The 68,853-nt window shown below is 33.4% G+C and overlaps 11 protein-coding genes across 17 annotated transcripts in view; 3 read left to right on the top strand and 8 right to left on the bottom strand.

Moving 5' to 3' along the window:
* Nucleotides 1–2,773: 2,773 nt before the first annotated feature.
* Nucleotides 2,774–5,476, bottom strand: LOC114413104 (tubulin-folding cofactor C-like). Of its 2 annotated transcripts, XM_028377311.1 has the most exons (3): nt 4,305–5,476; nt 3,018–3,078; nt 2,774–2,941 (listed from the first exon to the last, which is right to left on the bottom strand). In XM_028377311.1, exon 1 carries the CDS (start codon nt 5,358–5,360, stop codon nt 4,371–4,373), a length of 990 nt encoding a protein of 329 aa, XP_028233112.1. In that variant the 5' UTR covers nt 5,361–5,476; the 3' UTR covers nt 2,774–2,941; nt 3,018–3,078; nt 4,305–4,370. The 2 variants fall into 2 exon arrangements, with proteins under 2 accessions (XP_028233112.1, XP_028233113.1); XM_028377312.1 differs by lacking the exon at nt 3,018–3,078.
* A 3,853-nt stretch (nt 5,477–9,329) lies between these two features.
* On the bottom strand, nt 9,330–12,273 carry LOC114413105 (50S ribosomal protein L29, chloroplastic-like). The gene is made up of 2 exons (XM_028377313.1): nt 11,853–12,273; nt 9,330–9,751 (listed from the first exon to the last, which is right to left on the bottom strand). Exons 1-2 carry the CDS (start codon nt 12,153–12,155, stop codon nt 9,569–9,571), a joined length of 486 nt encoding a protein of 161 aa, XP_028233114.1. The 5' UTR covers nt 12,156–12,273; the 3' UTR covers nt 9,330–9,568.
* Nucleotides 12,274–15,671: 3,398 nt separating this feature from the next.
* LOC114413107 (ubiquitin carboxyl-terminal hydrolase 4) lies at nt 15,672–25,323 on the top strand. The gene is made up of 6 exons (XM_028377316.1): nt 15,672–16,038; nt 16,520–16,636; nt 22,030–22,128; nt 23,120–23,308; nt 23,734–23,915; nt 24,582–25,323. The coding sequence occupies exons 1-6, from the start codon at nt 15,922–15,924 to the stop codon at nt 24,985–24,987; spliced, it is 1,110 nt and encodes a 369-aa protein (XP_028233117.1). The 5' UTR covers nt 15,672–15,921; the 3' UTR covers nt 24,988–25,323.
* A 611-nt stretch (nt 25,324–25,934) lies between these two features.
* On the bottom strand, nt 25,935–33,870 carry LOC114413106 (calmodulin-binding transcription activator 1-like). 2 transcript variants are annotated; one of them, XM_028377314.1, is made up of 13 exons: nt 33,499–33,870; nt 33,183–33,302; nt 32,519–32,634; nt 32,232–32,320; nt 31,807–31,849; nt 31,037–31,241; nt 30,770–30,880; nt 30,152–30,522; nt 29,199–29,765; nt 28,366–29,063; nt 27,339–27,909; nt 26,834–27,157; nt 25,935–26,166 (listed from the first exon to the last, which is right to left on the bottom strand). In XM_028377314.1, exons 1-13 carry the CDS (start codon nt 33,536–33,538, stop codon nt 26,056–26,058), a joined length of 3,366 nt encoding a protein of 1,121 aa, XP_028233115.1. In that variant the 5' UTR covers nt 33,539–33,870; the 3' UTR covers nt 25,935–26,055. The 2 variants fall into 2 exon arrangements, with proteins under 2 accessions (XP_028233115.1, XP_028233116.1); XM_028377315.1 differs by having other exon boundaries at nt 30,152–30,477; nt 33,499–33,869.
* A 3,110-nt stretch (nt 33,871–36,980) lies between these two features.
* On the bottom strand, nt 36,981–39,984 carry LOC114413108 (ras-related protein RABH1e). Its single transcript, XM_028377317.1, has 6 exons — nt 39,737–39,984; nt 38,720–38,790; nt 38,473–38,561; nt 37,984–38,095; nt 37,536–37,626; nt 36,981–37,347 (listed from the first exon to the last, which is right to left on the bottom strand). The coding sequence occupies exons 1-6, from the start codon at nt 39,851–39,853 to the stop codon at nt 37,204–37,206; spliced, it is 624 nt and encodes a 207-aa protein (XP_028233118.1). The 5' UTR covers nt 39,854–39,984; the 3' UTR covers nt 36,981–37,203.
* A 2,983-nt stretch (nt 39,985–42,967) lies between these two features.
* Nucleotides 42,968–43,423, bottom strand: LOC114411375 (syntaxin-112-like). Its single transcript, XM_028375076.1, has one exon. It carries the CDS (start codon nt 43,421–43,423, stop codon nt 42,968–42,970), a length of 456 nt encoding a protein of 151 aa, XP_028230877.1.
* A 2,738-nt stretch (nt 43,424–46,161) lies between these two features.
* On the top strand, nt 46,162–50,562 carry LOC114413110 (BTB/POZ domain-containing protein DOT3-like). Of its 3 annotated transcripts, XR_003666865.1 has the most exons (7): nt 46,162–46,433; nt 46,677–46,746; nt 47,459–48,357; nt 48,543–48,819; nt 48,920–49,048; nt 49,634–49,811; nt 49,944–50,054. XR_003666865.1 is itself a non-coding variant. In XM_028377319.1 (6 exons), exons 1-6 carry the CDS (start codon nt 46,294–46,296, stop codon nt 50,319–50,321), a joined length of 1,890 nt encoding a protein of 629 aa, XP_028233120.1. In that variant the 5' UTR covers nt 46,169–46,293; the 3' UTR covers nt 50,322–50,562. The 3 variants fall into 3 exon arrangements, 2 of the variants coding, with proteins under 2 accessions (XP_028233120.1, XP_028233119.1); XM_028377319.1 differs by lacking the exon at nt 49,634–49,811 and having other exon boundaries at nt 46,169–46,433; nt 48,546–48,819; nt 49,944–50,562; XM_028377318.1 differs by lacking the exon at nt 49,634–49,811 and having other exon boundaries at nt 46,170–46,433; nt 49,944–50,562.
* A 1,003-nt stretch (nt 50,563–51,565) lies between these two features.
* LOC114411376 (50S ribosomal protein L23-like) lies at nt 51,566–51,901 on the bottom strand. Its single transcript, XM_028375077.1, has one exon. It carries the CDS (start codon nt 51,899–51,901, stop codon nt 51,566–51,568), a length of 336 nt encoding a protein of 111 aa, XP_028230878.1.
* A 2,337-nt stretch (nt 51,902–54,238) lies between these two features.
* LOC114413111 (UDP-N-acetylglucosamine transporter ROCK1-like) lies at nt 54,239–59,815 on the bottom strand. Of its 2 annotated transcripts, none has more exons than XM_028377320.1 (7): nt 59,572–59,815; nt 57,625–57,673; nt 57,280–57,506; nt 56,186–56,384; nt 55,954–56,097; nt 55,168–55,242; nt 54,239–54,631 (listed from the first exon to the last, which is right to left on the bottom strand). In XM_028377320.1, the coding sequence occupies exons 1-7, from the start codon at nt 59,688–59,690 to the stop codon at nt 54,470–54,472; spliced, it is 975 nt and encodes a 324-aa protein (XP_028233121.1). In that variant the 5' UTR covers nt 59,691–59,815; the 3' UTR covers nt 54,239–54,469. The 2 variants fall into 2 exon arrangements, with proteins under 2 accessions (XP_028233121.1, XP_028233123.1); XM_028377322.1 differs by lacking the exon at nt 59,572–59,815 and adding an exon at nt 57,828–57,956.
* Nucleotides 59,816–61,961: 2,146 nt separating this feature from the next.
* LOC114413112 (annexin D2-like) lies at nt 61,962–65,358 on the top strand. Its single transcript, XM_028377323.1, has 5 exons — nt 61,962–62,104; nt 63,257–63,402; nt 63,658–63,876; nt 64,297–64,509; nt 64,834–65,358. The coding sequence occupies exons 1-5, from the start codon at nt 62,029–62,031 to the stop codon at nt 65,125–65,127; spliced, it is 948 nt and encodes a 315-aa protein (XP_028233124.1). The 5' UTR covers nt 61,962–62,028; the 3' UTR covers nt 65,128–65,358.
* A 119-nt stretch (nt 65,359–65,477) lies between these two features.
* The window catches only part of LOC114413113, a 3,440-nt gene continuing 64 nt past the window's right edge, over nt 65,478–68,853 (bottom strand). The window contains exons 1-5 of one of the 2 annotated variants that reach the window (XM_028377325.1): nt 68,548–68,853; nt 68,343–68,416; nt 67,030–67,159; nt 66,607–66,894; nt 65,478–65,949 (exon numbers count right to left, since the gene is read on the bottom strand). The exon at nt 68,548–68,853 is cut by the window's right edge and continues 64 nt beyond it. In XM_028377325.1, coding sequence (XP_028233126.1) covers nt 65,677–65,949; nt 66,607–66,894; nt 67,030–67,159; nt 68,343–68,416; nt 68,548–68,664 — 882 coding nt within the window. In that variant the 5' untranslated portion in view covers nt 68,665–68,853 and the 3' untranslated portion in view covers nt 65,478–65,676. Of the gene's footprint in view, nt 65,950–66,579; nt 66,895–67,029; nt 67,160–68,342; nt 68,417–68,547 lie in introns of both variants that reach the window. The other variant, XM_028377324.1, reaches the window with a different exon arrangement.

The following is a 68,853-nucleotide window of genomic DNA, read 5'->3' on the forward strand; positions in this document are numbered from 1 at the left end:
TTTTTTTCTATTATTTTCTAGCTAACCGCTTTATATCTCTTTTCAATTCTCAACTCTCTTTTTCATTTATATCAAACAATCTCACTTTTATCTTTTTTCATCTCTCACACTTTTATTTTTTCCATTCATCTTTATCAAGCACAATGTTAACGTGTGTTTGAATTTTTATTTGTGATAAACTTCTGAACTATTTTCTATGTTAAAACGCACTAAAACAAACTATTTGTTGCATTGATGGTGCTCGTCTTATTTTCACGGACAGAAATCCAAACACGTACTAAATACATAATATATCAATGGTAGTATTTTGTATTTTTATTTTACTTTGACAATTTTAAAATTTAATTATTTTTATATATGAGCTTGCTTCCTTTTCCAGTTTCCACTTTCCAACCTTCTGAATGAAATCACGACCTAAAATTTGAAAATCAAAAGCATCAAACAGCCAATTATATTAAATTGGCGGTCGTGGGCTTCCACTGTCCGCCCTTTTGGAATTTCTTTTTCTTTTTGGTGTAGTACTTGAGATTTGAGAATGCCTGGCGTCATAACACACATATATATATATCAAAGTATTTATATTTGAAAATTGAAAAAATATTTTGATAAAAGGAATATTATAATTTTTATACTTTTTTTAATCAATATAGTTATCTGAATTATTAAATAACACTTTTTCGAAGACTACTTTTGTGTATATATATATTTTTTAAAAGAGCTAATTCTATCAATAATTCAATATTACCATTTCAGGTGACAAAACATTGTTAAGAATTATTCCATTAGTAATATCAATGGAAGAACATCACGTCTGTGTAACAACTTAGAGATTTTGAGAACGTAAATAAGTCAAATTAGAAATATGATACAATTGTAAAAAGTTAGAAGATAATCGTTGTCATAACTGATTTGATATTTCTATTTTTTAATCAAAGTTTAGGATTTAATCATCAATTTGAATATAGAATTATAACGGGAAATAACAGTTTATCTTAAAAATAGGTTGATTCAATCAAATATGATTAGTTGAATGTTAAATAAAAAAATTTAGATACATCTTATCCGACAAATAAAAAGTTAAAAGATAATGTAAAGTATATTTTTTATCAATGTTTTTAGTAATTGGAAAAAAATTGTTAATAATGTGTTTGGATTAGATTGATGATGAAAAATAATCAATTAAATTTTCATGCTGATTGCAAAGCAACAAATAACTATTTAACTTTTCCATCATTTCATCATGATTTTGATAGAATAAAATGATTATTGTGTATTATCCAAAAAAAAAAAAAACATGTCTTCAACAGGCAACCAAAAACGCGTGTAACATGGACATGGAGCCATGGAGGCTAATGGTACTTTGTTGAGTACCGTATCTACATTCGATTTCTCTATTTTTAGAGGTTTAAAAACCAGTCAGGCTATCTACTCTGGTTTTGCAACCTGCTATTGTGACTTGCGACACACATCACTTCTAAGACATTGTTCAAATCTTCATAGTTTTCGTTTTGGTTATTTTTTTATTTATGTTAGATTATAAGTTTTCAATATTGATAGTGCATGACTAATTAAAAGCCACGCGCTCTACCACTGAGCTAAGACGGCTTGAATGTTTGATGGTCAAATATAATATTAAATTTCAAGTATAGCATAAGTCGTTTCACCTTGGATAAAATTGGCAAGGATACGTAATGGCTTAACAAGCTGTGCTGCAGTTTCAAACGGCTCGAACCTCAATATCTTCCCAATATTAAATGGAATTCCCATTATCTATCGATAGGTATAAGCATTCTTTTAATCCTACTACGTACAATTTCCACCACAATCCTCACAAATGGTTTTTAAGATTCTGGTATTACCTCTCATATCTCTTCCCCATTAGATATTTTCGATAGTTTTTGTTCTTAAATAAATAAGTCTGTTACTCTGCTTGATAATTTTTCAGTTAAGGTTTCAACTATTGACAATGCTCAACTAACATCAAATATTACGTGTTGTATATCACTATATTCCTTTTTTCTAACGAGTCAATTTAGTTTCAGCTTTATTTACTATCAGATTCTTATCTATCTGTTAAACTAACTTTTGAGGAAGATTGTTAAGGTTGAATTATATCAGGAGCCTCTACCTCCTTGAGACGTGATGGCACAATGCCTCAATCAAAAAGTCTCTAGCTTTACACGTTCCGCAATTGATACTATTGATCACTTTAGGGTGTGATCACACAGTCCTATAAATCCTGTGCAATAAAACCCCCTTGAGATCCCCTCCTCTTGATTCAAAGTGTTGTTTTGTATGCCCTTGATCACAATTCAAAAGATCGTCTTTTGCTTCTAATACTAATGTCTCCACTTATCCATTTGGGGGACATATCAACAACCCACACGTGATTGCAAACGGATCTTTTTCTCTTCTTTTTTTTCCCTCTGGCAATTGTTGATGTCTTGATGATTGCGGCCGATTCACTTGGGGTTATTTGATGCGGCACATATCTGAGGCTTCCTCGTTAATCGGGATATTTTTTTGCCATAGGAACTTGTTCTAATTTTGACAGGTCAACCAAGCAGTGATGCATAGGAGCTTCTCCTACATGATTTGTTGAAATCAGTAGGCAGAGGCATTAAAAAATATCAAAGATTATAAAAAAAATATAATTTTTTTGTTTTATCTTAATTTTTCAACAATAATACATTTAAAGTTTAATTCTAAATTTAAAACATGACTAAAAATAACAAAATAAATCAATAATAATAGTAATAAAATCACACAAGTATAAAAGCATCCAAGAAATATCCAAGTACACTTTAATATTATAGTATTAAACAATATAAATAATAAAACTAGCATAACATTAGAAGTCTTCATATAATAAATTAACATCATCGTACTGAATTTCTTCATACTTTCATCCAAGTGCAATGAAACATCTTCAACATCACACCTACACAATGAAACATATAAATATGTGTTTAGAAAATATAAAAAAGTCATAAATTAATATAATAAAATTTTCACACCATTGTCTTGTGTCTACATCGTCAACTATTGAGCAAAATTCCATCTTTGATTTTAAAGAACCTAATGACATAATTATACAATCATTAAAATAAATTAATTGCTTAGAAGAAAAATTTACAAGTAAAATTAAATTTATTACTTTCAATCTCATTATGCAACCAATCTTGAGAGCATATCAATGCATCAATGCCTCAATAGTGTCTTCATTTAATCTGCTATGATGTGGAGTCAGAAACTTTCCACCACCAATGCTAAATGCAGACTCTGAAGCAACCGTTGAGATAGGAATAGCTAGAAAATTTTTAGCAATCCTTTACAAAGTAGGATACTTGACTCCAATGTTTTTCCAATATCCCAAAATGTCAAACTTACTGATATTTGATTTATTGAACAATACAGGCTCCTCCAAGTATAAATCCAATTCAGATTTAACACAATCACCAGAAGAAGTTTCTTGAACATATTTTAAAAAGTGAGAACTCCAATCAACTTTTCTACCATTATTATCCAAACCAGACACTTTTGAAGATGAAGTGAAAATAGAAGTAGTCTCTTTTCCCTAGATTGATATTCAGACACGAAGAAGTAAAGAGGGTAAAGACAATGTAAAACGATGAAACAAACGGTGAAGTGAAGAAGGAACAAAGGTGAAGCGTGAAGAAGAAACAAAGATGAAGAAGGGGGTAAATAGCACAGAAATTCCAGCATGTAATTTTTTTGATGCATTTCCAGCATGTAGTTTTATGCAAGATAGTTATTAAAAGAAATTTATGCACTTCCCTTATTTCTTAAATTGCAATTACCCAACCGGTTCAAGGGGGTAAATAAAAATGGAAACAATTGATCAACAGGCTCGAGTAACTGATAAATCATTTGAAGCACAATAAGAACATGCAACTTGCAATTCAAGTATCAACAAATTTATGTAATCTAAAAAACAAGCCATTGCAATGCCTAAAACAAACATAACACGTCCAAAAACAATGTGGCGTTCCATAATTATAAGAGAAATGAGTTCCGCAGTATATAGGTAGTAGCTCCCTAGACGAAACATTTCAAATGTTTGTGACCAATGAATTTGAAAAGCAAACAAATAAATCAATAACCAATCGATTACCAAAATCCATGCAACAATAGAAAAGATAACATATTGCTCAAGTTCTCATGGAAGGAACACACGGAAAACTCATTCCTACACTGAAAATGAACATATCCAAAACCATTTGTATTACCAAAATCGCATTAATCTCAAGTTCTCAACATCAATTTCCTGAAACAGAACATACCTAGACTCAGTAACAGCCCAATCACACATAAAAGAAACAAAGAAGGAAGCAATGTTGAGACTCAAATCAAATCTCCTCGTCCCCATTTTTCAAATCGGATATCTCAACAGTCCCAACCCTCTCATTCTCAGGCAAAACCGACCAATTCGGAGACTGCACCGCGCGCAGCCACCGGAAATCATCCACATTGCTCCAATTTCCGGTCTCGGCGTCAAGACCGGTACCACGAAGATCCTCCTCAATCCCTTCATATCTCAAACAATACGGCGCAAACCTGACGCCGCTACAGTCCTCAATTATGGGCCTGCTCCTAACCCTAAGGTAGAAATCGCTTCTTTTGGCACCGTGAATCCGAATCTGATGCGACGCCAACGCGAACACGCAACCCACCGCTTCCTCAATGAGAACGGACCCCGTCACGGGGCCCACGTAAACCCTAGAATTCTTCAACCCGTGAACGAAAAGCGCCCTCACAGAACCTATTATCCTCACTTGGCAGGAATCGAGATCCGAAACGGTGAATTCCCCAACTTCGGAATCACTGAAGTCCGCAATTAAAAGCTCACCGGTTTTGTTTCGGAACCCCGGCGAGTCACGCGGCGCAAGGAGCGTAGAGAGTTGAGGGGGTTGTTTGGGTAGTGGAATAGCGCAATCCTTATCCTTGTCGTCCTTCTTGGTGGTGGTGGTGGGGGGTTTATTTTTGAATGAGAATTTCTTTTTGGGGAGAAGTTGGGAAGTGAGGTCGTCGAGGGAGTGTTTTAAGTCGGAGACGGTTTTGAGGGAGGTTCTGACGTCGTAGGAGGGTAGGGAGTAGGAGTTTTCTGCGACGAGTTTTTCTAAATCGGAGATAGATTGGGAGATTTGATTGATGTGGAGTTTGAGGTTGGAAGGGTCTGAGGAAATGGATTGGGATTGGGCGAGTTGGGACTCTATGGAGGTTTTTAGATGGGAGAAGCGTGAAAGTATGGAGGAAGATTCGGGGTTTTGTGAACGGATTTGAGTGCGTTTGGAAAGGCGTTCCAGCATTGCTAAGTGCTTCTTCTGTTTCTCCTCCATTAGAAGGAAATGGATTGATCAATCATCAAAGTGATGGATGACACACTCGCGCTCCCGCATATGGCGTTCAAGGCTACTACTGTGTTTTTGCCAACTTTTCTTGCTGGGCTGCTTCGGCCTGTTACACTTTTTTATTTAGATAATAATTAGCTAAGTTTTAAAATATTAACTTGTTTTAGCATTTTTTAAGTAAAAATTTAAAAAACTAACTTTTTTTAAGTTTGATTGTTATCAAACAATGAGTATTTAAACTTTGTTGGCAAACAATCAGTAATTTAAGTTATTTCGTGAAATTATAAGTACGGATTACTTTAGTTCTATAAAAAAAATCATGTAGTACAAAATTATTTTTATTTTAGTCCTTGTCTATTCTTACATTTTCATCATGTTTTTATTTAGTCCTTGTTTATCATGGTAGTACGATAAGGTCCACCTTTGCTTGTGTAGCTTCTCCCATCAATTCTTTCAAGTTAAATTATACTCTTTGTCTCAGTATTGATTTTCAATGGAGCGTTTGATAATTAGAACCTTTTTTCATTTCTAAAAATAGTTTATCAAGAATCATGTTTCTTAAAAATCATAATTTATGAGAATGTTACAAATGTATCTGGTATATTTAAAAGATTCACAAGAATGTTAAGATGATGGCTAAATGATTTTAGGCAAGTTCTCTGTTCCAACCAACGGGGTTGAGAATGTAGGCAACAAAATGTGAATGTGTGGATGGATTTGTACACAGTAATATTTAGTGCATTAGAAAAAAAAATTAAGGAATTAATTAAAAAGTAGAGAATTAAAATGTAACAAAGGAAGATAAGGCTGTCTAACTTAACTTCAAATAAAAATGAGATTAAACATCGCACATATACATGACAACACGAGAACATCCAACATATACACTACTTTCTAAACCCATCTTAACTACTGAAGCATGGATCACTTTCCCCCTCTCAAGATCCTCCAATCCACAACAAGAATTCAAAGCACTGGTGAAGGAAGATTCATTTGGAACCACACCAATTCTCATCGTTTCTCCAAACACCTCCAATGCCTCTCGATGCCTATCATTGAAACCTTAAAATTTCAATTTACTAACACTGTTTTTCCCTTAGACATCATGACTTAACCAACAGACCAATTATCCTCAAAGCTAAACATAATTTCCAGTAAATTTTTTGCTGTAGGGTGAACCAAGTTTTCATCTATTTGGATTTTTTATCTGTATCATCAGATCCTACCAGGGCATTTAAAAGGCAAGTCACTGCTTACCATTTCCTAGACCCAGAAAATATTACAAGAAGTACACCTAGATTACTTGCTAAGAGGCAAGTGTTTCTGCTTACCATTACACTATGAGTGAAGTTTCAAAACAACATAATTGTTAAGTGTTATCAAAAAAGGAAGCTATAACTAATCTTAAATCATAGCTACAATACACCGCCTTCTTCTTCCCACTATCTCTCCACATAGCCTGAAAAGGCACAAAGTTATTGAAGCTGAGGTTGCAGATTTATCATTTGAAAATAATCTTGTTAGATTGGGGAATGAGACTGTAGCAGAAGTTACTTTCCCAAATAAAACAGTCATAGGATTAAAAAAAAAAAACAATTACATATTGGAAGGGTACAACTTTGATGGTCAGGACTGAAAAAAGAGGTGAAACCAAAGCATGTATACATGAGATGAGATGCCATTGCTAAATTTTTTTGCCATTGTAATACTTTCCGTGGAAAATAAGATTCTACTACAAGAGAAAATGAAGGAGTTAAGGAGATTGAGAACAAGGTATCAACCAGGAAAAGAAAATGCATCCAAAAACAAAGCAGACACACAATTAGCAATAGCCAATAGAATCATCCAACAAAGTAATCAAACTAAGGAAACACCAAAAGTATTCACGCTCTCTGTCATGTCCATACATTAAATGGCTAAGGTTCTGAAACCATTAACATAATTTAAAATACATTCATAGAAGCAAGTGCAGGTAGCTTAATTACAATATGGCAAAACCAAGCTTGGAACATAACCATGGGAGCACATTGGCACTTTGCCGTCAAAATTTCCAATACTGTCTATTCTATTATCTCTTCGATTATAGAGAACAAATTCATCATATACGCAGTTTGTCAGCAACATCATATCATCACTTTCAGAGATGCACAAAGGCGAGGTCGGCAATAAATCTAATTCATGAGTTGGAGAGATTTGATGATTCTGATAACTTACATTCAACAACTGAGTCCAGGATTTCTCAACTCCAAATTCCCTCATTAGCCAAACAACGAAATGGGTTCTTCTCCTGTGAGTGTCCGAAAGACAGGCAACCCTTCAAAACCCCAACCTTGAGAAGATAATCAGGAACTTCAGACAGACCATCAGGCATGGACAAATTATATGTCTCCTTCTTTAGATCATACGAAAAGATTACTAATTGATGGACAGTAACAGTGTTCCATTCATAATCAATACCCAACATGCGAAATGCTAACCAGTTAACGGTGCCACCGACCTCCGACTAATGGGAAAAGCAGGGCAAGTTAAAATGTTTATCCGGCAAGTGTCGCCCATGCAGTGAAGTCTCACCTCCCAATTCTGTGATTTAGTATTGAAACAGAGTGCCGCCACCTTGTAAGTGTCACTCCAATCACCGTAATCAAACCCAAACTTCACATAATCCTCTAAAAGTATATAATCGCGTCGACGTAGACGTAAGTGTGGCGACTCTTGGGACAGGATCATTCTTGCTGGGTTCCAAAATCGTACCCAGTATTCAAAATTACCTCTACCTCTAACAGTAAATTAACGCGAGCAAATCAACCCATTGCAGGAAGCTATGAAAGAGTAAACGTCATTGAAAGTGAAACTGATTGCTATCGTACACCGGAAGATAAGGGAATTCCAAGTCTCAGAGGCTTCACCGGAACCCATGACAGAATCTCCACTATCAGCTCCTCAGGGAGCACCATCGCCATCGTACACTGATTGCTCTTTCAAACCCCTGGCGGAACAGAACTCACGGCTAATTCATCATTTTGGTTCTTTTTTATATCAACATGAAAGTGAAACTGTTACAAAACACTTTACAGTTTACAGGCTTGGGTCTGTTTTCACCATTGACCGATCAAGATTATCCTTTGACCAGCAGGTTTAAGGAGACGTGTCATGTTCTCCTTGCATCTCCTTCCTGAAACTTGTTGGTTCTGTTGCAACCCGTGAAACAGAAAGAGAAACTAGAGTGAAAGAGATAGAGAGCGAGAACACAACACTGTCTTCCTGTACATTAAATATTATTTTTAAATTAAATTACAATATTAATAACATTTCCTAGGTTTCGTCCATTTTTTTTGTATTTATATACTAATCCTCATGATTATTTAAAATTGCACTAGTCTCTACAAAGGATATTGCTACAAATGTTTAAAAAATAAGAAAATTATGTATGATCTATAAAAAAACTAAAACTACAATGGTAAGTTAATGTAATTTACTCTCTCTTTTTATCAAAGTAGTAACATTTCGGAATTCCCATTCCGTACGATAAATCGAAGCAGTAACATCTCATTCATGTGTGAAACATAAACTATTTTATTTATACTCCAAAAGCAATTCTATTTTACTAACCAAATAAAATTAATTCTTCTCAACTCAGTTTTAAAACATCATGCTTAATCACATATAATTTTTCAAAATCAGTTACTCCAAAGTCAATTCGAACTCGACTTTCTATTATTGGCTGAAGAAATTCGTGGGGATATTGAAAATCTTGCCATCGATACCCTAACTTGGCTTAGGCACTTGATTGAAAAATAATGTTAAAAAAATACCAACAAGTGCTCTGCGTAATCACTTGCCGTTTCAAAAACAGACATACATCCCCAATCTGATTGACAAATTTTGTCATTTTGAGACTCCAAAAGTTTATAGTCATTCATAAAACAAATTAAAAGCAATTTTTTAATGGAATTGAAATTCTGAATTTAAAAACATGTTTTACCTAATTTGAAGGATGTGAATCATGATTTTGATAATCATGTATCTTTAGTCACAAAATAAAAGGCATGAATGAACCTTCTGGCAGGAACAAACATAAATCACTACGATTAAGATATATTATGCACGAGACAACAACATCCATCTAAACAAGAAAATTATGACTGAACAATAATTTTAACCATTGAACTCTGTAACTTGCATATTTATGTGTAAGCTCATGCAGCTTTTTCAGCTTCTGCAGCTTCTGCTGCTGCTTCTTCCTCCCGGAGCTTCTTTAAAGATGGAGGTGGTCTTACAACAATGCTTTTCTTCCATTTTTTATCAAGCTTTCTGGACAACCTCTTATTGATACCCTCCTCAATTTCTCTTTCCCGCTTCACAGTAAGCATGCGAGCAATCTGTATGGATATTTGCAGTATCATTCACCCAAAAATTAACATTCAGACAAGAAATGCACGGCATTATGCAGACTCTAGAGAAAGACCTTATTTGTTAGTAAAGCCCTCTAGTATCATTTCACCATCATTTGAAGTTATATGTAAAGGAAATACACTAATAAACTATAAAGATGAGGCTAGATCAGTATCGCCAGATTGAAATGCTCTTCGCTCTTTCCATTAGGCACATCTTATATTCAACATGCCATCAAAACACTATGATCCCAGTGCGCTGTTTGATTAGATGGTGGCTTTAAGAGTAAAAACAAAATAACATGATTGCAAAACAAGGACTAACATGCAGAAAAAGATTGGCATATTTATCTATTACAGCTCAATTGAGTCAAAATTATAAGTTTACAACCCGACCAAATAGGCATCAGAAACCTGCTTGGAGATGGACACACCTGGGAACAGGAGTTAAAGACATTGCACACTACTTGATAAAGAAACTGAAGTGCATCTAGCAGAACTCAAAAAACATGCATATAAGAGAAACACCTGATCAAGCAAAAGAAAAACCTAGTTCAAGTATTCCTACATGCATGTTGAATTACTTTGCATGCATGCATATCTATTTCTCACAGTATTTTCCTGCTCATAGCATAGAGAGATGTGATGCTCATACTAGAATTTTATTTTTGAAGTAAAAGTTTGGCAGGTATCATTATTTAGATCTACACCAGAAATTGGAATCAAATGTAGGGGTCAAAGGACCATTCAGTTCATTAAAGGACATTGATCTCTAGGCCCCTTTACTTGGCCAAGCACCAAGCATAGAGCATAGTAGTGTCATTTCTGGATTTAGTAGCAGGTGGGTGTGCCAAGCCCAGATTACCATGAAATTAGCTGCTGGTCTTACTCTGATCAGGTTAGCTGTTGGTGACAAATGACAATTTGTTTCTAAGTGAGCCCTCTCACTTCGGAGACCCAGAGAGTTCAGACAGTATGGAGTAGGAGATTCAAATTTATGACCATAGATTGGATTGATCTATGTGAATCTAACCAAACAAAACTGAGTTATCAAACCATCATATACAGTGGCTGGAATGGGAAAAGTAATCCATAAAGGGAGGAAAATAGTTTACATATATTGAAGCATGAAAAAAAAGGAAGCAGAAGGTAATGGATGAATTTGTCTATGCATAATTTGTGCACAGAGCACGCCAAGCTCACCCTTTACCACTTCATGAAGTAAAACATATGATTAGCTGAGTACATGAGCTATATTGCTTAAGGGTGCATATGGATAAACAATTTAATTGTGTTTAGTTGTTTACTCAATAAGCTCTTATCATCTGAGGACTTGTGTCATAAATTTAATCATAAAACTTATTAAAGTTAAAAAGAGCTTATTTTAACAAGTTACTCTAAGAAATTTATTGAAATAAGCTCAAAGTAACTTATTAGAGTTATAAGCTATTTCTAGAAGCTCAAGTAAGCTCATCATATGTTCAGCAAAACGCCCCCTAAAAATACTACCAAATTGGAGCCTTTCATCTTGCAATCCAGTGTTCAATTCATTGTTGCACCTGACGAAATTACCTTTTAGTTTCAAATTTTACCCTAAAAGACGAGAGAAAAGTAGGATGTGGGTCTAGGCTTCTTTCCTCTACATTTCTATTTACCAAACACAAGTGAAGCTAGCAATCGAGTAAGTTTTAGACTGCAATTGTGGATGCATCGGCTGCACTTATCTGCAATATCAAGGATTGCAACAAAATCACACCCGCAACGTCAAGGATTTTTTGGGTCTACACAACCACAATTGTGACCACATTGGCCCAATTTGTCCACAATATCAAGGATTGGGACAAAAACCATGTCCGCAACCGCAGTTTAAAACATTCTCAAGCTAATCACACTAGCTATTTTCATTATTAAAGCAGAGAAAACTAAACTAAGTTCTGTCACAAACTCCCATGGCCCTAGTTTGTTACCCAGAACAACAAAAACTATTAACGTGATTAGATTATCTTATTTTGAGTTCAAAAGAATTTATAATCAAAATCATGACAAGAGAACTTAAAGAAGAACAAAGAGTGAAGCAAAAATGAAGTACCCTCTTGCGCATGCGACCGAATTCGCTGGACTTGAACTCGTTGCGAGCCGATTTCTGAAGGCGAAGCATGACAAGCTCGCCCTTAAGGTCGACAACCTCTTCGTTAATTTGTTCGGTGGTCATTTGTCTAATTTCCTTCAATTCCTCCGTCCTTTTAGACATCATCACCACTGGCACCGAAGCGCTGCATTTCGTGGGTGGAATGGAGCATGTGGCAGAGCGACGGAGCTGAATGCCATTGAATGGCTTTGGGAGAAAGGAAATGGTTGAAGAAGAAGGAGAAGCAACTGAGAGACTTAACATTCTCCACGCCCTCTCTCTCTCTCTCTCTCTCTTCTCTTCTCTTATTACCAGCGAAGTGGATACGGAGTGTTGCAGATAAGATGCAACTTCGTCTTCTTTTATCTGCTTCCCTGCGCTACCCAAAATCTCCCTTTTATTCCTCTTTTTCGGGGAAAGAAATTATAAATCATAACTATTTTTTATTCTAGTTATATTATTAAAATTCGTTTTGGTGCTTTACTTTTTTAAATATTTTTTTGTTTATTTTTTAATTTCACTTTTATAACATAATTTAAAAATATATTCAATACGTAAAATTAGTTGCAATAAATTTACTTACCTGAAAATTATAAATCATAACTAACATTCAGACTGAAAAGTATAATAAACATGATGAAAAAACATGCAAGATGAGTGACACTAGCCATTATAAAAAAATGATGTTAGATTATTCATTTTTTTAATTGTACGTAAGATTCAATTTTCACGTCATTTTCAACATGTTGATAAAATTCAAAATTGTGTTCTTAAAAAAAAAAAACAGTTGTTTCAAAATTGTAATAGTGACCCATTTTGAATAAAAAAAATGTAGTCATAATAGTTTGTCCTCAAAGTTTGTTAAAAACATAAGAACTAACTAATATTGCATTCATCATTTTTAAGGCTTCAAATTATTCTTGTATCCATTCCATTAGATTTAGGAGAATAACACAAAGTTATACCATGTCCGTACCTTTATTTTCATAAAGGTCATTAAACAAAATATATTTATCCATATGTTTTAAACATCACACAAACCAATTAGTCAATGAGAACCATTAAATGGATTAAGTTAACTAGGGGATCATATATGTTATTGGATCGGTGTGACAACATCAAAACCATCATCAAACTGGATTCAACCAATGAAATTTGGTCTTGAGTGGATCATGTGTGACCCAAAATCTGTTATATGCTAGACTAACGTGCATGGCCCAAGGCACGATGTTGTGCATGCGAATTGTCAATCTTGCTTGTAGGTGTACATGTGCTATTGTTGATGGCTTTGATATTACAAATACAAAAGATGAACATACTAGGAATCAAACCTATGTCCATGTATACATCAATGAACTTGCTTACCATAACGCCATAACAATCATTTGTGATATAATTGCAAAAACTACTACATATATTCATATTTTGATTTTAACCTTTTAATCAGTTAATACAGTTCAATTAGTAACCTACGGGTTCAACCATCAATTCACTCTTTTAAAAAAACTTTTGCTTTTCTCAAAATTAGATTAATCTCATAATCACTAAGATAAAATATGTTATTTTTCATGTCCTATAGGAGGGTATTGGGTAAACACATTTCTCTTTGTGCACATATGTCAAGTAGCCCCTATAGTCTATTGTAATTTTTTTCACACTAGTCACAATATTTACCTAAAAACCAAGTGCAACGATAACATCTCCTCCTTTAGCCAAATTGACCCTAGGCTTAAGAGGATTTTCATTTCTTGCCAATATTTTTTTTCATTAGTCGACTTGTCATGCACAATACTTGACTAAAAAAACAAAGTCTTTTCCCTTACAACTTGGCACTTTTTTTGTTCGTGTCCTTAATTATGATATGTGCTATCAAGTCTAGTAGTGACATTTGTTTGTGCTTTTATGATTGTAGTTTAGTTGTTGTCTATTGTTTGTTCATGATTATGAAAACTTGTTGATTAGTAACTTTGATATAAACTTACAGAAGATAATTCTTTTTCCTACCTTTAACTCTCCGAGTTGTCTGTGATACGTGTTAGTCTGAAGTTTGATGTCATTGTCTTCTGTCATCTTCCAACGATAATGATTTTTTTTTATCATTAGCCTTTATTTGTCAACATCCTCAGCGATGTACTTCAAGATCATAAAGTCATAAATCCTTTTCATTTCCTCATATGAATAGTAGACGCCAAAGAGTGTGTTAAATCAAAATACTAATTATGGTTTATCAACAAATCTTATTGGCACATGTGAACTCATTGATTTTTTATGATTTGTAAAGAGGTTTGAGTTTGGGTTTATATAAGTAGATGCAACCCATGCATGTCCAGCATTATATAAATGCATATTTCATATCCAAGAAGGTTTTGGGCAACAAAGAGCTTGATCTTTGACACATTTGGGAACAATTTGGCTAGGGGTGTTCATAGGTATAGGTCACCCGCAAATCCAAATTGACCGAAACTGATCTGAACGATTTGGGTTGAATCATTTATGTATTTGGATAAAAACTGAACTGAATCGATCAAAATCGCTAATGTACGAGTTGAGTTACGGGTTTAGATTTATAGATCTGATCAAAACTAAATCGAACCAATCAAAATCGATAATTTTTTTTAGAGTTGTTTAGTTTGACTTTAAATACTGTTAATATTGGGACTCTAAGTGTTGAAATTGCAAGTGTTACGACTACTAATGTTGAAACTTTTTAAGGTATTACTTTACTTTCAGGTACATTGTTATTTTGTTTTATCTTTTTTTCATATTTTTTTGTCAAGTTTATAATATTAATGAATTATATTTTATCCATTTGTTTAAGCAAATCTAGTAGTTGCAACAAATCTGGTTGCAGCAAAATTTATTATCAAATTAGTTTGTAGGAAATAGTTATGATTTAGACTATTATATTAAATCCCCTTCAATAATATTTTATTTTAATTTGTATTAGTTTATTTTAGAATGTTGTGTTGATTGTATTAAATGAATCAATTTTATTACTTTCAGACATTTGATAATATTGTGTTAATTGTATTAGATATTTGAATGAATCATGATATATAATAGCATTTATAAGAGAAAAAAAAACAAAATTTAAATGGGTAACCCGTTGGCTCGAACCAAAACATTTATGAATGAGTTGGATTTAAAAAAATTATAAAAATCAAATCAAGTCAAATTGATCAAATTTCATTGAGTTGAGTCTTGAATTTGGCCAAAATCAACCCACAAACACCCCTAAATTTGACATATACGGCCAACATAATGACAAAAGCAACATACTATGGAATGTAGAGTTAGACGTTTGTATCTTCATCCATAAGTGATTGATATTGTAGTTTTTGTAGACAAAGACCATGGACAATCGAACACAAATAAGGATGAAAAGTTAAGATGCATGTATTCTTAAAAGACTTATCTATATAATGTACAAATCTTCAATATATATTAGGTTTTTCTCAATGTATACCAAGTAAGCAAATATAGTAAGAATAAACTAAGTGAGGTCGATAATTCATAAATTTAGTTGAAATTGATTGAAATTTCGTGGTCAAAATTTATTTGTACACAAACAATAATTTAGTTTCAAAATAAAAAAAATGTCATAGATACACCCATGCAACAAATGATAAAAACATATGGACAAATATTTCATGTGTATTGGCTGATAAATTAGTTTCTATAATGAATAATTTTAATTCATAAATTTATGAATAGTGCGAAAAAAACAAATGTGAGCGAATGTATAGACTTAAATAGGCTATTTAACTTAAAAATAAATCCGTTCTTTCTTTATTTATTTTTCCTCAAATTTTCTTTAAATTTTCATCAGCATTTTCGTCCTCCTCTCTCTCTCGCACGCGAAACCCTTGTTCTGTTCCCTGCTAACATATCTGTAGAGAAAACCAGACACCAGAAAAGGTTCGTTCAGAGACAAAACCCCAACGATCCAAACGGTCATTGAGCATTTCATGGTGCGAGTCACTGAGTTGAATCGGATAGGAATCTGAGTTTGTGATCGTTTGACGCGGTCATGGGTGCTGCGGGCTCCAAGCTCGAGAAGGCTCTCGGAGACCAATTCCCCGAAGGAGAACGTTACTTTGGCCTCGAGAATTTCGGCAACACTTGTTACTGCAACAGCGTCTTGCAGGTTTAATCCGATTTACGTTTTTTCCTTTTCCATTCTATTTTTCGCGTTCTATAGAGACTCTAATCTGTTGTGTTGATGGTTTATTGATTCTTCTATGCAAAGTTTGTTGCAGTTTCATATGTATCTTCAGGAGAGAGTTTAGTACTTTAGTGTATACTATTGTTTTGGACATTCTGTTGACCTGTTTAGCAGATTCTTTTAAGCGCTGATTCTTAGTTTTTATTAAAATTTGAAGTTGGATTTTCTCTTCAATGTTTTATATGTTTCATTCAATAGTATTATAAGTGTCGCTTTAGGTGCATACGTCAATTTAAAAGTAGTTGTTGTCTTGTTGCACTCAATATGTTTACCATCTCTAAAATATCAATAAGGGCACTAGATATGTCTGGTGATAGTACTTGAAGACGGTCAGTTTGTTATTTTTTGTAAAGGCTTTTAGGGTTCTTTGCTAACAACTTTCTCATTTTGCCAAATTGTACAGGCACTATACTTCTGTGTTCCGTTTCGCGAACAATTACTAGAGTATTATGGAAATAACAAAAGCATATTGGACGGGGAAGAAAATCTTTTAACTTGCTTAGCGGACTTATTTTCACAGGTAATCAGTCTTTAGTTTGGAAATTTCAAAACTTTACATGCTTGATGCCTCTAAGCTTGTTCATATTTGATTGGGTCAAGCATGATTCACCATTTGAAAGTTGTATTGTCTTCACTAGTTGTGGCTATTTTGCTTGCCATGGACTCTCATGAAATAAGCTGTTGATTTCCTAGCTCTTTTTCATTCTTCATTTATTTAATAATAATAAAAAACTTCGTACCCCATTGCCCAGAGGCTCTTCGCTATGCGAAGGTATGGGGGAGGGATATTGTACGCAGCCTTACCCTTGCATATGCAAAGAGGCTGTTTCCGGATTCGAACCCATGACCAACAAGTCACCAAGGCACAACTTTACCGCTGCACCAGGGCTCGCCCTCTAAAAAACTTTGTACCCCATTGCCCAGAGGCTCTTCGCTATGCGAAGGTATGGGGGAGGGATGTTGTATGAAACAAATACGTTTTTGTTCTTTGAATGCTTCACTGTGGTTCTTGTTATCTTTAGTGTTGAATCTGTAACCATGTTTTCTTTAATAATGTTGGCCATTAAATAGACAGCTCTGTAAAAACTTGGACAAATACATTGCCTCCATTTACTCCAAAATCTCGTTCTTGTGATCGCAATTAAGTACTTGCTTTTCCTCATAGACTTTCTTTTTTCTAACCGTTTTATGGAAGGATTTTTAGAATGTTGATGAAAGATGCACCTGTAACATAGAAATCTGCACGTCAATTTATTTAGTGTTTCAGTTCTTCCTAGCAAAGCATACTGTGGGTTTTATTCTATAGATCAGTTGAAGTTTATCGAAACATGACTAGCTGCTTGTAATGCCTAAAATATATATGCCCAGCTAGCTGACATTTTTGTTAGCTGTTCTATTTTTTTAGTTGCTCTTTGTCTGAGAGACAACTCAGACAAGGATTTGACAAAGGGGATTCCATGCTTATCTAAATTTCGTGTTGTAATATGCTCGAGTATAAATGCTATTATTTTTTTTTGCTTGGTGTATAGATGCTATTATTTCAACTTGAGAAATTTCTTCATTTATCCGCAGCATAGTTGTCAATACCGGCGTAGCGGAATGAAGTGGCCGACCCCAAAATTGGGATAGCGGATAGCGGGATGATCGCTATTCTAATGTTTTTTTTATATATGTTAAATAATTAATATACTTATATATATAAGTTCAAAAACAGAAAAATAACTGAATGCATAATTACTTAAACAAAAGTTACAAAACATAAAGTAGAAAGTCAAGCAAATAAAGGTCTTAAAGCCTTAATCCCTCTAAGCTAAAGCCTAAAGTAACTATAATAATAGACAAGTAGACATTAAAATTCAAATAGACAAATGCAAGTTTCTTAATACTAAATTACTAATCAGAATCTTCATCCTCTTCAAGATCCAAGTCATTGTGTTGTTGAAATCCATCACTCTCACTAGCATTAGAATTGTACTCGTCTTCCCCCTCATCTTCATTCTCTTCTTCCACTTCCACCACTTTTTTTCCTTTTTCATTTGTAGGTGCAAGTGCAGATGTTGCCTTGTTTATATGTGTTTGACTCCTTGTGTTTTGTAAAGGTTCACCAGCCCTCATTGCCTCAGCAACATCTAACTAATTCAAATCATCATCATCAAAAACCAAATCATTACCAGATTCTTCTCCTTCCAATTCTCCCAATAACCACTCATTGCTATCATCAATATCATTTAAAGCAATAGGAACAATCACATCATTACACTCAAAGCGATCTAGAAGAGCTTGGTTAATCTTAACATAAACCAAATCTTGAAGCTTTTGGTGTTCAAGCCTACTTCTCTTCTTTGAGTGAATCTATAATAATTTAAAAAACATGAATTTCAGTTACTTAGTTTCAATTTCAGCTTCTAAAGTTTCATAATTTAAAAAACATGAATGTTAGTTACTTACATGCTCAAAGGTACTCCAACTATACTCACATCCCGATGAGCTACAAGTCAAACTTAGAACTTTAATGGCAATGGTTGGCAAGTGTGGTGTTTTTGCTCCATACAATTTCCACCACTCAACTGTAAAATGCAATTCATATGCATTAGTATTTACACGGATTATTAATTAATCATTTAAATTTATAAGTAAATTTTTCCACTTACCAGGAGATATTTCAGTCCTTGCTTTCATTGTTGCAATCATACCAAACCTCTCTCCAACCCTTTTATACACTAGCAATTGTTTGTGAACTTTAACTACAAAATTATCATCTTCACTAAGCTTATCAATACATTTGTAGAGGTCATCCACTACTTTGTTATCATTGTCAATGTTTGGATTGGTGTAAAAGAACATCGGATCTAGATAATAACCCGCTGCATGCAAAGGGTGGTGAAGTTGGCAATCCCATTTTTTATCAATGATTGCAAGGATATCCTTATACTTCCCTTCATTGTTGTTGAAAGCTCTCTGAATTGCCTCTTTGGCCCTATCCATTGCTTCATAAATGAAATCCATTGCAGGCTTTTTTTCATTATCCACCAACCTCAACACACTTACAAGAGGCTGTTGCTTGCTTCCCCTTAGGCTCTTTAGTTGCCTTAGACTTCAACCATTCATCTGAAGTAAACATCCTTCTAAGATTGGCCTTTTGCTTATGCAATCTTTGCAAAGTTAAGAAAGTGGTAGCAAATCTTGTAACTCCGTGTCTCACCAATTTAGTTTTTTGTGTGAATTTCCTCATGGTGTTCAAAGCCAATGTATGATTGTAAATGTAGCCTACAAGTTTGATGCCTCTTTGTATAACCCTTTTTACTTTTGGGATCTTTCCAATATCTTCTAGTATCAAGTCAAGACAATGTGTAGCACATGGAGTCCAAAATATTTTTGGTCTCGTGACTTAAATTTTACCTAAAAAGACCAAAATCAATAAACTTGTATGAGTAGTGTAACAATTAAAAGTTATAACTATAAAAAAAAACTTCATTAAGCATGATTGAATTCTCACCCGCCAACACATAATTACTCCGTCACCACTTGAATAACATTCTTTTCTCCAATCTCCTCAACAAAGCTATCCAAAAGCTCAAAGATCTTCTGACCAGTCTTCATGTATTCGGAAGCATCCACACTCCTCACAAACTGTGTTCCCAATGAACAATTTACCAAAAAGTTAATCAAAGTTCTATTCTTCCTATCCTTCCAACCATCTGACATAATTGAACACCCATATTTGATTCGCTCCTCCTCATAACCCCTCAATAAGCCCTTCGTGTATTCCAACTCTTTTTTAAGGAGTGGAACTCTCAATTCATGATAGCTTGGAGGCTTTAAATGAGGACCATAGGTTCCAATCGCCTCAATCATCAACTTGAAACTTTTTGATTTAGCAACATTGAATGCTATTCCATTCCTAAAAAAGAAATGAGTAATGTACTAAACTGCCCTGTCTCATGCAACCTTGTTATAAGATTCATTTACACTTGATTGTCTCGTGGTTTTTCCCAATTTGATACTTTCTTCAGGTTCTTTGGAGAACAAAAAATCAAGAGGGCCTTTCTTATTTGTGATCCTCTTATTGGAAGCAGTTGAGGAGGCTTCATTTGATGTTGTTGGACGTTTTTTTCCACTTTTAAGTCTTGCAATCTCTAGGATCCCATCTTCCTCTTCCTCGTCTTCTTCTTGCATTGCTTCCATGTATGCTGCAGTTTCAACTATTTTCTTCTCATAAGCAACAATCATTTCTAATTTAACATCCTCCGGTACTTTCTTACAAGAACCCACATCTCCTTTTATTTGAAGTTGATGTCTTTTTGCTCTAGAAATTCCTCCCGTAGACGTTTTGTGACAAAAATCACAGGTTACACTCTTCTTGTTATTTTTATCCTTTAAACTGTTCCATTTCCAAAAGACATCTACCCTATCACCCGTAGGCTTGAACATTGCAAAGGTCAAAATAGCAAAACAGGCCTGAATTTAATTATTGATGTGCAGCCAAGCTCATGTGACCAAAACTGAACACACAAGTAACGTCCCCCAGATGAATATTGAGTTATAGTACATAACCACCTATCTTATATGGGGAGCAATTAAATTTTCTCTAGAAACAAAAATTAATAAGCATATTTAGATAGATTTCTTCTGTGAAAGGCCTCAAACAATTTAATAAAAACATGGAAACCATCCTATGGAGTAAAATTAAAAGGTCAATTTCACAGTCACAATCACAAAAAAAAAATCATGTAACATTTTTCAAAAAAAACAAATAAAAAAATCACAGTCACACTGTCACACACACAAAAAAATGCTATCGGGGTCAACAGCTCATCGCATGTCTTCCTCACCTCAAGCAAGGTGGTGGCGCAGCACAAACTCGTCGCCGGACGCAGGATGCAGGTGTCAGGGTCGCAGCTTCACGGGATGCAGACTCATCGTTGGGGTCGCCGGACGCAGACTCGTCGTCGGTGTCGCAGGACGCAGACTCGTCGTCGTCCTCGCAGCATTGCCGGTCGCAGTCGCAGGTATGGAAAGTGGAGACTTGGGTTTTCGAGCGGTCTGGACAGAGAGCTGGCCAGGTAATACAAAAAGCAAAATACCAAAAATACCCTCACTTTCCCGCATTAAGTGAGGGCATTTTCGAAATTTCCACGGCGTCACTGTAGTGGCGCGAAAATCCGGTCTAGATCCCGTGCCGCTCTGCCGCGATAGCGGCTGCGACGCCCGCGCCGCTACGTCCGTCTTCGTCGCGGATGGACGCCGCGCCGCGACGCTCCGCCGCGATAGCGGCCGCGACGCCCGCTATTAACAACCTAGATCCGCAGTGTGTTTTATGTTGGTTTGGCCCATTTATTTTATTTGTTTTCCCCCTTTCTGTTTGCCTTCAAGTTATGTGAAATTGGTTTAGGTGATTTTATGCTTCCCTAAATCTGCGTTATAGCATGTTCGAGTATATATATGTGTGCCTGAAAATGGCTCTGTGCTATTTCATCGTGCTTTTGCAAGTATTTCCATTTTGTATATCTATAGAAGTTTTGCTCAATTCATTGTTTCAAATGTCTAATTAATAAACACATGTCTATTTAATGGGCACTTACTTGGCTATCTCCTATGCCTGAGAACTTGCTTCAAGATATTTGTAGTGTGCTTTTTGTAAGTATCTTCATTTTGTATATGCTGAATAATATCTTCCATTTATTATTGCTAATCACATGTCTATTTAATGGGCACTTACTTGGCTATCTCTTATGCCTGAGAACTTGCTTCAAGATATTTGTAGTGTGCTTTTTGTAAGTATCTTCATTTTGTATATGCTGAATAATATCTTCCATTTATTATTGCTAATCAAATGTCCATTTAATGGTATTCGCATGCCTATTTCTTTCTTTCTTGGTCATGAATGTAATATAATTATTTCTTTTGGTGTAGATAAGTTCCCAGAAGAAAAAAACTGGTGTCATTGCTCCCAAACGATTTGTACAGAGGTTGAAAAAACAGAATGAACTCTTCCGTAGCTATATGCACCAGGTATGTGCTTAAACTGTCAAAAATGAACTTCCTGTGCAGAAAGGTGATTATTCTAGAAAACCTGTAAATTTCTTTTGGCAGTAATGTTTATATTATAATCAAGAGATTAGTTTTTATCATGTCACACACGCAAATGTTGCCATGTATGTGTTTCTCCCTGCTTATGAAAGGATTCTATGCTTGTGGGCATCGTTCACCAGACACACATGCCCTTGCTCCCAAGTAGCAGCTTATTTAAATAACTAGAGATTCTATCATATGTATTAAAGATTTCCAGCTGGCTATGTTTTAAGGTAAATTACAAGTTGTCCTCTTGGTAGATCAATTGTTAGATAAGTATTTCTTTTGTAATGCTTCTGTATAGTAGGTTGGACCAAATTTTCAGATTTGCAATTTGTACACTTGAACTTGGTATGAACATCTTTTAATAAACAGGAAATACTTTTGAACTATTTATTATAATATTAAGTTGAAATGGTCATGTTGCTTGTACATTTTTCAGCCTTTTTATATGCAAATAAGTCTGTTTACTTGAACTGGAGCATATACACTTTAAATTGTATTTCTATTATATTATTATATGTCCTGTGGGAAACATAATCTTTTTATATCAGTTTTCCATTTGGCAACAACCCTTTTCACTTTGTCTAGTCATGCTTTGACTGTATATCACTGATATATAAACGATGCTTTGGCTTGTTAGTCCCCCGGTCCCCCCTCCCCCTCTGTTGTGAGTAAATAATTGTGACTGATGATCAGTGTCCATTTCTGGAAATGATTTATCTGAGTTTGTATAATGACAATTTGTTACTTTTGAATGAGGTTGTTTACCATAATGTTACTGAACTCTGTGCTGTAAAGTGTATTTGTTATTTATCATTGATTGTTATTATCTGTTATATTCAATGTTTCATTGGTTGCATATTGCCTCTTATTTTGTCAAAGTTTTTCATTAGAGACAACATTGTTATTGTGAATCTTCTCTTGGTAGGATGCCCATGAGTTCTTGAACTTTTTGCTGAATGAACTTGTTGACATTCTGGAGAAAGAGGCTCAGGCTGCAAAAACTGATCAGGAGACATCTCCACCTTCTGAAAAGGCTGTTAATGGGCCCAAGAATGGTCAAGCTAATGGTGTTCACAAAGAGCCTTTAGTTACTTGGGTACACAAAAATTTTCAGGTGGCCTTGCCTTTTCAATTCAATGTTTTCATTTTGCATTTTGCCTGCAACAAAATTTGGAGGGACCATAATTAGCAAACTTTCTGTTGGATCCCGTCAATTAGTGTTATCTCTTTAAGTGGGCATGTATTGTTGCTTTAATAGTTTAGGTTTGTTACAGTTAAGGATAATCCATTCATATTGACTTTTATGTGAATTATAATGGAATTTGGCATATTATCTTAGATACGGTTATAGTATTAATTTATTATAGATGAGCTTTATTATTAAACAATGTAAAAAACAGTAATTTCACTGTCAATTTTTATGTGTTTTTCTTGTGGGGGAAGGGGTGTTTTTGTTGCTCTTTGTACTCTGCAGTGATCAGAAAAATAAGATTTACTTTTATTTTGAGGAATTTTACTGTTGTAACTTGCTCTGATCAGGGAATACTCACCAATGAGACAAGGTGCTTGCAATGTGAAACAGTGACGGCTAGAGATGAAACATTTTTGGACTTGAGTCTTGATATTGAGCAAAACAGTTCAATTACAAGCTGTTTGAAAAATTTCAGTTCCACCGAGACACTGAATGCTGAAGACAAATTTTTTTGCGACAAATGCTGCAGGTATATATATGGCTTTTGGCACTGGTTATGTTTCTATAATTATCTGAAATCCCAAGTACTACTTCTTTGGCATCAGTTGTTGCTTTGCTTGGTTTCTTGAGTGTTCTGGAAAAGTTAAAGAGCTTGTTCAACCATTTTGAATCACGTGCACAGCTGAACTAATCTTTTCCTTCTTTATCTAAGAGCAACAGCAATAAAGCCTTGTACCACTTGATTGAATTGGCTGCATGGATTAATTGATGTCATTGACTTTATTGAAAACCAAATTTTCAGAAAATCATATTTGGATCAAGATCATTTTTAATAGTTTCTCCTAAAGTTCTTTGGTACATCTTCTACCCCTTTTAACTGGAGGAATAAATTGTTTGTGATCAAACACATGCCAAATAGCTTGAATATCATCTATGGTTTATAGAAAATCTTATCTCCTTTTAATAAAAATTAGAATGCTATTCATGTTTATTGACTAATACTACAATTTAAAAGAAGCAAACCATGATATGTTCATTTTTCCATTGATTGACATTTTCTTCTACCTGTTATCTGAGTGGGATTTGGTAGCCATGTCAATTTAGTGTGTAAAAATATATATGTGCTCTGTTCTCTTGTTTTTCATGTCCATTCACCATTCTGATGACCAAGATGCCAACTTTCTTGTGGTATTAGTTTGCAAGAAGCTCAGAAGAGGATGAAGATAAAGAAACCACCTCACATCTTGGTCATCCATCTTAAGCGGTTTAAGTACATGGAACAGCTAGGCCGCTACAAGAAGCTGTCCTACCGGGTTGTTTTCCCCCTTGAGCTGAAGTTGAGTAACACAGTTGAAGATGCGGATATTGAGTATTCTCTATTTGCAGTAGTTGTCCATGTTGGGAGTGGGCCCAACCACGGGCATTATGTCAGTCTTGTGAAAAGCCATAACCACTGGTTATTTTTTGATGACGAAAATGTAGAGATGATTGACGAGTCTGCTGTGCAGACGTTCTTTGGATCATCACAGGAGTATTCAAGTAATACAGACCATGGGTACATTTTGTTCTATGAGAGCCTTGGCTCTGGTAACAGGAGTTAGGCGGAGGATTTCTACAACTCTCTTAAATCATTTGGACTTCTTTTTAACATGGTTTCCATATTTATTTTCCTTTTACCGTTTTCCCTTTATTCAACCTGTTGGAGGAGCTGTTACATACTCTAGAGGATACGGGTTGTGAAAAGGTATACTTAGGTGGTTGGCATGTACAGTGGATAGTGCTAGGCACTGTCCTTTTTTCTTTTTCCTTTCTCACAATAAGAACAGTATATATATCAGGTGAAAATTTCACCAACGATGTGTATTCATGGTTGCAAGCGTTCAACCAACATTAGAATTACAATGAAATGGAAATTGGTCCTAACTCATGTCGGATTATTTTATATTTTATAGTTTGACGAACACTTTGGTAATAGACTAATAGTTGGGCATTCTTTGGTGAGTTAACAACCCTGTCTTCGTCGGGACTGCAAAACTCCTACCATTGTCACTTATTTCGATTAGGTTATAAATCTAAAAATTTGAACTGAATCGTTTGAGAACAAAGCAGAACTGAACTACTGAATCATAAAATTTTTCCTACTTCCAATATTTTTTTTTTGTATCAGTACACAACATAATTCGGTCCATTTCAAAATCATTTAAATTCGGTTCAATGAACAGTTCAGTTTGGATTTGAGAAAACAATTCGTCAGATAAAAATTACAATTCAGTTTGGTTTAGGCGAATTTTTTCAGTTAAAGTTTAGTTCAACTTTTTTTAAGACTCAACGAGGGGATCCCCCGCAAATATCTAACTGGGAAGAACCTTGCTTCCTCCTTACATCTGACTGAGCATGAATTGAAAAATTTGGCTGCGTAAGAAAAATGTGCACGGCTCATTTCTGCATTTGATGGGGAGCCTGACATGTTTATTTTGCATTGTAAGAATGGTTTTAATGGTTATGCATTTTTTTTTAATTTTTGTGTGACATGTTAGCAAATCACCCCTTAATAACAAAAGAATGAGAATTAAGATTGCTAATTTACTATAACAATCAAAGTGAGACAGTTGATCACCTAACTCTGCTGTGAAATTCAAAGTCATACAATGAACAATGAAAGCTAACTTCTAAGTTGCTGTAGGCATGAAAATATCTTCGTCCAACAATGCTTCAAGATCGTTGAGGTCACCGAATTCTCTCGGTTCTTCTGAATTGTTATAACTGCTCTCATGCTTTACCTGCAAAAGAAATATACAGAAGTCTAAGCTCTACTGCCAGTCACAAGAAGATACTATGCATGATGTCAATTTTATATATATCCTGGTAGTTTAAACAAATATACATATAATTTCTTAACAAGCTTTTTAAGGTAGCCCATCCAATATACACCTCTAACAGCTTCATTCGATAGAAGCAACTTATATTTTGGTTACAAATGAGGGGATTCAATCCGGGGATCAAGCCAGTGCCATTTAAGGCTCTTTGGCTTTACTAGAAGCAAATTGAGCTTTATGTAAAATACTAAAGGGAGAAAAACCATATTCAGGTATTTATTTTACACTCTTTTTCAAAGAATTCAACTCCTCTGAATTAACTCATTTTAAAAAAAAGTAATTTGAATTGTGACGGAAAAATCAATAGTCAATATATTACATACACATGCATTATAAAATCATGCATGTGTTATAATATTAACCATTAATTTTCAAAATTCAAACTGAAATTACTTTATCTTTATTAACTTTAAAAGAGCCAAATCTTTTTAGAGATTGAAAACTACTGCTGTTATATACTGTCTAAAAGAGAAAATGATTTAAAGCAGGATAATTGAGAAACTTTATTTTTCTTTTTTCAGCAGTACGAGTGAGAAACTTTTTTAAAAATATACACGAATAAGTAAAATACCTGATTTTCTTGGATCTCAGTTACAACATTCAACAGCCTATGGTATTGGTCTCTTGCCTCTGGATACTGAACCATTGACTTCACCCTAGCTAGGGCTTTCTGCAACCTTTGCTCTGTTTGCTTCCTGCCTTCTTTTAAGACATCATAGTCATCATCTGTTGAAGATACATCTTGTATCATAGTTCCCTCAGAATTGGCCTCCGGTTTAAATCCACGCAAACCACTACCTTTTCGACGCCAACGTAAAATAACCTTCTCCAAGATTCCAACGGACCAAATTATCTTCCCACAGCTTTTCCTGACCTGGTGACCTCTCACGTGAGCCTATACCATGGAAATAGACACGTTATAAATTGGATCCAATTAAAAGGAGCCAAAAGGAGAATAAGATTAAACATTCAACACAAACAATAAATACTACACATGCTTAGTCAAAAGGCCTAGAAAGGTATAGACACAAATAATAATGCCATTTGCACATATCACATGTTAGAGACAAATGTACCTGAATTTTTACTATGCGTTGTCGAATCATTAAAAATTCTCTTCTTCCCTTCCAACTGCGGAATTTGTTTTGGATTCGTACTGCAGCAGCATGGACAGGCTCATCACGTGGTCCAGACTTGTGTGATTTCATATTCATTTTTACAAGTGAAAGAGCACGTTCATCAGATAATCCAAGTTTGTCATCATATTCCTTCAGTTGTTTTCTCTGAAATGATTGCATTCTGAAAACTTGATGAATACGAGCTGCAGCGTGGGTGGCATTACGCACTGCAGCCAATGAATCTTTCAATGACAATTCATATGATAAACCATCAAGATCATTAACTTGAGCAATGTTTTGGACTCTTTGGACTACTTTTGCTCCGGAATTTTCTCCTGCGTCCCTGTTCAAATCGAGAGTTGTGAGGTGTGCACTTAGTGAAGACTCAGCAAGATACCCTGCAATTCCTTTGTGTCCATTTGCAGAAGCTAGGTCAGCTGGTGTTCTACCAGAAGGATGTTCTGGACATGGATCAGTCAGTGCTCCAGGTGCTGCGCCGAGAGAGATGAGGAAAGCAACTGTGCGCTCCCTGATAAAGTAAGATGCAAGAACTTAATGAAAGATGAAGTAAGCAAGAAAATGAAAAAGAAACTCAAAGCAGTAACAATATATTGATTCTTTCTAGTCAGTTTATCCTAGACGTTTTCATTCATGACAAAAGACTCAGGTGCGTCCAATCATAGTATACTATAGGTTTTTTCAGTAGATTTTTTCTTATAGTTTCTTCATCAATGGCGTTCCATCCTGCAAACCTATAATGAAGTATATTGAGTATCAACAAGTAAGAACATTCTAACTTCTTTTTAGGCACATTTCACATATTTTCTCTCAGCACTAATCTATTTTTTCTCACATACTATCACTCTTGCAAAGTTGCAATTAATATCAGTGACCCATCGTATTAATTTAATGTAATGTCAAGGATGTTGCATATAAATTCAATTCTGGTGAAATGTGTTTCATGCACAAGTGCCGAGGTACTCACCTGCCACAAAATGCTGCCCAATGAAGAGCAGTCCATCCATTTACATCCCGAAAGTTCACATTCACACCAGCAACTATTGTGGGTTCTAGGGCCCAATCATAGCCAAGAGCAGATGCAAAATGAAGCACACCTTGGCCACCCTCATCTAATATATTAGGGCCTTTCCCCTCTTCTGTTATTTTCTGAAGGAGCCATGCATGTAACTTATCTTTCAGAAGATTTTGAAGCAGCTGCTCCTGTAAATTTTCTGGAGAAAAATCTTCCTCTTGAGTAAGTTTCAGTAGCTTGTCCCAATCATCCTCCTCCTCCCTCAGTAAAGAATTGATTTTACTTCTCAGTTGAGATTTCTCACTAACACTAATTGAATCTGAATTCTGAGGAAAGGCATGCCCCAGGGACAACAGTTCTCCAAATCGGATACTAAAAGTATCAAAAGTGCTGCCTCTATTCTCACCTGTAGTGTTAACTTCTGGAGTATAGTTGACTTGGAAATCAAATTCTCTCACCTCACTACATGCTAACCTATTGGAACAAGTTACATAGAAAGGTACCCTCCCAGCCTTGTGTGGAGGAGTATGACAACAAAGAACACCTTTTGCAATGATCTCTGCTGGCACTTCTACCTCGCCAAACATGCATGACCATTTACCTTGTTCTGCTTCATGTTGACTTCTTAAGAATCGTCCAGAAATAATAACCTGTACGATTTTTTTCATTAGTGAAGAAATAAATAATCAGACTATAACTGACAAATAAGAAAAAAAGCAACAGCAACAATTCAATGAACATATGATCAAAATTGATAGCAAATGCAGAATATCAAAAGAAAATACCTTAATTTCTGACCCTTCAAATGCCCAGCTTGGGGAATAGTCTATAATGCTAAAAAGCTGATCATGGGAAACAGATGGATCCAATACATAGGTGTCCAGGTGCCCTTGTGAAGGAATAGTTGTGTTGCCAACCTCATTTTCGCTTTCAACTGTATCCCAATAACCACCAGAAGTGGATGGTTTATTAGACTCTTCCACATCTGCAAGCTCTTTACTCATCCATTGGTTGAAACTGTCAAGCTTCTTCAGACCCTCTTCTGCTGGAGATCCATCTAACAGAGTCCTTTTAAAAGTGAAATATGTGTCTTCTATTCCATCCAGGATTCTATTGGCCTCTAGGTCTGATTTTATCTTTTCTTTTTCATTCAAAAGTTTTTCCTGAGGATCATTTTGCATGAAAACCTTGTTTTGTTTGTATGGATGTAGAAGACACTGTTCCAAGGATTTCTGCAAATCAACATCATTAACCTCCTGCTCACGGTTGCTGCAAGTTATGTCACATGATGAGCCTGAATAAGCACTATCTATAGGCCAACTGGACATGCGTAAAGAATCAACATCATAAGCCTGTTAACAAGTATAAGCTTTAATCAATTAAATGAATTCAAAGGAAAGAAATAAAAATTAAGAAACATGTAACATGTTTAAAAAATAGTCACACATAAAGAAAAATCCATTGCTTATATATATTTTTTCTACAGAAACACGAAACAAGTAAGATGTCAAAAATATTTGCAGCATCATACCAACATCACTTTGTAGTGACATTATTTTCAAGTCTTTTGACTTTTGACATAAAGATATAATCATATAATACCTTGTCAAAGCTCCAACAGAACATACTGCAGAGCCTGGCTATTTGTTTCGAACTAAATATTATTATATACCATAAAATATTGCAACAAATGAGTACCACTAGCATTTGAAGTACCGATTTTACTAGTACACAATACCTGCCAATTTCCTTCAGCTTGTATGAGACTTCCATTCTCATGCTGCTTAGCAATGCTGGTGGTCAAATATGGCACCATTATCTCATGTCCTTGGGAAAATTTGCTATTGATTCCCATGTTGTCAGGCTGTGTTCCAGGAAATAAAGGCTGAAAAGGCACATGTTGACTTCCAGCATTATTTTTTAAGATACCTTCCCATGAGGAAAAGCCAAGGGGTTTTGGGGATTCATATGTCAATCCAAAATTATGAATGTCTTTGATTTTATTGTCTTGAGTGAGTGAGATATAATTCACCCCAGGAATGACAGGTGACTTCTCTTGATCATCTGTCCCAGATTCAATAATGCAGTTCATGTTAGGTACAGACTTTCCTGATGAAAAGGCCAGTATGAATGGAAGATATAAAACAAGGTATTTGATTTTGATGCATTATTAGTTTTTTACAGTATCTTGCAATCATGCACTGTCACATCGTTTAAAAAGGTTTGATTCTCACAATTAGCTCAAAAAAGTCATACTCTTTGAATGGTACAACAGTGTATGACTGAGTGATAGTGTAAATTTACAGTGACAATGCATCAAAGTTAAACTCAAACAATTTAAAAAGAAGAAATTTACTTGTGAGTGGCCGAGGAGAATAAGAATCAGCAGGTTGAGGTGTAATCTTCTCAACAGGGCATTCTAACTCAAGGAAAGAATAAAACTCAGAACTTGCATGGTTGTTGAATGCTGTAAAAATTACATCAAGTTAAAAAAATTTAAATACACACAGGAAAAAGTGATACTGAAGAACAAAGTCAACAAAAAGGTTACTCAGAATGTCCTCTAGACATGAAAAATTGAAAACAGAACAGTTTAAATTATTAATGTGCACAAAAGAAATACCAGATTCTGCTTCTTCATATTCTGATGCTTGGGAACTGTTCATGCTTCTATCCATAGTTTGTGAAGGAACCTGGTAACTATGTGGATGAAGAGTAGATGATAAAGAAGTTTCCATCTCTGTTTTGGGCATAATTTTATCAGTTTGTTGAGCATAAGGAAGAGTTTCTTCATTTTCTTTAGCACATGTAAAATTTGCCTTGGTTCCCTGATTATTTTGAACAAGACAAATGAGAGAAAGGAATGAAGGCCCAAAATGAAATTATTCATAGATGGGAAGATATAGCAGATCACAATTATATTTAATCACATAGTTCAAAACTCCTGATGAGAATGTTAGCCTTTTTTATTTTTTAAGAATTAGAGTACAGAGTCAACATCTGAGACAGGGGAAAAGAGAATTGTGCATAGTCATAGAAAGGAATAATATGTCACCAATTTATAGCATCTAGCATTCAAGAAAATCGTCTGGTGTTGAAACTTATCAGACCAAGTATTGATTAAGGAAGCAGTGCCAGCTTTGTTATTTCTAGGCAGTATATATTATTAGCATGGAAAGTCAAGTTACATGATTTGGGGAATACCATACTCAAGTTAGGATGGAATTTCCATGTTTTACTTTCCTACTTCACATATAACTCTGCAACACAATTACATGTTACTAGTTCATTGTTCTCTTAATTATACTGGGAATGTAAAAGTAAGCAATTCTTCTTGAGCTTTTGTCAAATAACAATTAGGCAAAAAATACTAATAAAATCAGAACATGTTACCTTCACATGTCGATAATGGACGAGAACAATGTGAGAGAGTTCCCTGCAGCAATGTTGAATAAAAAGGGTGAGAAGAGGAGCCCATTCCACATATAAGAACCATGGAAACAAATTAGCAATTTCTAGAAGTCTATTATAATCAGTTTAAACCAATAGAATGTGATCAACATTTACAGGATATATCTCATTAGTTCTAGTTTAAAGCACACCATCTTCAAGCAAGAACAAACACATTAGAAGAAGAGCACAGGTTTTCTTCAATCCTTTCTGGATATTACTGTATGTTTGTGAGACCGAGAATGAGGGAAGGAAGAAAGTTAGGAGGGGGTGAGAAGACAGCAGAATCAGGAAAATGAAGATAGAACATTAAATAAAAAGGGGATTTTTTATACCGAACTGCAAAAATATTAAACAGAAACACTTACTCTTCAAGTAGCCAATATGTGCGTCTTCGAAAATTTTCATTTTCTTCTCCATGGGCATAGTAGCAATGCAACACATCCACGCTTCCAGCCTGAGAGCATCATATCACGAATCATTCAATGCAACAGTTTATAAAGAAGAAAGATTCTCTCAATACATTTTACTTCCCAAAGCAGAATTAACATTAATGATAGTAAATAAAGCTTACAGAGACCTTTGCTTCTCATTTTATGGTAGATGTGATTGTACCAGTGCTTAAGACTTATAACCTTACATGCAGCATATTTACCTTTAGTCTCTCGTGAGCTTCTCTAACTGTTTTTCCATCTTTTTTCTTCCTCCAGTTATGGCCATCCTTTCTGAAGTATCTCAGCACCTTCCGATCAAATAAGAAAAGTGAACCACCTAATGTCAAGGAAAAATATGGTAAGTGCATGTTTGGAAGGATCAACTAAAGTCACCTTGAAATATCAGCTAAAGTAATTTTAGGTAAATGCTCATATGTTTGGTCTCACATTGAGAAATTGATTTTCAGCCCAGTTTTGATTAAGAGTAAAATCAACCTCAGGTAACTTTTGCATGGAATAAAAGATCATAAACTGAGTTCTCTTGTTAACTTGCTTTTAGAATAAAATTATCCAAATATAAATCACTTCGCTTAGAATTAATCTTAACCAAAATCAATTTTACAACCACTCACAGAAACACTCACTAAGAACCCTGAGAATGACCATTTTGCAATTAGATATTGGGCATAATTGTGTCAAGTTTTCATGCAGGTCTCAGTCCTCATAAGATACAGATTTTTCGAATAGATTAAAATCCTAATCCTCCCCGTTACACTCCCTTCAAATAAAAGAAAAAAACAATATTTTAAATCCTTTTCTCCAAATGAAGCTATTGAGAACTTAAGGTAACTAGTGTTATCTTTTGGCAGAAGAGAAACAACATACTTGGTGGCATATGTGCAGGTTCCGAAGCAATTAGAAACTTCTTGTGATTACTGAGAATTGCACAGATTTCAGCCGGACGTAGCCATCGATGCTGTGCTTCTAAAATAATTTGCTTAATATCTGTGTCCATCAAAGCATAGAAATTGAAAACAAAGTCAACAACAATAAATACGTCGAAGGAAATGTTAAAACATAAAGAGATGGCATTTCAATGCTTCACTATCATGGTTGCTTTTAAAAAAAAGGTTTCTTTTTTCAGAGTTTGAAATGATGAGAAACGAAACATAAAGAGGAATTAAAGTGAAGGAAAGCTGACCCAATTGAGAGGGGGGGACGTAGTGTCTGGCCTCAGCCATGGAAGTGAGAAGCTGAACTGATCAATGTTTTTGTCTCCCGACAAAAGAAAACAAGTGATAACTCGATGTTTATTTTTCTGAGGTTTGAGGTAAACGAGCACTTTGGAAAAGTCTGTGTTTCTAAATCTAAGCGAAACAAAAAAGAGAGATGGGTTGTGTAATAAATTGTAATAACTAGGAAAGTTCAGATAGTTTTTTTAACGCGGAGAGAGAGTGTAATGGGTGTTAAGAGGGAGATAGATGTACCAAATACCAATGAACGAAAAAAGAAAAGTTTTCAACGCGGGAACTTGTCTGTGATAGCATTGTTGTGTTGTGTTGTGTTGTACTATCAAAGAGAAGAAAAAGACATTGAAAGGGTTGTCCAAGTCAAATAGCATTGTGTGATTCCAGTTTGACTGATATTTGGCTTATCCTTCCTTTTTCGTCGCAGCTTCTCAGATTTTTGTTTGGCCTATACTCGGGGATTATATGACGGCGTTTTGATATGTGCTAAGAAAATAAATTTAGGGTCAATTGTTTAGAGGTGAACATATGTACCAAAAAAGAAATTGTTTAGAGATGAATATTCTAAATTTAATGTTTTTTATTCATGCTGGATTTTCTAAAATCACGTTAATATACTAGTTATTGTTATTTTAAGTAAACTTTTACACTTGTTAGGGAATAGTTTTATGAAAATAATTAATTTTTAATTGAAATAATTTTTGTGTCACTTAAAAGATTATATACTAAGTATTACTATTAACTTGTTTTTATAATAAAAATATTTAAATATTAATCATATTTTTTTAATATTAAAACATAAATTATATCACTTTAAAATCAATTTTAATAAAAATTAAAATTCAAAATTATTTTCTTAGATACGTTTGAAGCCAATGATCCACACATATTATAGCTTCTGTGTCATTTTTTTTCCGTCGGCGTGAAAATTAAAGGGTAAACAATTCAAACTGCCAAAGCAAACACACCCGTTATCAATATTTCTTCAAACACACATGATAATATATATACTTTATTTGCATAACTTAAAAAATCAATTTGTCAATTTTTTTTTTAATTTTAAAAGTTTGTTATAAAATAATAGGTTCTATATCCAATTACGTACAAGATTTGACACAATATTATGTCGGAAAGAGAAAGATAAAAAAAAACTATTATAATGGTTTTTAGGATTTGCTTCATGAAGGAAAATTCAAGTCTAATTAGCCAAGCATCAAATTTTTTTGAGCCCCATTCCTTTTCCTTTCTTCGGATTATTATTAAGTAAACATAAAATCAGTAAAATACAACAGAAACATACCATTAAATTGTTTGTGTGAGACACCCTCGATTCCCCCGCATATAATAACATTCCAACACACAAAAAAACAAAGGTGACCATGATTAAGGAAATGAGGAGAAACTCCCATCTTCAAAGATCAAATATATATAATCATCTATGTTGATTCTACTTTGAGAACTATCTTCATGAACTCGTAAACAAAATAGCTAATGGCAGCTGAGGGCAACACCTGAAAAGCCAAAAATTGAAAATACCGTATTAAAACATCAATAAAAGGATTGCCAGTTCTTAAGTACTTGTCATAAATGGGCTTTGTGGGTTGTGTCGTGTACTCCGACTCGTCTATCTTGTTATTTTCAGTGTTCTTGTTTAACATTTAGTTTGGACTTCCTCCCGCGCATTGAATAGCCTGATCTGTAGGTCAAAGATATATATAAATTAGTAATTTTCGTTGATGTTAAAATTATTTGTAGCTGCTAAAGAGTATTATTTCTTTCTCATTTATGATGAGTATAAAAGTATTTAAGAATTAGCTAGATATTGATAATGGTATAATTAAAAAGATATATAAATAAATAAACAAAAATGTAGTTTATTAGTGGATAAAAAGAACCGAGAAAAGTAATATATATAAGGCATGTATTATTCACATCGAAGAAAGCGAAACCTGAAACAAAACACACGACGTATTATATGTTTTCTGTCTATTAATTGAAAAAAAAATACCATTTTCTGTTGTCTAAAGTCTGAACTAAAGTTTTAACATGGTCGATCAAACAAACATATATAATTTTAGTTTCTATTCCGGAAAAGTATTGTCGATCGTATTCTTATCCAAGGCGTTTGACATCTTGGCATTTTTCAATTTGTTTTTTTTTTTTTGAGTTGTGAAATACTTGACTTATCTTTCTCACGACATGCACATAATTAGGCTTTCACCTGCTGGAACAGCCACCTCCTGGTCGTGACTCATGGTGCTCTCCTTCAGAATGTAGTTGGTTGGTATCTCTTTCCTTCATAGGGTTGTCACACGTAGCTTTCTTTTTTTTATCGGGGCATTGTGCCCCTTTACGTAACCAAGACACAAAATGTTTAATTAAGAAGATATGCAATATAAAACTTTGACAACTCTATATTGTTGGTATTTTTATTATTATTTAAGTATAAATCTCCATTCAATTTAAAACAAGTTATTTTGGTGGTAAACAACTTTTAGTTATATTTAAATGACGCCCATATCTCTTTGCCTATTTTATTATATATATAAAAAAAACACATTAATCTTTTGTATCTAAAAAGAAAAATGCCTCCTCTTGAAGATTTTTGTTTTTAATCTTTCGAACATTCTAACTAACACATTAACGTTTGTTCGTAAAAAGAAAAATCTTTCGAACAATCTAACTAGACCAAACAAGTGTTGGAAATACCTAAGTCGTTTGTCTAAGTATATACGTATATTTTGACAACTTTTATGAACTTTTTAATTTCATACCTTGTATACTGTTCCATTTTTTTTATAATGAGATCCACAAGTATTCACCAATAAGACATAAGTTATGATTAATGAAAAATCATGATATCTGATATAGTTATAAGAAAATTGGTCCACATCTAAAATTGGGTGGTTCTTTAGGTGAGTTGTTACTCTAATCTAAAAAGGCAGTGACACTTACAAAGACTTCAAGGCTGATGTGTCCACCAAATAATACTGATGATCATCCCCTCGTGCATATTGCTGTCAACACATAATGTCTACGTATATCTTCCAACTCCCCTCGTGCTTATTGCTGTCAATACATAACGTCTACATATATCTTCCAACTCCCAATAATTATAGTTACAACATGGATCTATGTTGACTATGAATTTATCGCTAAACATACTATAAGTGACCTCAAATTTCATCTCACTAGCCCAAATGGAAAACAAATTACTATTTTTTCAATTTCTTTATCAAGCCTTTTTCTTGGTTTAGGACCACTTTTTCAGGATACTGTTCTAGTTTTTCTTTTAAATCAACAAACCTTTCTTTTAATCCATCCAAACATAATAATAGTAGACTCGTCATTAAATAAAAGTGTTGTACTATTAAAAGCTCCACTCAATTAATAATCTTTTAAAAAAAGAATTTTATCAAAATAACATGATCCAATATTAGAATTTCTTAAAAACATACAATAATATTTTATATTAACTATCAATATTTGTGTCGTACATCAAAACCATTATACTGCAATTTGTCCCCCTCACCCAAAAACTGAAGGATCATTGATATGAAAGCACTTTTCCTTCAGCTCCATCATTCCTTCCATTTAAGCAGCCAATCCCAGAATTATATCAGTGAACAAATTATTGGCTGTTTTGAGAATATTCTTCTCTAGCATGAGCAACCTCCTCCTTGTTGCTCTGTCTGGGATGAATTCACCGTGGGTTTTAAATTTACATCGACCATGTCTTCCTGCTTTGTAGAAGAAAGAGTTTCCATCCCTGGCAAGGCAGCAGCAATCTTACGAAACAAAGGCTGCAATTTGGATTGACAGAAAGCATTAAGTACACAAGAGCCAACATGTGAAGGAAGATGAAGTTGAGAAACCACAATAGCAGATCATCAATTTGAAAATCTGATATATCATGGTCACGGGCATCATATAGGAGATTGCTCTAATAAATAAAAATATTGGGATGAATGCAGAATTCACTAATTTTCACCTTGATATTGAAGCCTGCTTTTGCACTGGTTTCTATGAACATGATTCCGAACTCACGGGACTTTGCATCTCCTTCCTCTATTGAAACTTGCCTGTTTAAGTATCAAAATGGCCTTGTAAAAAAAACTTCAGAGTAAAATCACAATATGCGAATAACAAACGCAAAGGGCAAGCCGCTTGGTAAACGAATTTCTGCTCTTTGTAACTACTAATGCATGCAAAGTTTTTGAGATGAATTTTAAGCCATCTTAAAACTATATTTAGTCTACCAGAATTTTACAGTTTTCGGATGAAACAGAACATGTAAACACTAAAATAGAAGGATCAAAACATAATATGGAAACCCCATTATGATAATAAAAAACACTAAAACATCCGCTTAACAAAACAATAAGAATTTAACTTTTCTATATATTAAACAGAATCATGTAAACCAAATTAGCACTCACCTCTTATCTACAAGATCAGTTTTGTTTCCAACCAATACAATAATAACATCACTGCCACGTTCTGTACGAACCTCCTCAACCCACTTGTTAGTGTTCAGAAATGATTGCCTGTCTGCATAAGAACACCTTACCCAGGTTAAATAATTATAAATTTCTGTTAATTTTGATTAGTTGTGAAAAATGAGAACTAAAGCACTTCCAAATACACATGCAAACACAGTTAAGATAAAAATAAAACATAAGAGAACAGGCATGAGTGCAAGCAAGCACGCACACAAACAGGGAGGGAGATGAATCTAATAACATAATGTGTCTTAGAAAATAAGATCAGAACAGTCACTCACATAAGTCTTCATGCACTACAAAACCGTTTTTTGAGTTACTTGGTCAAATAATTTGGAAAAGTTATGTCATGAGAAAATTGATAAAGATCCAGAAAAATCCTGTCAATTATTAGATAATGAAATTGGTATAACTTATAAAACTCACTAGCAACATCATATACTATAACCGCAACAGAAGAATCTCTTATGTAGCTTGGAATGAGACTTCTAAATCTTTCTTGCCCTGCAGTATCCCTGTGAAGTTAACATATACTAAGCTCAGAAATTGTAAGAATAAAGAGTGCCTATAAGGCGTACCAGCAATGTGTACTCTAATATAATTGTTGAAAAATAAATAAACAAATATAAATAGACTGAGCTTGTATTTATGATTTGAAGAGGAGTCATCCTACCAAAGCTGCAGGCGAACAGTTCTATCTTCAAGGTACATTGTTTTTGACAAAAAGTCAATACCAATAGTTGCCTGAAATTTACATAACAAAAAATTTTGTCAGCAGTCTAGCAGCAGGAAGCATAAAAATTGTGAATCGTTGATGGAATAAAAAAATATACCAAGAAAACAAGATTCCATGTCCATTTTAAGTAATTTTATATGATGGCTAATACAAACAAGACAATAATGATATTCATACACCTTCATACACACACCTACAAAGTGTTTCCACTTCATTTTTCTCTCTATTTCTCTCTTCATTTCAGGTCACGTCTTTCTTTTCTCTCTTCAATTTCCTAACTTTCACTAGGTGTATACACCCATGGAGTGTATACATACCAATCATTTCCCTAAACAAGAAGCATTACAAGCAATCAGAAATCTAATAAAACAAGCCTCTTAAAAACCAACACAATGTGGATCTGGAGTGAAGCCCTTCTCAATGACTAAAATTCTTCCCATTCTAGCATTTCGCCAACTCAAAACATGAATGCTGAGCCCAGAATTGATAATGTCACAAAGAGTTTTCAAACAAACGGTTCTATTCCTAGCTACCACTTTAGCTTCCCCTAAAAAATTGAGGGATAAGTTTCAACACAAGAAAAAACTCATCCCTCAATTTTTTTCATCCGATAGCCACAAAATTCAGAGCAAAAGTATATGACAGAGCACATTTTTCTATCTCCTCTTGATCCTCCCAAGTCCTAATTATCGTTGATCAAAACGTCTTAACAAATTCAAATTACATCAAAACTTATTGTGGAACTCATTTCCCAAATAAAGTCACCAATTAAAATTATATATATATATATATATATATATATATATATATATATATTTATATCATGCCGTCATCACAGATTGATTCACGTGAGCGAAAGCACATGCATAAATAAAATGCATGTCGTAAATAGAGAGATCAACGGCAAATGAAAAAGAAATTGAAAATGAGATTGAGATTGAGAATGAATGTGACCTGGTAGGTGGTGTCGAATTTGTCGTACATGAAGCGGGTGATGATGCTGGTTTTGCCAACGGATTGATCGCCCAAGAAAACGAGCTTGTATTTGGCGAGAGGGGACACCGTCGCCATTTCTCACTTTTTCTCCTCTAAGATACCCAACGCAACGCAGATCTGAATCTCCTAAATTCTCTTCTCACAACAAAATTCAGATGAAAAAAGAGAGAGAAAGAGAGGACGACCAAATTTAACGTAATGTCGAGTGCAATGCGTTTTATATATATATAGGGGATTAGAAAACCGCGTCACGCGAACTTTCTAATTTGTACCATGCACCTATTTTATTTTATCTTATGTCAATATATGTATCCTCCCTCCAAAACCAAGACAGATTAGTGTAAGATTTTGCTCTAGTTATATACATGGGGAATACAATCCTGCTCTCTTGTTTTGGGAACACATTTTTGGCATGTTATAAGATATTTTTGTCCTTAAGTCTTCAATATAAATATCTTTTTCAAATATGAAGATTAAATTGTGTTGGTATAGTTTAAAAGAACCTGTAGCAAATACTGGTATAGTTTAAATTGTGTCCTATTTTTTGAGGTGCTTTTCGTTAAAATTAATATCATTATTATTTATACATTGCAGCTTAGAGTCAGCAGGATCAAATTCATGCTCCATATGTGTTGGATGAATGATTATTTTGAGGTCAATGTATTGTTTGCAAGTCTTTATTTTTCAACATTCTCCCATCCTCCCTTCTGTAATCTTTTCATGTGATTTTTTGGGGAGTTCTGTATGGTTGGAAACTTATTTTAAATGTACTAGTGTCTAAAGAAAGGGCAAATTGCCCAAATTTATGATTATTTTTACTGGAAGTGTGATGAAACATTATTGTGACACGAAAAAAAATCATAATTGTTTTGAATTTATAACAACTTAATTTGCTTTGTTTTTAGTTATACTTGCTCTATAATGAACACCGGGTTCCTGTTTGTTATTTCCCCATAATTTGTCATTATCCATTGTTTAAAAAATTCTCTACTTTGGGGAAAAAACATAGATCTTGTGCCATCTTCGTTAAGCATAGATGGGGAAATACTTCGATCGCATTAGATGGCTTTTAATATAAAAAAAAATAAAATTGAATAGATTGATCTGCAGGTTACACTGCTCAATTGTATAGTTTTTCATCTTATTCAAGTTCTGACTCTTCTTCTTCATCATGGTCAGGCTCTGGAGCAGGTTCTGAAGATGGTTCCTAGGCAGGATCTCATCCAGGATCTAGCGCTGGCTCAGGCTCAGGTTCTGAAGCAAGTTCATATACAGGGTCAGGATCATATGGTGGTAATGGAAAGTAAATAAAATCATGCATGCATGTGAGTTAAACCATATTATATATATAATTGGAAATATTAGACACCATGTTTATGTACATGTTGATGACTTTCAGTTTTATAATTGCTTGTTGATGAACTTCACCTTTCCAAATACTAATTTTATTTATGTAATATGCTTGTAATGGTCACGTTGCCCATTTTGCTGATTTTGGTTGTCAACTTTGGTTAGGAATTGGAACAATTAATGGTGCACAGTACACTCACATTTTAAATATTATACAAGTAAAAAATTATCTTCAACTTAAATATAATTAATTTTATTCTTATTTGATTACATTATTCCTAAAACATCATTCATTTAAATATGATTATTTTATATTTATGATAACAAGTTATAATAAAAAATATTTTAAAAATATTGTTTTTACTTGAAATTAGTATGTCAACTAACTTAATTTTAATTTTTTAATTAGTGTGAAATTATTTATTTTTGTTTATATATGATTTGAGAGGGAGTATAAATAAGAAAAAGAAATAATTGAATGATTAAAAATATAAATAAATAAAATTAATTACAAATTTCAAATATTTATAACAACAAATAATTAATATTAATTAATTGGTCGTGCACCGTGTGTGCCACTGCTACCCGGCAAAAAGTACTTCCAAATCCCACCTAACAATATTGTTTTGGCTTAAAACCTTCCTCTCTATTTCTATATTATCAAGTATCCCAAATCCCACCTAATACTGGAACTTTTTTCTGTAAGATTTAAGTTGGGTCATTAGGGATTTATTATTATTTATGAATTTATGCATGTATAAACATATACATGCATGTATTATTTTATTTTATTTTTTTTAAAAAAAGACATTTTAAGATGATTCTTTGAAAAATCATTTTAAAAAATATACAAGACAATTATTAAAAAAACTGTTTTGAAATCTTTAATATTTTAATTTTTTTTTTTTAAAAACATTCTAAAATCGTCTTAAAACATTTACATTCTAAGATTTAGAAAGTCTATTTTCTAAGGTGGTTTTTGAAAAACAGTTTTAAAATTCTCATTTTTTTTAAATCGTTTTAAAATGGTAACTTTGCTAAAATAATTTTTTAAGAATTATCATAAAAAGTGTTTAACTTTCCACGAGATTGGCTTCAAAGATTGTTCAAAATCATATTTGAATGTGTTAAAAAATCACCATAAAAATATGTTTTTTTAATAGTATTAATAATGATAAATTGATAGTATAAAATAATTTTAGATTAACATTTAATCACAAAATTATTATTGATATAACTTTTAAAATAATTTTATAAAACTTATCATAAATTATAATTTCTAATTGAATAACACTATAAAATTATGTTGTAATCTAAGTGCATATCTTTCTTCTCATTAAAAACTCTCATGCTTAGAAGAATATTATTTTTATAATACTAATTTTTTATATAAACATTTTATTTTTTGTTACACAAAATTTAAATGATAGAATGAACCCAATCCAACAAAGAAAACTTCGGAGTTCAAAGAACTAAAAAATGTGAGATACAGTCATGTCAAAATCGATTAAAAATAGTCAATAATGTTAACTAGGACAAATTCGAATTAATTAAACTGTTCCCATAACCATTAGGCAAAAGTCACAATCAACACTTATTCATCAGTAAATTCTAGTTCTCGTGAACAAATTTGAATCAATTAAACTGTTCCCAACAATCCAATAACCATTGAAACGTTAAAGGGGAAATGAAAGTGGCTTCACAACCTCCAAACTCTAAACCACCCCCTCCAAATTTCTCCCCCAGTAAAGAAACACAATCAACAGCATCACCACAACAAGAACCCAACAGAACCATTATGTGGTGGTGTTCTTCCTCTTCATTTGATTGGCATAGTTATCAACACTGGCCACACGATCCTGGCCAACAAAACGATTTGTGACAGACATTCTGGTCATCAATTTGGATTCCTTCTTTACAGGATTCTGATAAAGTGTGATTGGTTATGTTGGATTGGTCAAGAACCTCGAACCTTGAATTGATGATCCTTGCCTTGCAAAACAAGGTAACCATGTCAGACACCATGCGGTCTCTTAGGCCACGTAGGACTTTTGCACTGTCAGTGCACTTTGTCTCTTCATGCAGTTGCAAAAGGTCGAATAAGAGGGTAGCGACCTCTTCCATTTCAACCTTGATTGCTTCAACTTCTTGGAAGAACTGTGAGAGGTTATGGTAATCCGTGGGGTTGTTGAGTTTCCCTGCTTCAATGTCATGAGAATCTTCAAGATTGTCCTTCTCAGCCTGTTTCTTCAGTTCGGCGTAACTTTGGAACGATTTTGTCATCAAATCATTCATCTTTGCAAAATTCTGCAAAACCAACAAAACCCTGAATGAATGGAATGAGAACATAAGGAATTATTGTGGTCTATGGTCTCGGTCAACTTCTACCTAATGCTTAACCAAGGTTTTCAATTCAATTTACACAAGAAAGAACTAATAAAATTTGGTTACATGAAAATTGGTTGGAATCATGGAAATGTGGTTCTGGACCATATAATTTTTCATGAGAACTTTTGAGATATAAAGCGAGAAAGTGGAATACTTGTGGGTTTTCAGGGGAAGAAAATGAAGCATTGAAGCACACCCTTTTGGACAATGAGTTAATTTCTCATTGGACGCAAGTTTTTGTTATGAAACAATAGTCCCAAGTGATCAATGGAACATATATAAGAGAGTCAACGATGATAAAAGGAAGACAAGAGAAGCACCGTGTTCAAAGCATAAAAGAAAAGGAAAAAAAAAAATGTAAAGAATGGAATGTTGAAAATGGATTCTTTTATTCTTCCATCCACAGAAAATTTCGAGAGATTTTACACTGTTGAACAAAGAAATATAAAACCTGAAAAGTTATTGTGCAGTTTCAAAGTGGCAAAACTTTTAAAAAATAGGAAACGTGAATGTGTGAAGAAGAGAATAGTGTGATACTGTGATTGAACCTTGAGGAAAGCAATTTGGTCACTTTTTTCTTGAGTGCTAATGATCCCTCAATGAAAAGCAGCAAACGTTACAAAGCCAAAATTAGAGCTAGAGAAATTAACCTAAAACTAGAGAAAGATATAAAAAGGAAATTAAGACTAAATTAATATTCAAATATTTGTTCATTTATTTCTTGATTTTTAAAGGGAAAATATATTTTATATAATCTTAATTGATACTAATTATACATATATCAACATCACATTTATATATATTTTACTTTAATTCAAAAATTTATCTTATATTTGTATTCTCTATAATTCTATCTTCTGAATCAAAGGCATCTGAATTGAATTGATGTCATATGGTGTGTGTATAAAGGAAGACAAGCTTAATTGATAATTTGATAACAAGTCATTGAATTTCAAATGATGAAATCTATACTCAAGTCAGTTTCGATAACTGAAATGATTGGGTCTCGTTGGTTTAATTTTTTTTTTTTTGGAATATTCATATAATTGCATATTGTCTAATTTTTTTTAAAAGGCTAATGAAAATTTTATTAACTGGGCTAGATGGAACACAAGGTGTGCCCATAATGACCAAATCAACCTTTAGTTGTTTTGAAAATGTTTAAACTATTTAAAATAATGTTCTACTGCATAAACGATATCCAACATGACCCAGTCGTCTCATTAATCTGGTCTGATCGGAAACTGATTATACAAGTTCAAGTTTTACAATTAGACTTTATGTATTTTGAGACTTTATGTATTTTGAGAAAGAATTCAAGTTATACTTCCAGTCATCTCAACTCAGTTTAGTGTTTTATAGCTTTTTGAAAAATGTAAGTTCTTTGAAAACTTATATATTAATAATAAAACTTGGATTTAATTGCACTTTTCATCCCCAAAGTATTATAAGTATGTAATCTTGATCACCCATATTTTAATTGTGCAAATTGGAACCTCTAGATACCAATATGGTATGACATTACTGGTGTATAACCTTTTTCCCTTATAGTCATGAATTTGATTTCTGACTATGTATATAAAAAAACAAGGTCAATCCTTAAATGAATCTTTGAGGGATTAGTCATTTGTTTTGGGGGAACTAAATTGTAGTTTGACGCACGCAACGGTGCAACTTAATTTAATTTTTTATCCCTCCTGTTTACTAGCTAGTAAAGCCCTTTACAAGCAAGTATTTGTAAGGGATCAGAGATCGAATTTCCAGGAGGAGGTGTGAATAAATTATTAACGAATTTAAATCTAAAGATCAAAGTAGATGAAATTCTGTAGCCTTTTTTGTTTTGTTTTGAGATAAGCCTCTCTATTTTTGTAATAACTGATTTTCTCTAATCCAGAAGCTTGAATATCTCATATGTTTGTGTTTCTCATTTCAAGAACAAAAGGGCTTGTGATTCAGAAAACATACTTTCGCAACTGTGTACTAAGTAAAGAATTTTATACTCATCACTAAATTACGATTTGTGTACGTTATATTTTCCAAAAAACTAAAAAATCATGAATTTTCGAGTTGCCATAAATGCCAAATAGACGTACAATGCCTATAAGCCACAAGTCGCCAAATCGGTCACACTATGTAAGGTTGAAGGGGGACAAATAATGGCCCAAATCCTTCTTAATAATCAGATAGATTTTACAATGATTTTGACCCCCAAATAAAATAGGTAAAAATGATTGGAGGGGTGAGGGTAGAAGAAAGGAGATAAATGTCTTATAATTTTTTTTTTTCTGAAATCATATAAAACTATTTTTAATACTTTTAAAATTAATATTTGATCTTAAAATTAAAATCTTCTTTATGCATGGTCATGGTGGGGGTAAAAATACAAGGAAATGTAAACCTAATAAAAAAAATTGTAATAAGACTCCGGGTACCCAAATTTATAATACAAGAAATAGATTTTTTATTAAAGAGAAAATTCAAATAAAATAAAGCGACGTTAACAAAACCATGCACCGTATGCATATTGGGCCTGAAACATTCACACGGTTATTATTTCTACACAACAACAGAATGTTATTAAAGTTGATAACCAATAAGGAAAGAAACAAGTCACCAACCGTATTAACTACAGCCCTACACTGACCACAGAATCAATTTCCAGCATTAAATTTAGACAACATCGCGGGTCTTATACCATTGTCCCTTTGCATCATTTAGTCATCAAAATGGAATGTCTACTCTATCCCAAGTTTACTGCAATTAGCTAAACTATCACCATGAAGTCCCTTCAAGTAGGGCAAGCACAACAAGACTACGGGAGTCACACTGATGGAAGTGATAAAGTTTCAGACAAAAGCATTCTATTTCCCAACAAATTCATCGCAATAGCTGATAGCTTCAAAGGAGAACATTCATGGTACTTCTAGAATAGGATCTTTTTGTAGATTAGGCAGCTAAAATTTCAGTAATAATAACAATATCTACATGTCTAAATGAATTCGAATTCGCATGTCTAACCAAGTATGGTTATGGTACTCCCCCCAGCCCTCTTATTTTCTCTTCCTGGTTTCCATTTTTTCCTAAATTCTACCTACCACTTATGTGTATGTGTTTTCTTTTTCTTCTTTTTTTGTTTCTTTTCTGGTTTGGTCCTGTGCAGGTTCATTGCTCCACAAATCCCAACGGACTTTTCAATTCAAGTCCAGGAAACCACTTATAATGTTCACAAGGTGTAGACAAACTCTTTGACATATTTAAAGCCTTGTAAATGTAGAAAATTATTGACTTCTCCCTCTGAAATGGTTTCTTAACATATTTCCAAACAATCATCAGCGGGGAATATATAGAGCACAGGAAATCGATAACATCATAAGTCATAACACTGTCTTTTTACCAGACTCTTATCTCAATGAGTGACACTGACTGGTGTAGAACATAGTTTTATCACAGGGAGCATAAGAACGGCACATTCCTTTTCTTTGTGGTGTGTGTACGTGCTTTTTACCTTTTGGGATAGGGTAAAGAAAGTTACTCGAGATAGAAAGCACAAAACTTTAGAGAAGGTTTAAGAGTCCTGAAAACAGAACAGCAGAAAACATGGGCAAACTAACGGGGTATTTCATATTTGTTATTTTTTTCTAATATCATTTTCAATTTATATGTTTTCACTGATAATTATAAAAAAAATGTAGCACTATTTTTATTTTATTTCTTTTTTTAAGATCTCGTGGAGGAAATGGTGAAAATGGCAAAGCACTGCTTCTACTATTTCCTTAAACAAAAACTAAAAACAAGAAATATAATTAAAATAACGTTTAATTTTTGTAATAAAAATAAAAGAAACCAAACAGCTCAGCAACTCGTGTCTTAATCATTTTGTACGATAGCTCTTTTGCTGTAACATCATTACGCACGTTGGTCACTTTTTTTTTGTAACAACAGTACCCCTTGATATCAAAGTGCGGTTACATAGGACAATTGGAAATTCAGCCTTTGATCTCAAATTCTGGCAATGTGCTCAAGCTCGAAAACTTCCCAGGTGGATCTGAAACATTTGAAACAATTCTAAAGTTCTGTTATGGCCTCCCTATAGACTTCAGCCCAGATAACATAGCTGCACTAAGATGTGCATCAGAGTTCCTAGAGATGACTGAAGAACTAGAAGATGGAAATCTCATTTCTAAGAGTGAAGCTTTCCTCACCTTTGTTGTGCTTTCTTCATGGAAAGACACTATCACTGTTCTGAAATCTTGTGAAAACCTATCTCCGTGGGCTGAAAACCTCCAAATTGTAAGAAGATGCTGTGATTCCATTGCATGGAAAGCTTCTAAAGATGAGCTCACAAGCGAGGATGCGACACCTAATCAAGAAAGCTGGTGGTTCAATGATGTGGCAGCCTTCGGCATTGACCATTTTATGCAGATCATTTCTGCAATAAGGGCAAAGGGAACCAAACCAGAGACCATTGGTAAATGTATCATACAATATGCCAAGGGATGGCTGCCAGGAATGGAGGTGGAGTTAGAAGGGCTTAGAGGATATGGGCATGAAAAGTGTAACCTACAGTTCAGTATTTTTAGTGGGAAGAAGAAAGAAAGCAGTGGACACAGCAAGGAGCAAAAGACAATTATTGAAAGCCTAATAAGCATTATTCCTCCTCAGCAAGATGCAGTCTCATGTAAGTTCATGTTGCAGATGTTAAAGATGGCCATGATGTATTCTGTATCACCAGCTCTCACAACAGACCTTGAAAAGAGAGTGAGTTTGGTGTTGGAAGATGCTGAGGTGAGTGATCTTCTAATTCCAAGATATCAAAATGGAGATCAAGGAAAAACGGTCATGTGAGTATGTAACAATTCTCCTTTTTTTTCACATGTTGGAATTGGCATTAATGCCAAGGTCAAATTTAACTTCACAGCCCTCTAAACCAATTTTTTTTTTGAAAAAAAAGAACCCAAGAGTTATGAAAACGACTAATGACACTAATATCTATCTTTTGTCTTTTTCTATTCTTTTCCCTCATTAGTAGCATGACTATTTCATCTGAAGAATGCACCATGCTAGACATAGATGTAGTGCAACGAATTGTGGAATACTTCTTGATGCATGAACAACAGCAGATTCAACAGCAACAGAAGACTAGGAAATTCAATATTAGTAGACTCTTGGACAATTACCTAGCTGAAATTGCAAGAGATCCAAATCTTTCAATTACCAAGTTCCAAGTTTTTGCCGAATTTCTACCAGAAAATACTCGATCATATGATGATGGCCTATATAGAGCCATTGACACCTACCTCAAGGTCATCGTTTAAATTCTTATTTTCTTGTGATTCAGTTTCCCGTTTTAACTAAAGGCAAATAAAACAAAGTTTTGACATTCTGATATTGACATCTCTCCAGACCCATGCTTCACTGACCGAGCATGACCGTAAAAGACTGTGCAAAATCATGAACTGTGAAAAACTCTCACTTGATGCATGCCTTCATGCTGCACAGAATGAGAGATTGCCCCTAAGAACTGTTGTCCAGGTAAAGTTTGCAATCTCTGGAATCAAACTTTTTCAGCTTTATACATGATAAATTAACAGATGACCATTAACAACAGTTTTGACAATTTCAGATTCCACCAACAAAAAAGAAAAACTTGATGTGATGATTATATAGCAGAATTCACAATTCAGATTTAGCAGCATCTGTTCTACAAACACAGTAGTCAAGTTAAACATTAGAACCAATTTAGGATAAATTATATTATTCATTATATTAATAATTGTAGCTTCACAAACCTTTTACTTTTACATTCAATAGGAAAACCTTAAATACTAAAAGAATCTATAGGTGAATGGAAATTTTTTAATATAAGTAGGATAATACTAATCCTCCTCATAAGCAGAAAAATGAAAACAAAACAGAAATGCTCCCCAAATCAATCCCTCCCTGAAGCCACATGCCAAAGGAAAGGCCAGAAAAACAATCCTATCCCAATGGAAAATAGTTGACAGTAAACTCTACAAATTATTTCCTCTATACACAAAGGCTTTTTTTTTATGTGACAAAGATTGTGTTTTACTAACCTATAATGATTTAAAAATAAAATTTCTCTTAAAATTGCAGTAAAGCATAATTGGTTTAGAAGAGAGAAGTTTAAAGACCAGAAATGTTGAGATATGACAATCATCATGTGGGGAGACTCAACAGAAAGAATCAAATATTTTCCAAGTCCACTTTTAATATGAAAATTGAATTCTACAGAACAGTGTCGAGGAACTGGTTCACATAATATGCATCCCATGTAAGACAGTGAGGTAGCACAAGAAATTATAGTTAAAATTACATAGCATTTTTAGAGCTAAATGAGTAGAATGATGATTTGGCATAAAAGCTGCCAACTGAAATCCTGAATGAAAGTACACACAACATGCAGATTCTATTTTCAGAGCAAGTAAAGATGAGGGCAGCAATGCATGAGAAAGAGCCAGCACAAATTGGAATCCAATCTGAACAAGAGGGAAACCATACATCTGCAACTATGGACATTAAGGCACTCAAAGCAGAACTTGAGAATGTAAAGTCCCAAATGGTAGAACTGCAGAATGACTATTGTGAATTACAACAGGAGTATGAAAAGTTAAGCAACAAGCCAAAGAATTCATCAGGCTGGAGTTTAAATTGGCGGAAGATTAAGAACTCCTTACATACAAAACCAGCAGGAGTTGAAATTGGAGACAGACAGGATGCACCCAAGTCACCAAACACCATTCTACGTAGACTAAACCCTAGAAGAAGGCTCTCCATGTCTTAAAAGTATTTCATTTTTCAAGTTTCAGCATAAAAAGTCCTGTAGTAAAAACACCCAGCTAGCCATTCTTTATATGTAGCATATAGATTAAATTTTGTATCTTAAGATATTGTTGACTTCAAAGAGAAAAGTTTCTTGTAGGCTGTAGCTTTCCATATAGAAACAAAGACTCCCAAATAAAGCAATACAAGTATACTGTATACATACCTGAAAAGAAAATGGAAATGTGACTAGATTACTGATACAAGCTCATGGCCCCTAAGAACGTACAGTTGATAGGACACCAACTAATAACTTATAAGTTTAGCAATGAACCATAAAAGATGCACATGAAGGGAAAACAAAATGCTCTAGCATTGCAGAAAAATGCAACTTGAGAGGAAACAATATCTGTGAGTTCAAATTAAAGGAAATATGCTGCTAATTTATAGAATTCACAATCAAATTTTACTTAAGGGTGTTTGCTTACGCTGGTTTGGCGATTAACATGTTCCTTCTATCAGTGAAGTACTTGGTCATTTCAAGATAAAGATTCTTGGAATCATAGCCATACTGTTTATAGTGACAAGATTTTTATGTTTATGGTAAGCACTAAATAACAAAACTGCACCCAGCCTACAAACTTCCAAACTCAAATTCTGGGTTTTACATTATTATTACTATTCATACATGGGTGAAATGAATTATATTAATTCATATTCATTTTTTAAGATAAATAAGTTAATTTATCATTTCGAATATAAAGGGTTGGCACTTGACACAATGCATAGAGAAGAGTTTATAATCGAAGAGCAATTGGTCTCACTTCCTAGAACAAGCACAGAGTGCTGCAGAACTACAGAGATAAGTTTATGTCAACAGTCAATTAGCTAAAATATCATTCCCTATGAGCAATTGAGCATTTCTAAACAGTAGAACTATTTCTTTCTCAAACTGAGCATGGTTTTATTTGATTCTGTTGTGTGTGTTTCACATCAAGTTAGTCCCAAGATATCAAAAGTTAAAAAAAAAATCATCATCTGATTTTAAATTATGGTCACTGTTGTGATTTCATTGCAAACCATGATATTGCAGCCAACATTACAGATCCTTTTTAAGTCCTTATACAGCACAATCGCCATTAATCGATAAACTCCAATAAACCACTTTAACATCCTATGTTTTTTATGCCCAAATGGAACCAAAAAAAAAAAAAGAGTGAACAAAACAATTGACAAGAGAATACTCAACCCCCCAAAACTAAACAGCTAGCAGTGAGTGGTCAACATCTTCTCTTTCTTCTTGTCTTCTACGGTAGAACGAAAGTGGTAAGGATCCTGAGAGAACGAAAGTGGTTTCTTGAGGGTGACGTAGGCCTTCTTGTAATCGGGTTTTGCGACCAACGATCCCGCGTAACGCTTCTTCTTGCCCTTCATGTTCAAAGTTCGCACCTTTTCGACCTCGAAGCCGTAGAAGGTTTCTAGGAAGCGCTTGATTTCAACCTTGGAAGCTGAAGGAGCAGTCTTAAACGCGATTTCTTTGATGTCGTTTGAGGAAGTGCTGGGCATCAGTGGCGTCATGGGAAGGTTTGTGATGTGTGCCATCGATTTTGATTTGAACAGTGAACACTTCTTTGAAGACAACGGTCTCCGCGCTTCCTTAAACCCTGCCAAAGATCAAAACCCTCTTCCTCTGCCCTGTACCTATCAAAACCCTCTTATGTGTTGTTCCTTTTCTAGTTGTTCTCATATTGTCCTTTGAAAATTATAAAATTAAATATTAACATAAACTATCACAAACTAAATGAACAATAGTCCAGAAAAGGATATTAGAGAAGCAAATTTCATCAATGCCACCGCAACCTGTTTTTGGTCTCTCTCTTTATTTTGTTTGTATTTATTTTCTTAAATTTGTATAGAGAATGATTTTTTTTAAGAGAGTACAGTGAAGAAATTAAAAATAAAAATATTTTTACTACCGCAAAAAATATTTTTATAAGCTTATTTTATTTGGATAAGATATTTCTATTTTTTAAATTTAATTTAAATTTAAATCCACACTCTCATCAAACATTTAAAAGTCAATTATGGGATAATTTCTAATTTATAGGTTTACGATGCGTTTACCAACTTTTTCTATTACTGTTATTTGTTGAAAGCTAATTTACTATCTTTAAGATAATTCATAAATGATTGAAAGAGTAAAAATAGTACCAAGAAATGCTGTTAATATAAAAAATTTATATGGTCAACCAATTCAAAATCAAAGTTAACATGACTTTTAAGAAACTTACGGGTGAAATAACACGTGTCCTGCATATATATTAAATTTAGACTTCACAAATTTTTATATTATTGTATTGTATTTTTCCATGTATTTTTTTCAGTTTTTTTTAGTTTTTATCTAAATATAAGTTAGTATATATATATATATATATATGTATGTATATATATGTATATATAAACTATATATGTCATTTAAAATTCATTTGTGTTTTTAAAAAAATCTTTATAAATGCATTTTAGATATACGCATAATTTTAATAAGAGATGTTCATAATGAAAAAATAAATAGATTATATTTTGTAATTATTATTATTTTTTAAAATATTTCCATAAAAAAGAACTAACATTAATGAATACAAAGATAAGAAAGCCCTCATAATAATTTTGTTAATTATATTTTGGCTAACAGCCACTCATAACTCATGATTTTTCCCTAGTAATTTCAAACATTCCCAACTATGTTTTAATATTTGTCCAAACCATGAAAATCATTCTAGCTAAAATTACCTCCATTCATAAAATTGTGTTTTTTTGTGAATTAAAAAAATGAAAAAACTATTTAAAATGTATGTTATACAATTAAATAAAGTTGATGAAAATCTAAAATAAAAATTGAGTTGAGAAAGTTGATGACAATTTAAAATTTAAAAAATAAATTAAATCTAATCAAGTAAAACTTCTACATAACTAAAACTAACAATCTATATATAAATAAGAAATGTTCTTATTAAACATTGATCATGTTCTCCTAAGTGAAGTGTTATTTCTTTGTTGCAACAACCTTATTAAACTTTTGATATTAAGATGGTACATTTATTTTGGTAGATTTTAAGATCAAGTGTCTTTTGAATGTACTTTATTGAATTTCCGAGTATCTAAAATTTATAAGAATTATAAAAAACCTAAGTGAAGTATTATTTCTTAGTTGCAACAACCTTTTGTTTACCCGTTCTCTTATATTATCAAACTATTTTTTATAAAAAGAAATTGAATTGTAATCAATGAAAATTATTTAATTCTACAAAATCTATATAGAAAGTTAAAATAAGTGGGAAAAAACAACATAACTTATATTATTCACTTACATATTGTACCAAAAAGTATTATTCACTTACATATGATTTAGTAATATCTTTTTATAATTGATTTTAGAGATTAGATAAAAATGAATTTTATTTTTTTATAAATTTTGATTGGTAATAAATAGATGTGTAAATTAATTTTCTTTCTTTTCTTTCCTTTTTTTTTTTAATTTTTGTAGTGATTGACCCTGAAGGTGGGATATGGAAGACATGTTTCAGTTTGTTTGCAATGTTTTGATGTCAAGTTATTCAAAACATGAGGTCCCTAAAGATGCAAAAGCTGTTTTTCAGCTCATTAGTCATTAGTAATCGGAAGGCAGTGTCTCTCTCTTTAATGTGATGAGAATTGAATTGATGTCGTGTGTATCCAATGATGTTACATTTATGGCCTTTCTCATGTTCTTGAATAACAACATATGGTCCTGTTCGAAGAGAGACACCATGTTGTTCTATTCAAGTAAAAGAAAAAAAATTATCCTAATGCTTCAGTTCATCAGAGATAAAGGATTAAATGACAATAGATAAATATTTTTCTGAGTGAATCATTGGTGATCATTGTCTCCTACGATATAAATATCAAATTGAAAACCCTGTAATCCACACAATAATTGATCATTTAAAGATTCCAGAGTATTAAAAAAAAAAGAGCTCTGTATAACATCCTAATTCTATTGAGATCCACAAGACATCGAAAAGAATGCTTGCCTTCTATGTTCTATCATTTACAATATGCTAATATATTCTGGATAAGAAAACAAAGTAGTTTCAGGGGGAACGAATGAAATAAATTCCCCATGGTCAGATTCTATGACTCCTTCTTCTTAACCTGGTAGGGGTATTTCTGGTATATTGAAATGCTAGTGACCACTAGTGGAAGAGCCACAAGGCAATACAATGAAGGTGGTTTTCCATCGAAAATAAACTGTAGCAATGCTGTAATGAGTAAAGCAGAAACAATGACAAACCCCTGCAATTTCATTGAATGAATGCCACTGTAAGTACATTCGTACAAAACAGAAAATGTGAAGAATTTTTAACCCTAATATTCCCTACGAAAGAATTTTCATCATGTCCAGCAATTTCATTGAATGAATGCCACTGTAAGTACATTTGTACAAAACAGAAAATGTGAAGAATTTTTAACCCTAATATTCCCTATGAAAGAATTTTCATCATGTCCGGCAACTCCTAATTACTAAGTACCAAAAGTTTGTGCAGTAACTGCCCCTACTGCTCCACCGATAAGGTGCAATAATAATTTTCTCTTAATCAACATTAATAGTGCATGTTAGAATTTAGATTAAATCTTCCAAAACCATGAAAAAACAAATGCATGTAATATGTTTCATCCAATTAACCTCCAGATTATTACGTGATGTATGGAAATTGTAAACTAGCAATAAGGACTGACTAACATCTGATCACCATTCACCATTTTATCTGTCATCTGAGGAAAGTGCATCCTAAAAGTAATTCAGTAATGGTTCACAAAGTTAAACTTACCTTTCTAACACCACCAGCATGGCTTGTAACTAAACCAACAAGAATTCCACCAAGGGCATTGAAAATTACTGGGATCTGTGATTAAAAGTTAATGTGCATCAATATCTATCCATTAAAGACAAAATAACTCTTGCATATGGATAAAAACAGCCAGAACAAGGCACTAAAAAGTTCATATTATGAATTTGCAAGTAATTATCATACTCACAACTCTCTATTGCAGTTAATTACAAATTTAGCATCAACTAGAATGTACGGAATTAATCAAACCCCCATTCCCCAACAAAAAAAATAAATAACTGTTAACAATCCATGAAAAAGTATAGGTCCAAATTTACATGTATATGCATATGTTTGGCAGAGGTCAGAATATCAAAATTTGAACCTTTCAATTTTATATAGAGTGTATTATCTTTTTAGTCCTTATACTTTTTATAATTTTTGTTTATAGTCCCCGAACTTTTTTTATCTATTTTTAGTCCTTCAACTTTTTTATCATCTTTACTTTAAGTTCCTTAATTTTTTTTCTCCTCCTTACTTTTAGTCCCTTAAAAGGATTAAAAGTAAGGAAGGAAAAAAAGTTTAGGGACTAATAGTAAGGATTGAAAGAAAGTCCAGGGACAAAAAACAACAAAAAATTCAGGGATTAAAAACATAAGTTCTAAAAAGTTTAGGGACTAAAAATATAGTTTACCCTTTTATATATCTATGTGTTGGCTGCATGACAACATATCTAACAGTTCTAAGAGTTATATCACAGAAGTCAAACAGCAGTAAGAACATTACCAAAGTAAGAGGAGTCCAACCATAGAAAAACCCATGTTGTCTCATAGCTTCTCCATCTGGAGATTTCAAAGTACTGGCAAGCAAACATAGACTTCCAACAATAGACATTTCTATAGTCATCAAGTATGATGAGTGTTTCTTAACCTGTGATAGAAGGAATCAATAGATAAATATTAATATCGATCAATCAAGGAATTATAATATTGAACAGAAAATTGAAAGTTCTGGTAACCTGTGAGGCCCACTGACACAAGGATGAAGCCAGTCCAGAGAGCACTGAAGAAACTAATACAGGAATTATTCCATAGAATAAAATTTGATCAGCATTGCCACTAGCAGAACCTTTGCTAGAGCCTTCGCCGACACTTAAAAGAACTGCCGCAACTATTAACAAGAACAAGGCTCCAATTTGCTCAATCGATTGTTTTTGCCTGCACAAACCATTATCAGATGCCTAGTGTACAGTGTTAGGATTATAGGTTAGAGAAGGAAAAGCGATACTGGTGGCTAACAGTTGATGAAAATATGATTATGGATGTAATCTGTTACAAACCCCTAACCCAATATTCCTATTTATGCTAACAATTAGGTCAAGTACTATTAGTACTATTATAAGGTCAAGCCCACCAACTATAAGACTAATAACCTTATAACACTAATTTATTAACATCCCCCTCAAGCTAGCCTTATAACACTAAGCTTTAGTTTGTTAAAGTAGCAGAACAACACAAATAAACACAACCCATTCTAACCAAAGCTACCACGAAGAACAAAAAGAAACCAAGCAAAATAAAAGACGTTGAACCATCCAAACACAGCAAAGAAAAGAAAAAAATCTGAACCCAAACAAAGCATAAAGAATTAATGCAGAAATCCATCCAGTAAGAGAAGAAGAGAAGAAAAGCCTCTCAGAAGAGTCTCCCAATAATCACCCTCTGAAACTGTTGCAGAAACACCCAAACAACAGAACAAGAAATCAGCATATCCAAAACACCTAAAAATAAAAACAGTGAGTGAAATACATCAAACCTAACAATATAGTTTGAAGGTTCCGGAAAACACCAAGTGCATGTCAATGACCAACCCCCAAATCACAGACTGCAAGAATATAAGTAGGTTCAAAGAAAACAGCCTACTCAACCCCAATATAGTTTGCAGAATAGATTACTTTTAGTTTTGAGTTTTTTTATACAGAAACAACAGCTCTAGAGTGAAACCATTTGCTTAACATAGATAACAATTTGGCATATCCTCTTTCACAAACATGCATGAATGGGTTTGTCAAAAATAGCAGAAATATTAATCGTTGTAATTATAGCAACATACCTCAATATGAAATATGTAAAGAATGCAGTGAAAAATATTTTTGTCTGATTCAGCATTGAGAATGTGAGTGAATCAATATTCTTGAAAGAAATTTGCAGCAAACTATTTTGCAATGCATATATAGCTGCAGGAAGTCCTAATGCAGTCAACGCACCAACCAAAGTCCACTCTTTATACACTTTCCTCAAACTACCATCTTTAGCCATGAAAAACACTGCACATATAACCTAAAAGGCAGATTACAGAGAGAGATGAAAGATCCCATTAAAGAATAAGAAAAGTACGCTGTAGTACAGGTTTTATAATTAGGCATGCCAAAACTATATAGAACAGTTCAAGATTTACCTTTGCAAGCTCACATGTCAAAACAGATGAAGTCACAATAACTTCATGTCTGCAGGAAGTGGGGAAAATAGGTTATAAGACACGCTTCACATGGTCATTTACAATCATCATATCAATTTATGGTTTAATGCACAAGGAAATAAATGACTTAAAAGATGTTACAATTTAAAATCCACTAATCACATGAACATATTTATTTTAACCTTAGTTAAAAGAGGAAGCAGATGATTCATAACGATTATCATACAATACAATATTGGAGTTAACATCTGATAGAACTGGACCAGAAACAGAGGCAAAGAATGTGTGTATTATTATAATAGTGCACCCAAAACGGAGTACAGATGAGTTTCGAGGTCTCACCACCCTCCACTTCCCAAATTCTCTCCCTAATCCCTCTAATTCCCCTCTAATAGACTATTTATATTTTCTTAACCAACTAACAGTTAGTTCTAACTATCTAACAGTTAGTTATAACTAATTAATAGTTAGTTATCCTAGCTATCCTAACTAACTGACAGCTAACATACACCTTTCCTCCACCTATCAACATCATATCCATGTTGGATACACAATCAGATATGCCAGCCTGGATATGCAATTTTTTTTTTCATTTCAAATTTTTGTGCCAATATGGATGAAAATGGGATGTAATAAGAATAGGATACAAGATAGTGGATAATGACTAATGCTGACTTTCGAAACATTTGTGCCTTTATAATTTTTGATTTTGGCCTTCTATAAGAATAACCATGCATAAATGACTGAAGGAACAGTTGCTGGTACTGGAACCATGCACAAGGAGAAAGAAGTAAATTGAAATCTTAAAAAATAGATGGCAAAATAGCCAACTTAGTTTTCATAAAATCAATTCTAGGCTAAATGCATATGACCAAACCAGGAAAGGGCTATGCTTAAAACATCACCATGTAACATGTTGTGCTATTTAGAGTAAGAATAACTGCATGGATAATCCTACAGATATTTGTAACATTATCAGAAACTAAAATAATAAATAAGGATTGATTTAGCTCCTCTAATGTGAGGAAAGTGCACTTTAGAGGATAAGTGAGTTAAAACCATTACTTAGAAAACAGCAGTTAAGAATTTTAACAACTTCATAATGCTATATATGTGTATATATTTCATCACAACCTCAACCATTGATTTTCTTATCAAGGATTGTAGCTGCATTTTATCCAACAAGGACACCAGTAACTTAAACTGATCTTCATCTGAATTCCCACTTTCCGATCATGTCTATCTTGAATTTTATGTGTACAAGTGTATGTGTGTGACATGCAAAACAAGGTGAAAATAATGCAGCTAAATCTAAATGGATTTCTAGAATCCCTGCTTCCAGACAAAGCCATGCACCATTCCTAAGTAGGCCTTCAAATTCATATGTCTAAGAATCAATACAAAAGGAAAGGATGCATTCAAGAGCTGAATGCTGATTTCTCAGAGGCCTTTTATTCCTTATACTTTATATTTGATCAAGTGGATTTCTTCTACTGCTTAGAGACTCTTGTTCTTTTCCTTTGTTTTAATTTTTTTTTTCCAGTGGGATTGCATACCCTCCACAGTGCCACCATTGCCAACTTTGATATAGTTAAAATATTTAGCGTAGCTTGTTCAATTATGTCAATCTCGTGATCCTAAACCACCAAGTAATACTACTTACCAATCTTACTGCAACAATCACAGCATAGATCAAACGGAAAATAATTAATCCTGCTAACGATAATTAAAATAGCGAATATTTTCTATGCTTAATAAAAAAAAAGATAACTAAATCCCAGGTCCAGGACTTTTTATTTTACTCTAAAAAAATATAATAAACGGTTGGGCAGTAACCAACGGTAACTACAATTACAATTTACAACCGTATCGTGAATCGAGAAGAAAAGTATAGAATTGAAACCGTGAAGGCTGAAAAATGAAAACCTGATGAAGCGTTGGGAGATCAAAGGTTGAGCTCCGTATTGGAGAGCGAGGAGAATGGAAAAGAAGTGAATCCTTGCATTATTCATCCCCAGACCCTGAGATGGCGGCGGTGGCGCCATTCAGGGCTTTGATTCTAATTCCTCCGATTTGACGGTGAATGAATATAGAACACAACAAGATACTCACTCCATGTAACGGCCGCAAAGAAAACGACGACTCATATAAGTCATACGTACTTGCCACGCCTGCTATAAAACGACGTCGTTGCCTATTCCAGGAGACGAACGAATTGAGCATGTTTGATATTTAATATTTTTGCAATAAACCATCGAATTAAAAAAAAAATCTCTACAGATTTAATTATCATCATGGGACGTTTGGGAAAAGTTTTTTCATATATGAAAAAGTCGAGAATGTTTGGTTTGTCTTATATGTTTCATATAAAATATATAATTAAAATTTTTCTTTCACTCGAAAAAGTTAGATGTTTGTATCACTTGAGAATGTTTTTGTGGGGGTTAAAATTCATTATCAAGAATCATAAATTTCCTTTAAGATTTTTAGAAAAAAAATTATCTACCAAACATCCCTTCAAGAAAATATACGTACATATGAATAATATAATTATGAAATTTCTTTATTTTTCCTTATACATTTGGGTCGATCTAGTGATTGAAATTTGAATTATGTGCATGAGATCAAAGTCCTAGCATTAATACTTTTACACACAAAAAAGTATTTTTTTACTATATAATAATAATAAAATTATTTGCTTCTGAATGTGAGACAAGACAAAGAAGTCTATCTCTATAATATTATTATTTATCTATTTCTTTATCATTGTATAAGTTTAATGTTATAATTTAATATATATATATATATATATATATATATTATATCAAGTAATAAAGCATTTGTTATTTCTCTAAATAATAATGATTAATTAATCATATCTTTAAATTTTAATTCATCTAATATATTTCTAATACTTATAATTGTTTATCTATCATAATAAGTGTGAACAAATATTCTACATTATTAGAACTGTCAACATTTGAAAGCATTTTAATTATTAATTATACTTATTTACATATAGTAATAATAGTATCCATAATAAAATAAAGATATTATAAAGTTTTAATATTTTTTTGGATAAATATCAAATTTCGTTCCTAAATAAGAAGATTAGGTTGAGACTATTTCAACTAAAAATAAGTTATGTTTTGCACAAAAAAAAAAGACTTCATAAAGAATAGGATTATAACCATGAAAGTTCATTTCTTAACCAACAAAATTAAGAATTTTACAAATTAGTAACTCCTCCATGAACTTCCAAATCCATAATCAAAAAGTCAATTGAAACATACAATCACAATTCCTAACTTCCTTTAGCAATGAGATGTAATAGTAACGTACTCATTTTTGTTCCATGTGCATGGAGATCAAGACACCGAAAAAATAGTAACGTACTCATTTTTGTCTGCAAATTAGAACACGTCGTTTGAATTTTGAACGTATAGATTCCCGGCACAACCAATGTCACGTTTTATTTATTTGAAACCTATGTCACGTTTTTCGTACTTCCATGGGAAAAGGTTATAATTAAAAATTTATGCATTATTTACACTATCAAATAATCAGAAATTATTTGCACTGTAACCATATTCTAAATTTAACAGGTGACTGTGTAATATAAATCTACCAAGTTTTTTTAAAAAAATAATGAATTTCATAGTCGTGATTGTATAAAGTAAGCAATACCAACCTTTTCTTAGTATGGAATTAGAGTTTAATTGTGATGCTTACATATATAGTCAATTAATAAAATATTATCCTTTTAATGATTTTTAGGGTAATTATTATGAGAGTTAATAAATTTATGATACATATTTATGATACATAGTAACAATTTATAATTGAATGAATATATAAAAAATTATACTCTGGATGCATTTTAATTATATAAAAACACAAAAATTGTAATAAAACTGAATTTAAAAAATAGTAAATTACAAACCACTTGCTTATAATTTCTTTTTTTGACATATCACTATCTTTGGAGCTATTATACAATGAGAATTACATTTTCATCTTGATAATTTGTCTAACCTTTTTTTATGCAAACTTTTGTTAGGAAAACTATCAAAGTGAAACTCCAGTTCTATTTTTTTTTTTCTCTTTAGACCACAGTTCTAATTGTCTAATAGAATAAACAACACTTAAAAAAATATATCTAACTTTTTTCCTTTGAGTATTTATTAATAATTAATTTTGTTACAAAAGTCAACAATGTCTTATCATACATAGGTAGCCAATTATGGTTATGATTAAAATTAAATTTCTTTTTAATTTTTTTTTCCTTTGTGGTCGATAATAGGTTCGTACCATTCCTTGTATATAAATAAATGATGAATTTTCTGCATCACATCACATTGCGCGCAGAGATCGTGATCGAAAATGGCGACGTTGAAGGTTCCTGCTCAACTTCCTTCTCCAGTGGAAGACAGTGAGCAATTGCGAAAAGCTTTTCAAGGTTATTCATTTCTTTGATTTTATTTTGTTGTTGGATCATCGATCTCTTTAACATTTTCTCGATCTATCTCGTTTGGATTTAAGTCTTTTGGTGTGTCCATGATCTGATTGGTGCGGGTTTTATTATATTTCAACTCTTACTTAGAGATCCTGTTTGGTGTATGCAGTCATTGTTAGTTATTTCTGCTTGATGAGTGCTGGAACCGCATTCGATGCAGTCATATTTTTCATACATTCATGCCGTTACTAAATTGAGACCGTTGGATGAATATCAGACAACTCATGCCTACAAATGAACGTGGAGAAATTTTTCTATATCTCTTGGATAATAAATAAAATTTGTTTGGTTGAGAATTAAGAATTTTTATATAAGTTTTTAAGAATTAAAGAATTACACATAAAATGTTTTTTATTGTAATAAAAGAAAGATTAAATTCGAGAAAATTTCCACCTCTTTTGTAAGAAAATTTTCGTAAAAAACATTCTAGAAACCATCACTTTCCATGAATATAATTTTTGAAAAATACATATTAAACATGGAAACTAACCTATGATTCCCGATAAACAAAAAAACGTCTCTCCTACCAAACCAAATGCAGCCTTAGTTCAATCTACCAGATCGAATACAAACCTTTTGATTTTTTATCTTCACCCAACGGTTACAATTTGCTCTCTGCGTAGACACGTTGAAAATTTGACTGAGGGAATCATTATCGTTGAGATTTGGTTTCTTTTTATTTTATATAAAAAATTTAAGTTTCATTCTTACATTTTGGTTGGATAAACTTCCCCATATGTACTCACAGGAGAAAAAATGAAAAGAAAATAAATAAAATAGGCTAAATTAGTATGTAAATCTTGTGTTTTTAAGAACTAAATGCAAACGATCTTTGGCCCAGCGTTAGTAATACTAATAGTTAATATTAGTATGTGTGTGTGTTCAGAAGTGCTCAAACAAGTGAAGATATAGATAACTATTACAGAAAATTAATACATAGTGAAACTGAATCTTTGAATAATTCAGAAGTTTTCAAATAAGGGAATTTACTTTGTTCCTTTGTTTTATCATGGCATGAGCCATTTTTTATTCTCTCATTGCAAGAGTTGTTTCGATTGTTCATCCAATTGTTGTCACTGTGACATATCTGTGCAGGGTGGGGAACGAATGAAGGATTGATAATATCAATCCTGGGTCATAGAAATGCAGCTCAGCGTAAGTTGATTCGTGAAGCTTATAGTGCAACTCATGGAGAAGATCTTTTTAAAGATTTAGACAAAGAACTTTCAAGTGACTTTGAGGTCAGTTTAAATCTTTTTATATCTGGCTTCATTATGTAAATCACAATTTGACGCTCATTTCAGTTTTCAGAAGTTAGAATTTTCAATGACACTATCAGTTATTGAATTTTCAATTTTGATAATACTCCATTGTTTTTTGGGTAATATAATACTCGATTTCAGTGTTCTATATGGATAACCTTGATTAAAGGAAATGGATAGTTGCAGTTATGAAGTCTGTTTCTTATCTAATGTTTAATGTTTTGAATATAAAAGCGGGCTGTGTTGGTTTGGACATTGGATCCTGCTGAGCGTGATGCCTTTTTAGCTAATGAAGCCACTAAGATGTTGACTTCAAACAATTGGGTCATTTTGGAAATTGCTTCCACTAGATCTTCACTTGATCTCCTTAAGGCAAAGCAAGCATATCAAGCCCGTTTCAAAAAGTCCCTTGAAGAAGACGTTGCCTATCATACTAAAGGGGACATCCGCAAGGTAAAACCTTAACTTTCTAATGTACTTGTTTACACCTTGATAAAGAAAAGTTGCATATTCTTACATAATATTCAAAGGCTGATGCCTCTGCTTGATGTCATTTCTTCTTCGATCAAAATTTTCCAATGTATATAAACCTTTTCAACTTAAAAGAGAACCTTTCTTTAGAAGTGTGTCCTAGATTTATATTCAAGAGAACCTTTGCTTGATATCATTTGAATTGCTAGATTTAAAAGCTTATTAATATTAACATTTTTATTATTATTTTGCTATGTCTAGATGCATCGTTAGTTAAATTATTTTTTCTAGGTTCCTGAGAGAACTTAAAAAAAAAAAAAGCGATTCCAAACATACATTTGATCTGACAATTTTTTTCACACATTTTCCCCCCTATTTTCTGATGAAATATGTCAATAACAGCTATTAGTTCCTCTTGTGAGCATATTCCGTTATGAGGGGGATGAGGTGAACATGACATTGGCAAAATCTGAGGCTAAACTGCTTCACGAGAAGATTGCAGAGAAGGCCTACAATGATGAGGAGCTGATCAGGATTTTGTCAACAAGGAGTAAAGCACAGTTAACAGCAACACTAAATCAGTACAACAATGAGTTCGGGAATGCCATAAACAAGGTATAGACATTTTGGCTGTTTATGACTCGTTTCTATGATTTTAGCCTAACATCTGCTTTTTGTTTGAGTACCTACTGCAGCACTCATGCTGACATAGTGTTGAATTTATGACCATGTTTTGTTCACTTTAAGAAACGTGATTTGCACTGATAATCTTGTTTTAAATGAATCAATTGCTACATTTTAAAGGATTATATTCTGGGCTTACTTCAAAACAAAAAAATAAATATGAAGACAAGATAGAAATTGTGATTAAGTGATTTTAGATTAATCAGTGACTTCACTGACTTGTAGTTGAACTGACAATTCATCTTATGGATGCAGGATCTGAAAACCGATCCAAAAGATGAATATCTGCAATTATTGAGGGCAGCCATTAAGTGCTTGACTTACCCTGAGAAATATTTTGCGAAAGTCTTGAGGATGGCTATAAACAAGCTGGGAACTGATGAAGGGGCCCTTACTAGAGTGGTGACCACCAGAGCTGAGGTTGATTTGCAGCGAATTGCTGAGGAATACCAAAGAAGAAATAGCATTCCTCTGGACCGCGCAATAGCCAATGACACTTCTGGAGACTATCAGAGCATTCTCCTTGCACTGGTTGGACATGAGGATTAAGTGTTCTTTCTTACGCTCTTCAGTTGTCATGGGATTGATGCTTAGGCTATTTGCTTTTCCTCTTATCATGAATGTGATGTTGCTGTGGATCTCTGGACAGAGGGGTATAAAGTATAAACCATCCCTGCTGTTTAAGAATAATGTTTTGAATGTCGAAAATTCAAGACACAGCGCTTCACCTCTTTATTACTATTAAATCATAAAATATTTGCTGCGTCTTTTTTATACTTATATTAAGGATCAATTATTCCTGCCAGCATATCATCACACTTCACAAAAAGTCGGTCTAGATAGCTTAAAGGCAACTATAATTGTTAACTTCTCAACAATTATCGCATAAAAAGCATAAATCAGATATAGTAAATAATTTCTTATTACAAAAAAATCTCAACAATTTTATTTATCCAATATATGACTGTGTATATCAACATAAATGAATAATAAACAATGTTGACAATCCAACACACTGATCCTTCCAGTCAAAACACAGAACTTCAGAGGAATTTATAGAACGCACACAGTTAATTGGACGAATTTAGATGATCAAATTTAAACGAGGGCAATGCTGCTTCCTCCACCGGGGGGTCTGCGGGCACCTAGTATATGGTCTCTACTTTCTGCCTTTCCATCGGCAAATATGTCACTCCCAGCCATTTCTCTAAGTTTAGCTCTGCTTGAAGGCTTTTCCGGTGATCCTGCAGGAACGTCTCCCTTGAAAATATTATTGCCTGTCATCTCTGCAAACTTCTGGTCATGCATTTTTTTCCTCAATATCTTAACTGGTTGTTCACTGAATGAGAAATTACTTTGGCCATCAGCTCGCTGCAACAATAACAAACCTAGGGTCAAAATGTAATCATAAAGAGGAGGGAGAAGGCGCATGAGGTAAAGGGGGAAGCACATGGATTAGAAATGGATGAATTTACAGCTTATTTTAGAGGAAAAAATAATGTGTCATTATTGTAAACCTAAGAGAAACACGTCTCTTGTCTCAACAAAAAATTGTAAAAGGAGAAAAATGAAATTTAAGAAGAAATCTGACACGGAAACTACAAAAACATGTAGACAAACTGATGGACCTCTTCAACACAATGAATGTGCAGTTTGGCTCTAACTCAAGATAACAGGCTCGTGTCTTGGCGAGGGAAGAAACAGTAGTGATAGAAAATTTTAACATCCCCAAATAAATGGTATTCTTCCAGAGCTGCAACCGTATTTCTATTACAACCCTTGGGTTATAACTTCATAAAATTAGACAAATTGTTCTGCATTTAAATTTTGCCTTTCAGGAAACCATAAGGCGATATTTTTGCACCACCAAAGGTAAAAAAATTCATCACTATGAATAGCCATAAGACAGGATTAGAGCAATAAAAAATTTCTGTGGACATTCATCCAATATAAATGATTTATATGACTCGTGATTGGTCTTCATGCCAAGAAGATACTTACATTAGAAACTTGCGCAGATGTACTCACTTTTTGTGGAACAGATCTTCTTGTGTCTTTACTTTCTTTTGATTCCAAAGTGTGTGCAGCAGCCAATGAACGAGGCACAATTTCAGAAGGAGGGGCAAATATATCACTTCCACTGAGCTCCTTGGTCTTGGCACTTGATGTTTGCTTGTTGATCTTCGTGACTGTTTTGCTTTGATATGTTCCACCAAGTTCACGTTGCTTTGCTATCTCGGGTAGAGAGGTTGGTTTTTTAGGAGAAATGTTTCCTTCAGTGCTGAATGATATCTGACTGATTCCATTCATTGCTTGCTGAGATGCAATTGAAGGGAAATAAAGCAAGAATACTATTATCACAATGAAGTTGGTATTTAAGAAACTCTCGTATTCATATGGTCAAATCTCAAATTGCCTTGGAAGTTGGAACAAGGTAACCATCCAGCATACCTTATATACGCGTATGCTTGTTCTGTTTTTTGAATTTGCAGAATTTTCTTCTGATGTGGTATCTTCAGATTTACCAGAAAATATACCACTTCCAGTCATCTCTTTCAATTTATATCCTGAGCAGGGTTTCCTGAGTATCAAGAAAAAGAAAAAGAAAAAGAAAACAACAAGAAGAAGGGACAGGATTACTCTGAGACCAAGTTAGAAGAGAAAAACGAAAAAAAAAATATGATTGGATGCACAAGATGGAATTTGACTTCATTCATTGGGCTGGAAGCCTATTTATATAAAATGCCACAAAGCTATAAGAAGAAAAATAAAGCAAGGTAGTTACAATCACAACAGAACAGAAAAATAACAGAAACAACTAGCCATGACGGCTAATAACAGAAAATAAACATATTAAAAATTAATCCTTTAACAGTAAAACACATGAAAAGATATGTTTGACAACAAGATTATATAACAGTCATGAACCTTTTAACTTAACTAGTAGCAAACATACTATAGTAAATTCTTTATTTCTAGTTTAATTTTTATTACGTTGAAGTTTTTTACTCTGATAGCTAAATAAAAAAATCACTTAAAATAGTAAATATGATTTTTAAAGTAAGAATTTAATTAGAATGTAAATATAGTGTAATTTTACACTACGGATTATCTTGTATAATAAATTTGTTTCCTTTTAAAATAACTAATAGTAATGTGCATTACATGGTTTTTTTTATAAAAAAAACAAAGAAAAAAAGGGTGAGAAATATAAATAAAAAAACTTAAAAAAATTGTCGACACATGACGATAGCTGGATAATTTTTATAACATTATTAATATTAAACATTTTATTTGTAAAAAAAAATTAATGCAAATAAGTTGTTCTAATGTAATTGGTTCAAATGTAAATTAAGAAACAAAAGAAATTTGGTAATTAGCCGAAATCATGAGAGATCAGTTTTTTGTTTTTTACAGCATTATGAATGATCAGCTGTATACACAAATTCGTACCAATTAGCAATTTTCCAAAAAAATAACTTCGTGTTGATTGTTCATCATAACGCAATTCTTAGAGTTTCAAGTTTCAACAACAATTGAATGCAGGAGGCTAATGAGTGGCTTCTTAAAACGTTCCCATTAATAAATAGTGGGAAAAAAGTCGACACAAACTACTAGTTGAAATACCGCATAGTGTTTACAAGATAAAGAAGCAAACACTGAATCGGATCCCAGAACGAAACAATTAAAAAGTTGGAACAAAAACAAACAATAACAGATCCAACACTGCGATAGAATTGAAAAAGAAAAGATGATAGTATTACTTTTTTGTTAGACTCTGTGCTTCTTCATCGGTGAGCTGGCTTCCGCGGAGAACCTCACCGATTTTATCAGAAGGCTGGGAATAGATAAGCGATTGAGGAACAAACAAACAAACTCATTATATATCTTCACGCGAGATTCGATTGAACCAACTAAACCGATGCTTGAATAAAATATAAAACAGAGACAGTAAATAGAAGTAGTAACCTGGCGAGAGCGGTAGCCGGAGGCGGAGGATTCCGGCGGAGGTTGTTCGGACCACGTTAGGAGATCGGAGGTGGAGGTGTGAGGGTTCCTTAGCGGCGTGGTTCTCTGGCTCTGCATTTTGTTTAGGTTGAGTGAGTGTGAGGGGTGATGTTATTCACCACACCAGATTTGAGAAAACGTTTCAACGATAACGAACCCAAATAATCACTATCCAATTTCTTTTCTCTTCTTTCGATTTCCAACTGCAACTATGCCACCCCCACCAACAATTTATCAGTAATAATATAACAAACTCTCGAGAGGTTG

This window comes from Glycine soja, chromosome 5, assembly GCF_004193775.1.
Source record: "Glycine soja cultivar W05 chromosome 5, ASM419377v2, whole genome shotgun sequence".
NCBI classification, from domain to species: Eukaryota; Viridiplantae; Streptophyta; class Magnoliopsida; order Fabales; family Fabaceae; genus Glycine; species Glycine soja.

What these genes read in the sequence shown, in the direction of transcription:
- LOC114413104 (XM_028377312.1), bottom strand. Translation starts at nt 5,360, where the DNA reads ATGGAGGAGAAACAGAAGAAGCACTTAGCAATGCTGGAACGCCTTTCC.
- LOC114413105 (XM_028377313.1), bottom strand. Translation starts at nt 12,155, where the DNA reads ATGTTAAGTCTCTCAGTTGCTTCTCCTTCTTCTTCAACCATTTCCTTT. An exon ending in TCGGTCGCATGCGCAAGAGG is followed by an intron (nt 9,752 to 11,852) that starts GTACTTCATTTT and finishes ATATCCATACAG; the next exon opens with ATTGCTCGCATGCTTACTGT.
- LOC114413107 (XM_028377316.1), top strand. Translation starts at nt 15,922, where the DNA reads ATGGGTGCTGCGGGCTCCAAGCTCGAGAAGGCTCTCGGAGACCAATTC. An exon ending in ACTGCAACAGCGTCTTGCAG is followed by an intron (nt 16,039 to 16,519) that starts GTTTAATCCGAT and finishes CAAATTGTACAG; the next exon opens with GCACTATACTTCTGTGTTCC. An exon ending in GGGTACACAAAAATTTTCAG is followed by an intron (nt 23,309 to 23,733) that starts GTGGCCTTGCCT and finishes TGCTCTGATCAG; the next exon opens with GGAATACTCACCAATGAGAC.
- LOC114413106 (XM_028377314.1), bottom strand. Translation starts at nt 33,538, where the DNA reads ATGGCTGAGGCCAGACACTACGTCCCCCCCTCTCAATTGG. An exon ending in TTCTCCTCGGCCACTCACAA is followed by an intron (nt 30,523 to 30,769) that starts GTAAATTTCTTC and finishes CCTTTTCATCAG; the next exon opens with GAAAGTCTGTACCTAACATG. An exon ending in AACGCATAGTAAAAATTCAG is followed by an intron (nt 27,158 to 27,338) that starts GTACATTTGTCT and finishes TCCATGGTATAG; the next exon opens with GCTCACGTGAGAGGTCACCA.
- LOC114413108 (XM_028377317.1), bottom strand. Translation starts at nt 39,853, where the DNA reads ATGGCGACGGTGTCCCCTCTCGCCAAATACAAGCTCGTTTTCTTGGGC. An exon ending in AATTCGACACCACCTACCAG is followed by an intron (nt 38,791 to 39,736) that starts GTCACATTCATT and finishes TGTAAATTTCAG; the next exon opens with GCAACTATTGGTATTGACTT. An exon ending in TATAGTATATGATGTTGCTA is followed by an intron (nt 38,096 to 38,472) that starts GTGAGTTTTATA and finishes GTTCTTATGCAG; the next exon opens with ACAGGCAATCATTTCTGAAC.
- LOC114411375 (XM_028375076.1), bottom strand. Translation starts at nt 43,423, where the DNA reads ATGAATGATTTGATGACAAAATCGTTCCAAAGTTACGCCGAACTGAAG.
- LOC114413110 (XM_028377318.1), top strand. Translation starts at nt 46,294, where the DNA reads ATGAAGTCCCTTCAAGTAGGGCAAGCACAACAAGACTACGGGAGTCAC. An exon ending in CCATTGACACCTACCTCAAG is followed by an intron (nt 48,820 to 48,919) that starts GTCATCGTTTAA and finishes ACATCTCTCCAG; the next exon opens with ACCCATGCTTCACTGACCGA. An exon ending in CCCTAAGAACTGTTGTCCAG is followed by an intron (nt 49,049 to 49,943) that starts GTAAAGTTTGCA and finishes CACAACATGCAG; the next exon opens with ATTCTATTTTCAGAGCAAGT.
- LOC114411376 (XM_028375077.1), bottom strand. Translation starts at nt 51,901, where the DNA reads ATGGCACACATCACAAACCTTCCCATGACGCCACTGATGCCCAGCACT.
- LOC114413111 (XM_028377320.1), bottom strand. Translation starts at nt 59,690, where the DNA reads ATGGCGCCACCGCCGCCATCTCAGGGTCTGGGGATGAATAATGCAAGG. An exon ending in TGTGTCAGTGGGCCTCACAG is followed by an intron (nt 56,098 to 56,185) that starts GTTACCAGAACT and finishes CTTCTATCACAG; the next exon opens with GTTAAGAAACACTCATCATA. An exon ending in ATGCTGGTGGTGTTAGAAAG is followed by an intron (nt 54,632 to 55,167) that starts GTAAGTTTAACT and finishes ATGAAATTGCAG; the next exon opens with GGGTTTGTCATTGTTTCTGC.
- LOC114413112 (XM_028377323.1), top strand. Translation starts at nt 62,029, where the DNA reads ATGGCGACGTTGAAGGTTCCTGCTCAACTTCCTTCTCCAGTGGAAGAC. An exon ending in AACTTTCAAGTGACTTTGAG is followed by an intron (nt 63,403 to 63,657) that starts GTCAGTTTAAAT and finishes TGAATATAAAAG; the next exon opens with CGGGCTGTGTTGGTTTGGAC. An exon ending in CTAAAGGGGACATCCGCAAG is followed by an intron (nt 63,877 to 64,296) that starts GTAAAACCTTAA and finishes TGTCAATAACAG; the next exon opens with CTATTAGTTCCTCTTGTGAG.